Raw genomic sequence first — 71,700 nt, 5'->3', positions numbered from 1 at the left:
CACCTGACAGTCTCATCTGGGTCTCTCCAAGATCCATTTCAGCTCTGCTGCTCTCAAGTTCTGCACAGTGTCTGATAAAAGTTGCTGTGGGGAGCCTGTGTCGTCAGCTGGGCTTATTGCCCAGAGCTGGTGGGTGTCCTGTCCTTGCAGGTGTTATGTGTGGGTGGCTGGCCCTGGAAGTTGGCCTTCTTAGCAGAAACTACTTGTTCAAAACCCCAGGTTTGAGATTTATCTAGAATATATAACTCAGTGTTTCCTTATCAGCTTCAGGGAATTGCAGTCACACAGGAATTGAATGAGGGGCAATAATTCTTTAATTATAAATATTTTAATTATTTTTGCAATCCAGATAAGTTACCTCGATGTGTTGCCTCCTTTCAGCTCAATGTTCATAGAACTAACAAATAGGAAAAAAGTAAAGTGTACACATAGTTTTTCACTGACAGCAATTGAGAAATATTTCAGAATTCTCAGATACATTATTTCTAAGCATAAGCTCTATCAGAGTTAAATAAAGATCCTTTGTAACTTAAAGCTCTAAGCAGATACAAGATTTTTCTTTTGTTCCAGTGATATTATGATTTGTGAATGCAATTGGTTTTTATTCTAGGCTATCATGGAAATAGGGAAGTTATTGAAATTCATTCAGACTTCAATAAATTTTCTTTCTTGCCTAGAAATTATGACTTTTTGATACATGATAAATTGCACTAAACTGTTGGATTTTATGCAAACCCAGCTTTATAGTTGGCCGCAGGAAGCATTTTTAAACAGTATGTGTAAAGTGCCAGTACTGAAAATTTTCTTTTAATTAACACAGCCTGATAGTACAAAAGATTTTATTGTTTACCCAGCTTTATAGTTAGCCACAGGAAGCATTTTAAATAGTATCTGTAAGGTGCTAATATTCAAGATTTTTTTTTAATTAACACAGCTGATAGTCAAGGTCTTATTGTTTAAATACACACACTGTTTGAGTTCAGGAACTGCTTGATCATTTTCACATCTCAGCGTTCTCCTTTTCAGCTGCAGGGCACTGCCCATGTGCTGAAATGGCACTGTGAAGGCTAAAACCTTGATGGTGTGTGTTAAAGAGATAAGGAAGAACACGTACCTTTTGAAAGGGAGTGCCAGTTTCTTTAAACTAAGTGTTTGACTGATAGCACTGTTTGCTTTTGGTAGCCTACTTAGTCCAGATAGACTTTTCAGTGCTAAATAATCTTTTGAGCTCAGCCAAACCCAAGTTCTGAGTAATTTGTTTAATAAAAAATGTGTGAAAAAAGATATGTCAAGACCTCAGAGCTCTGTATTTTGAGTCTTCTTGAATGTGGGCAGAAGTAATTTTGCTCTCTTGTTTTTGGGACTATTCATATGTACAAAGAACTGTACATCTGTTTACTGAACTTGTGAAGGAGAAATCATTTTGGCAACAGGACAGGGAAAAGAAGTGTCATTCTCAAGCAGTCATGACATGGGAAAGATAATAGTTAATTACTTTGTAATGTGCCTGAAGCAAACAAAGCAACAGGTTTGTGCAGTGGGATTGTTTTCCCCAGTGCCAAGTGCAGCTGGGGAAGTAGGAATGTACTGAACCAAGTTTGGTCAGGAATATTGCCTTGAGTATACTTTGTCTCCCCCTCCTCACTAAGAACCGGTTAATTGTTGAGCCTTGGGAGGTACTGTCAGGGTTGGAAAGATGGATGGGCAGAGGAAGAGGTACTAGAGCTGGGGCTGGGCAAGGAGCTGTTCTGGGAAGGCTCTGGAGGAGAACAACAGTGAGATGCAGGAGCAGGGCAGGTGCAGTCACTGACTGCATTGAGGACAGGCTCTGCTGCTCTGGGTCTTCTGACAGTTCTCTCTCACCCCTTCTTCCTTCCCAAGAGTGAGCTTCATGCTGCTCCATCCCTGTCCGTAATACAGCCACCTCCTCTCAGCCACACCATCTGCGCCATTTCACTCTGCCTGATACAATCCACCCCCCACTAAGAAACCACCAAATCAAGGTATTGTGAAAAACAGATTGGTGTTTCCCTCTGCCCTTTATTGGCTACAATCAGAGTTAGTTAACTCTGAGGCTTGCTCCCTTCACCAGTAGCTGCACTATTTCTTCCAGAAGAGCTGAAGTACTCTACTCAAAAACATTTGAGTATCTTGCTGCTGTTCCTGAGTGTCCTCGAAGTGCCACACAGTGACTGCTAAATGTTGTGTACTTGAGGGAACAAAATTATTGCCATATTTCTATGCAAGCATTAGATTGTAGACTGTTTAAGATGCAGAATTTTGGAGAGGAGGGAGGAATGGTGTAGGGAAGAGATAGGAAGAAAGCATGGTAAGTATCTGACTCAATTCTCTCCCCAAGTGAGAGCATGGTATCATCCCAATTGAGACTTTTCAAGCTTTTTCATATGAGTTATTTGAGGATGGCAGTTCAGTCTTCTCCTTAACTTGGGAATTATTTTTCTATTGTCTGACCCAAGTTTCCATTTTTGCAGTTCCTTCTTGTTCTATCCCCAGCGGAAGTGAAGAATAGTTTTTTTTCTTTTCTTTGGTTATTTTTTCTTATTTCTTTTCTTTTTTAAGTACTTTTTTCTAACAGATCCATGCTGCTCTTCCAGGGTATGCACTAGAAAGTCCTCTGGTCTGTAGTGCTGGCTCAGAGAGTGGGTTACTGGAGTGACTTCTGGCATGAACAGATAATCTGCTTCAGATGGGCATTGCTGAATTAGCATGCGTGCTAGTTAGTGATAGTCATAGTGATTCCTGTGCTAGCATGTGCCAATCTGTGATTCCCTATCCCAAAATAAGCTGCTGTTGCTGTGCTATGTGCACACCTTGTGCACAATGAAGTGCCAGACCTTTTGTGTTTGGAGGATTTTCTGTGGATATTCCCTTTACAAAAGGCTGATGGTAGAACCATAAAAGTGTGTTGCTTGAGAGAAAACATGGACTTTCACTGGACCAGCTGCAGGTCATTCAATTGCAAAGAGAACCAGAAGGACCAAATAGTAAAGGATGCTTTGGTCAGTTTCAAGAGATAAATCCTTTAGCTGTTCAGTGTGACTTGAGATTACCCATATACAGGACAAACTTGTGTTCCATGGATAATGCTTTGCCCTGAAATTTTCTCACAGGTCTCAATTCAGGTTCTTTGACCATTTTATTATGGTCCTGCCACCTTTTAATCAGTACCTGTAATCTCCTAACCCAGTGCTGCAATCCTGCTGGTCTGAGATCCCAGCCTGCAGCTCCTCTAGTGCAGCCCTGCAGGCCCTGCCAGTCTGTGATTAATTATCTCAGTTCACACAGTGAGCCATAGAAAACTGCAGGGACAATCTGAAAACCAAGTACAGAAAGGAAAAGTCAAAATGGAAATTAAGTAGAATATGATTCACAAGCCTGTGTGAAACTGAGGGAGGGCAGAGTGGGTGGCAGGGCTGGACTGTGTCTCCTGCAGCCTGGTGCTGGGCACTGGGGTAGGTCTGCAGGGGCAGAGTGGTGTGGAAGGATGCTTGCTGAGGAAGGAGGGTGCAGGGCATGGAGACACATACTTGAATTAGATTTTGTTGACTCTGCTGGCTCGATTGAGCTCTCACACCTCATGTTGGTCAGTATGTATTGGCTCCACAGTGCTGCACCCACCCAAGGATCTTGTAGATCTCTTTTCCAGGGTCCCTTCTCCCACTGCCAGCACAATATCTGTGCTGTGCTCCTGTTTCCAGTGTGGCTTTGCATCAGTGTCTGGAGGATCTGGGCAAGCATATTATGGACCTGCACACAAGACCTGAGATCTGAGGCAGGAAGAGACCTGCAAATAGCAGAAGGTGCAAACAGAGTTGAAAGGATCTGTGATTGAAGGGAGCTGGTGACACGGATGATAAAGGGACATATGGAGACCAGACAATAAAACCTCCAAGGTCCTGTGCAGGGCCAAGGATTGTACTCATTGGTTCTTGTGGGTCCCTTCCAATTCAGGATATTCTAAGATTCTGCATAGAAAAGGCTATGAAATTCTGACCCAGACAGAGATGACAGAACATGCATAAAAAGCCCCTGCTCATGTAAGTTAAACAAACACAATTGTTTGGACAATGTGTTCCGCCAGGAGGAGTTTATTTCAGTAAATGCTTCTGCCTTTAACCCAGTTTTAGGGCACTGCAGCTCAATTTATTGTGTTGCCAAACTGTGGGTCTTGTTTGTGAAAGGAGCCAGACCATTTGACATGGGCTTTGTGGCTAAAGCTGACCCTGTTTCTCTCTCCACTTCTGACACCACAGCAAGGACCTCTTGGTTCAAAGGGATGGGAATGGCTATCAGCCACTGCCCTCGATTACCTGTGTGAGGTGGTGAGCTGCTGCTGTTACAAACTGTGGTAACTGTTCTCTTGGGGTATGTTTTGTGGTGTCTCTGGCTTCTGAAGCACTTTGGGTTACAGTTGGAACCCATTGTGGCCAAACCTGGTGTTTTCACAGACTGGGAGCATGGCCCTGCCTGGCCATCCTTTAGAGGGCCCTGACTGACTGTTTGTGGCTCCATCATCTGCTGAACGTGCCCAGGACTTGTTGCCACTAAGGGAAGGACCATTCTCCTTTCCTGCTCCCTTTTTCCCTTGTCTTCAGGGCTTTCTCCTGTTCTCCATCTCATGCGTCCTGACCACTTCCCTTTAAAGGGCTGGTTGGTTGTAAGGTTGGTTTTTATTTTTTGCACTGAGTTAATTTGGAATGTTTAGTGATTTTGATCTGCTCCCAGAGTCAGAGCTGACACCAGATAGCAGCAGAGTGTGTGGCTCAGAGACAAAGGGAAACTGTTCCAGTGCTGATAAAATGCTAAATGGCCTTATGGCCTCCTGTGGAATTATGTCATTTGCAGCACAGCTCTGGAGAAATAATTAACACTAATTTTGGTCACCCTGTTTTGCCTAAAAAAGGAGGAGAGCAGAAGGGAATGAGACAGATTTAAAAGATGAATACTGGTGAAAGGACTGAAGAGAGAGATGATTTGTCACAAGGGGCTTCAGGTCCTGGGGCTGGGAAGAGAATTTCAGTAACTGTCCAGAGCAAGAGGGATTTCACTAAGAGCTGTAAGAGATGCTTAGGGCAGGATTAAATGTCTAACATGTTTGGCTCATGTCCTCTTTGTCCTTACAGAAGACCAGGGCCTAACTGGTGTGGAAAATAAATAATGGGTCTCTGGCTAAGCACCTAGGTCTTTCTGAATTCCTTTCCTACTGCTGCCACATTATTGGTGTTAGATAAAACACACTTAGATTTTTTTTGTCATATAAGGTCATCAATTTAGACTCCTAGAACTGCCTCTGTCCCTCTTGCCAGGTTTGCACCTTTGCCCCTGGGCTTTGTATGAGTCTGCAGAGAAAGTCAATGAGCAGAGGAAGAGCACTGGGCTGGATGTGGAGCAGGAGCTCTCCTGCCAACCCAGATAACTACAAAGCCAGAGCACCCATCTTGGCTCCTCGGCAGCTGGGGCTGTTCTCCTCCCAGCTGAGAGTGACACTTCCTCTGGTGCGAGGGAGGCAAACCTGTCCAGTTACCTGCAGACCCAAGGGACAGGTAACAAAACGCCAGATAAGGCAAAAATTAGCAAAAGATGTAACAATATACAAATTCCCTGCCCTTCCTAAGAAAGATGACAATTCACTGCCTTTGACTGGGGAGCTGAAGTGTGTGTTGAACTGGGGCTGCTTGGGTCTCAGCCATCCCTGCAGAGGAGCAGAGGAAAAGTGCTGGCTGCTGGAGCCTGCAGCACATGCTGCCTGCTTGTGGGTGGCTTAGAGGCATCTGAACATTTTAGTGCTTTTCTGCTTCTGAGAAATGTTCATCCTGCTCTAAGCATGCATACCTCAATGTCCATCCATACATTGCATGCACCTGCCCAGCTTATGGGTGTTCTAGTGAGAAATCCAAAATCCTTAGTTACGATGGTGTGTTGTTCCCATGCAAGCTCACAGGACAGCCTCATGATGAATGCCTGGTGAGGGCATTTGGTGGATGTAATAAGAGAGCCAGACACTGGTGACTGGGCCCAGGGAAGTGAGTGACAGTGGTTCATTGCAACATCAGCCTTGCTCCACCTTGGCCAGGACTGGGTGCCAAGGGTGTTGTACAGTGCAGCTCTAGTTCTGCTCCACAGTGAGCTGATGACTGGGAGGAGAAGGGGAGGGCAAAGCATGGCACTAGGGCTGTGTATAACCCATCCAAAAAGGGGTGGAAGAAAGGGAGCATGGAGGGAATTGCATCTAGGCCAGCACTACAGACTTCACTCAAAACAAGAGCTTCAGAAACATCTCTGATACTCTCTTTGCTTGACCTGAATAGTCTGTGGAGCATCCTGAGTTGCTCTGAGACAAACCCTTCCATCCTGGTTCCTAGTACACTCACATGCAGCCTTCCCCCCAGATCTGCATTTGCTCTGTCTGTAAAAGTGACAGGACCCTCTGAATAAGCACAGATTGTTAGCTGTCATCCACTGAGGATGTGGCAAATGCCTATGGACAAGCAATACTTAAAACATTGCTTAATGTTTTATCTTAATACTGCTTAAGATGCAAGATGAACCATTAAAAGACCAGGGATTCTTAATTAACAGTAGAATGAGCACAGCGAAACTCAAAATGAAAGGAAAATGAAATAGAAACAGTTACTAAAAATGTCATTGCAAAAGCAATCCAAAGAAATATATAAATGTAGGAAAAAGAATGGTCTTTTCATACACTGCAAGCTGCCAGTTTTTGAAAGCATCAGGAGACAAGCTGTTGAGCAGTGGAATGGATAAAACCAGGCTCCCAAAACTCTGCTCTGCTGAGCTGCCTGGCCCATGAAATCTCACTGCCAGTGATGCTGCTGCTGGGCCAGAGGCAGGAGGGGCACGGCCACCCCAGCTGTGCCCACGTGCTGAGGGGCATGTGCTGAGAAGCTGACCAGGTGAGTTCAGCCTCCCTTCCATGGCCAGGGCTGCTGCTAACTCTTTCCTCTATGCCCAGCTACCAATTTTCAGTAAATTTATCAGAACTCCATTGTGTTTGAGGCATCTTGGCCAAATTTGATTGAGGTTACCTAGGGATACTGGGGAAGAAAACAGGCATTTAGGCATTGGGATTATGCAAGTCTCTTGCCTTTATGAAATGCAGACTGAAAATAAATCCAGAGCTCAGAAGAGTAGCAAATGCCTCTGGCTGTTGCAGGGTGCCAGAGACTGAGACGAGCGATGTGCTTTGTGACACAGAGGCACCCTGTACTTCTGCCAAACGTGACAGTGAGCTGGGCATGCAGCACCAGAGGAGATGTCCAGCCAAGCACATCTTCACCTGATGGCAATCTGCTGCTGCCCCCTTCTGCTGCTCTCAGTCTGGATTGTGCCTATTTTGTGTGAGGGCTTTCAACAAGTCAGGTGCCCCAGTGCTGAGAGCAGGGATGTTCAGGTACTTCAGTGATCTTGAGTGTGAAAGTCTTCATGAACTTGGATTTGGAGAGGCAGAAATCAAAGTCAAACAGCAGGTCTTTGATCATCACAAGGATCTGACTTACTCATGGATATAGACTAGTTTCTTCTAGTTGGCTAGGGGTTTTTTCCAGGTATTTTTTGTGTAAGAACAAGTTTGTTTCTTCCAGCTGTACCTTTCATCTCTGCTGCTCATGCTTTTGTGCTCTCTGCCTGTGGTACATGCTGCATGGGCATGAATAAGCAGGTATCAGTACAGCACATTGGCAGACTCTCAAGAGATCTGCAGCAAACAGTGAGCATGGTGATCCAAAATTATTTTCCATCTCATGTTGGCAAAGAACAAAGCCCAAGGGCACTGATTCCAGCTAGCATAGCTGGGCAGGGAGGGATGGGGGAGTTCTAACTCCTCCATATCTTTTCTGACATCACTGCCCCGTGGGGTTTGTGTTGGGTGTTTTTCAGCAGTCCCTGTGCTCCCCAGTGTTGCAGCCAGCTTCTCATGGCAGCAGCATAGCTTCCTGGAGTGAAAAGGAGTTTAACAAGAGCCTCTGCTTCCTGCAATAGTGCCACTGCAGCCAGGTTACTGGTCTTCAAAAACAAATTGTCACTTGCTCAGCTGTTTTGCATAAAAGCAATTCCTCCTCCATCTTCTTAAGAGCTGGCTGGGCAGCTCAGATTTAACAGCTTCAATTTCTTCCCCAGGGCACAGCCGAAATGTTGCCAGATTATTATCCAAAAATTTCCCAAATTCAGGAGAAAGTCTTTGCATTGGAAATCCTGGTAGACAGCAAGCTGTCTGTGAGCTAGCAGTGCCCTTGTGGGCAAGAAGACCCAAGTTATCCTGGAGTGCATTAGGATGCCAGGAAGTCTAGGGAGGTGATCCTGTCCCTCTTCTCAGCCCCTCTCATCACCTGGAGTTCTGTGTCCAGTTCTGAGATTTCCTGTTTGAGAAAGACAAGAAATACTGGAGAGGGTCCAGCAGAGGGTAATGGAGGTGATTCACAGGATCTCAGAGTTGGTAAGGGTTGAAGTGGCCTCTGGAGATCATCTAGTCCGATTGATTAGGGGGTTGGAGCACCTCGGTTATGAGGAAAGGCTGAGGGAGCTGGGCCTGCACAGCCTGGAGAGAGGAAGACTGAGAAGGGACCTTATCAATGTCTATCAGTATCTGAAGAGAGGATGCAGCCAGGCTCTTCCTGGGGGTGCCAAGCGGTAGCACAAGAGGCAATGGGCAGAAACTGGTACATAGAAAGCTCTGTCTGAGCATGAGGAAGAACATCTTTACTGTGAGGGTGACAAAGAACAGGCTGCCCAGAGGAGCTGTAGAATCTCCTTCTGGAATGATTCAAAAGCTACCTGGACACAGTCCTGAGTAATGTGCTCAGCTCGTGCAGGGAGGTGGCACTAGATGTTCTTCAGGGGTCCCTTCCAACCTTACCCATTCTGTGCTTCTGTGAAGAATCCACAGCTACCCTTGGGCTACAGGAATGTGGAACAGAAAAACAGGACTGGCTCCCCATGGTTCTTCTTTCTCACTTTCTGAGTAGCTCTGTCATTTTGAGAGTGGAAACAACCCTGCATTCTTCTCCAGAAGGATCAGCCCCAGGAAGGCATGAGTGTCCCAAAACACACCACTCCACAGGAAATTCTGCTGCTGATTATCTCTGGCTTTCCTGATTTTCTGTATAATTTTACGTTTGTCCCACCTTCATAGACGAAGCCTTCTGCCACTGTAGCCAAATGGTGGCTGTTTGGGACTGGAGCATGAAAATAAAAGGCTTTGTTTTGGCATTTTGTTCCCTTGGAAAGGGATTTGCCTCCATGCTTTACCCAATGTCAGTTACCTGTACCTGGCACTCATCTCTGCTCTTCAATTTTCTTGCCTATCCCCTTTCCATCTTTGTTCTTATTGCTGGGTCCACATGAAAGCCAGTATTTTTTGTAGCCAGAATGTACCACTAATTCCCACTGCCAGGGAGTGAACAGGAGCCCTGACATGTATAGCTTGGCTTATCAGAAAGCAGGGCTGTATGGTGAGAAACTGCAGCAGGCAACTCCCTTCCCTGAAGGAAGGACTTTGCTGTTACTTAAACAGAGCAAGTCCAAGCAGCCAACAGCACCCTGTGCTCCTTCCACACTGCTGTCCCCTGGCTGTGCTGTCGGGAAGGAGATGGAAATGTTGAGTCCTGGCAAAGACAAGAGGCTGCCAGCACATTGTGCAGGAGGGCACAGATTTGGGCTATCTCCAAGCACCTCCAAGCAATCTGCAGGAAGTGCTTGATGCCAGCTGAAGAGCTGTGGGGAGAAGTGAACCCAGCTGAACCCTCGCTGCTCTCACTGCCAGGCTGCTGCAGGTGGGGAGGAGCTCTGCAGCTCCCCTTTCCCCTGCTGCACTGCTCAGACCACACACATCTGCAAATTGCATCTCTTCATCCCCCTTTTCCCCCCTTGCAAGATGGTCAGAACAAGAGTCCTATCCAAGAGTTTTCTGTTCTCTGAGTTACTTTTTTTATTTTTAAATTATTGTATTGTTTCTCTCTCAGCCTCCTGACAGATCCCTAGCTGTTTGCCTGGACCATCTGAAACCCACTGGTTGCTGCCCCACTCTCTGCTGGCACAGAAGTTTGTGGCCAGGTTGTGGTTGCAGAACATGAATCACCAGCTCTCAAGAGTCAAGAGTTTCCCGTGTTCCAGTCCTTCTTCTCCAAGCAGCTACCAGACAGGTTGTTTTAAGCCATAACTTGTTTTTTAAGCATTTCCTATTGTTATTGTGGAGATTCTGCAAGATTTTTTTTCAGTCACTGAGGAAATCAGCCTGAAAGACAAACTGGGAGCAGAGGGGTTCCAGCTTGGTCTTATTTGGTGCAGAATGTCCCATGCCTCATCAAGGTGCTGGAGCACATGCTGCCTCCATGTGCTGCTCATGAACTGGATTGTGCTTTGAACCTCCACCTGGGGATGATTCCCAGACTTACAACCAGTAGGTATCACACCTACCTCTTTATGACCTTCACATAGGTGGTGGAGATGAAGTTTGGCTTGGCTGTGGAGCCAGGAGTGAATATCTTGGCTAAATACAGATCTTATGCTAGGGACACAAGATTTGAAGCAGTCAAGTTAGCAAGTTAAAATCACAGAACAGAATCATAGAATAGGTTGTGTTAGAAAGAACTTCTTATAATCACCTTGTCCAACTCTGCTGCCACAGACAGGGACATCTTCAAGTATATGAGGTTTCTCAGAACTCCCAGCTGACCTTGAATGTTTCCAAGGATGGGGCATCTGTTACTTCTCTCTACAACTGTTCTAGTTTCACTACCCGCATCATAAAAAAAATCTTCATTATATCTTAAGTTCCATCCCATATTCTGTGCTTGGCTTGACCCTACACAAGGTAGCACATTTCAGAATACCAAAGCTCCCAAATTGCTGTCCATCAGCTGAACCATCAACTGTGACTATTGTGCTTTTCATGCTGCCAGTGAAGTGTGCTAGTCTGAAACCAAAATGAAGTGGGAATCACTCAAGAATACTGGGCTGGGTCTGGATCTGTGTCTGTTCCTTATCATGAGGGTCTTGCAATTAAGTGCTTATGTACATCCACGTCTCACAATATCTTTGAGAAAGTGTGCAAGCAATAGAATGGTGCTCAGGCTGTTTTCCTTCGCTGTTCTCCAGGAACATACTTGCACCCTTAACAAAGCTGTCCCAAAATAAATGAATAATTGGTAGCCTCTGTTCCCAGCTTTGGTGTGAGAGCCAGCCCACAGAGGCTCTCCTGACTCTGCTGGCTCCCCTCCTACCATTCTTTAGCCCACTCATAGTAGTGGCACAAAGGCTTTCTCCCTGCTGTGACCAGGGATGATCACAGCTAAGGCTACATTTATATACCATTATCTCAAGTGTCAGGTCAACCAATTAAAAACAGTTACCTTCTCCATCTCTTCCTCTGTGCTTTTCAGCTATTGCACCAGGAAAATCTGTGTTTCTCAGAAGAGCCTGGCTCTCCACTGCAGTTTTGACTGGGATCAGGTTGGTGGTAGCCTGCCTGCTGCATCCCCCATGGGTGCTCAGCCTGGGCCCTGCCCTGCCTGAGCAGGGGGCTGACAGGATTTTATAGCCTGTGCATGTGGATGAGATAATAGGACAGCTGTTCTGCTAGGCAAGCTGTATTTGTTTTTACCTCTGATATATCTTGCTTCGTCATGGTTTCCTTACTTTAATAAGAAGCTTTTTTTTTTTTTTTTTAATTAAATGCCTCACTAATTTCTGTAAACAAGGAGGATGAGGCACATGATGTAGAAACTTAAAATGTTTTCAGTGAAGTCCACTGTCACAGAGCAGAGGTGTAGAGACTGGGAACTGACCATGACTCACTACTTCATCACTCTGAAGAACCATATCCAGAGGTGGCAGTATTTGCCACTTGATGGCTCCTCCTTTGTGCATTGTTGGTGGCCCAGTCCAGAGGTCACTGTCTTCTTACAGTGACTTCTGTGAGAATCTTTATGTGCTTTTTTGTCCCTTTGCTGGACCAAGATTGGAGTGCTGTATGACAGCCTGCCAGGTAGACCTGTCCAGTCATTGGTTTCTCTGACAGCAACAAGGTTTGAAACATTTCTCTGAAATCCAGACAATCCAGAAGAGAATGAGATCCTATCTGCAACAGCTTGCCTGGAGAGCTGAATGGAAAATTATAGCCCCATAAAAGACTGCTGCAAGAATCTTTTGGCTAATTAACACTCTCTACCTACCTTATCTTCTGAAAAGAAGAACAATAATTTACAGGGGGGCTTGGTCCAGAAACTGCAATCTCAAAAACTGCTTATGTTTCTGTAAACATCTGATTCATGTCCAAAATTTGCTGCTAGTTTCTGCTGCACTGTATCTCCGGACTGGATGTGGGAGGATGGGCTCTGCTTCCCCTGAAGTTCAGACTGTGTGGGTCTGGACACCCCCTTAATCCCCCTGTACCACTATTAGTCCAGCTTGAATCCAACCTATGTTTATTAGACAGGCTGAATTCAAGCTGATGGTTACAAGCCTGTATCCTGAGAGGACCTCCCTCCCAGCAGTGGCAGAATCCTCCCTGCAGACTTGGGCAGCTTGTCACCCCAAAACAACATGGGGTGAAAAGCCACATTTAGGGAGTGAAAAAAAGGGAATTTAGGAAAGCTGTCTCTCCTAACTTGTTGCCCTATGATGTCTCACATACAGGTGACCAAAGCAATCCAGAGGAGATTATGTTTTTGTGAGAAAAGCTGATTGCTCTTTTCTTGAGTTCTCCTTCAGCCTCCAGTTTTTTAGCTGTTGATTGTGATCCCCATTCTGTGAGTAACGAATCAGTGGCACACAGATCTCACTGCCTTTGCTGCTCCTCTGGCTTCCTTCCTGTTGCTTCACACCCTTTAGAGGTTTTAGAAAGAAGTTAACAGCAGAACAGGAAAGCTTGTCCTCAAATGCTGATCTCCTTTTGCTGATCTCCAAATGGCCATGCAACTCTCATGGAGAAAGGAAGGATGTCACCAGGCTTTTAAACTCACTTTATTTTCCAGGCAGCACTGCCCCTCTGCCTAGAGGGAGCTCACATCTCCTTGTTCTCCTGCCATCCACTTTCTTGTGACACAGGGTGGGGGGCTCTTCTTTCTGTGTTAAAATGTGCAAAATTATTACTCTTGAGGACAGCTTCTCCTCTAAACCATGTGGTGCCCTGAAGGAATGCCCAAGGTTGCTCCCAGCTGGATAGGAATAACTGAATGAAAAAGCTTCAGCCTGCTGCCACCAGCCCAAAGTCTCAGACATGTTCCCCAAGGCATGTCCCCAGAGCACAGCCCTCTCTCTGCAGTGCCAGTGCTTGCAGGGCACCAAGGCACCCCTGGGCTGGAGCTGGGCTGGGTGCAGGCAGAGGAGAGGCTGACACTGCCCCTGCCCTGGCCAGAGGAGCTCAGCACAGGGCTCCTGGCTGGCTGGAGCTGCCTTTCAGAGGCCACCAGATGCCTGTCCCTGCAGCACCACACTGCTGGGGATGAGAGGGAATGAGGTGTGTGGGAGCAAAGACATCCTGTCCAGCAGGCACTGTGCTGAGTGCTGGGCAATCACCATGTTCATTCTTGCAACTCCTCCACCAGCTTGTGGCCAGTGACTAGACAACCCCAGAGCCAGTTTTGTACTATTCCAGCACATGAGCTCCTTTTTCAGCAAGATGATGCCCCTGGGAGGCTCCAGCACAGATGAAGCAGCTGTCTTGCTGGATTTCCCCTCCTGCTGCTGATGAAAACCACTGCTTCCTTCCACACCCCCTCTGGCCTCGCCCTGCTCCCTGGGGTAGCAGGATGCCTGCTCATCTCCCCAGTGCAACCCCCAGCCTGGCAGAAATACCAAGTCCCCACACCATTTTTGTGCTCCTGATGTCTTGCATCCCCAGGTGAAGGACAATGCAAACAGCTGGTCCAGATGGTACATGCTAAATGTGCTGAGAGAAGTCCTGGTGTGGCATGAGAAGGGTTTCAGGGCTCCTGACAGCACTTGGGCACGTTGCTGTAGGTCCTGCTCCAAGCAGAGGTGCTGGAGTGATGGGCAGGCACATGGCAGCTCTCCATCTGTCTTACATAGTGATTTCTTTTTATGCTGGGTAACATACCTGGCTATGTTCTAAAGGATGCTGGTGGCTTTCTGAAAGCAAATACATGTGCTCCATCAAGAGTGATGCTGGCTCTCTTCTTCCAAATGGGGAGGGTGGGGTGTGGGGTGGGGTGTGTGTGAGGTTAAATCAATCAATTAGCACTGAGTAACGAGGAAGAAAAGGAAAGCTGGCTCAGGTAACATATCTGTGCACTCTGAGTAGCAGAGCACAGAGTGTTCAGGTCAGGGTGCTCCTCAGTCACAGCCTCACACACATGGAGTAAGCTGTTCCTGGCTGCTGCCAAGCAGACAGTAAGCACAAAAGCACCAGGGTTGGGCAGGGCTGGCCTTGGGCAGGAAGGAAAAGGGACCAGGTGCAGAGGGCCAGGGCTAGTGAAGCACAGTCACCCCACGGGGGCTGGCTTGCAGGGCTGCCTCAGGAACATACCTTATCTCAGTTCTCCCTGGTTCTCAGACATTTGCACTTCATCACTTTGATTCCTCTTTTTCAGCATTCCAACCTGCACAGTGGCAAAGGAATTGCCTCAGGTTTGCTTGGTTGTTTTCAGTGCAGTGGCAAGCAGATCCCAGAGCTGCCTGGTTGCAGTGCAAAACCAAAACCGTGGGGCTTCTCTAAGCTCAGGTGCTCAGCCCAGCTCCCAGGAAGCAGAGGTGCCTCTGCAGGTCTGTTGGGATGGTGTTGGATGCACTTTGGTATAGGCTGAGGGCTGGGGCACACACACTTCTCTTCAGCAGGGAGCTCTGGTGAGTTCTGTCTCATTGAAATGGAAGGCAATGCTGGTGGGAAGTGCTGCCTGCTTGGGTCAATGGGACCTGTGTGCACACCTGAAAAGGCTCATTCAGGAATTAGGAAAATCCACTGTGTGCCCAGACTGAGAGGCCTCTGAGAGCTGATTTTTTGTCCTTCACACCCTGAGCTCTGGCTACAGCAGCACTGCCTCAGCTCACAGCTGACATCTGAAGCCTTCAAGTCCTTGGCTAGAGTCATATCTTGCAAGAGAAAGGCAGAGACAGACCTTGTGAAAGTGTCTTTCCTGTAGTGGGAGCATCTTAATGTGAGTTCAGCATTTGCAGAATAGTAGCAACCTGGTATCTCTTCTGTGCTGCCTTGAAACAGTGCTGAAGTGCTTTTTCTTAACACAGTATTTTGTCACTGCATTATTAGTGGGAACAAGACTGACAGCTGCTAGGCTTGTAAGCCCTCCTGCCTCCAGAGAAGTTGCCTGTAGCTGTCACTTAGGCAGAGGCAGCCTGGGACAGCCCTGCACAGCTGCTCCTTGCCCAGCACCCAGGGTAAGGCTGTTGGGAAGCTGGGAACAGCACCGTGTACTTGCTGCAGTGTTTAAACACAAAGACACACCATGCTATGATTATTATCCATGTGGATGTGAAGACATGAAACATGGTGCAATTTATGGTTATGTTAAAACTGCAGTGCATGAGCTGCTAGGGTGGCTGTGGATTGAGCATCAGCAGAGGGCTGCAGGTTGGATTGCAGCAGGCACTGAAGTTTGAGGAATGCTCAAGGGCAGCTTCCTCTTGATCCTCCAATCTGTGGTATTTGGTGAGGTCTACATGGAGATGAATTACTCACCCTCTGCTTTCAGAGGGAGAAATTGCTCTGGGCTTCCCCAGGAGTGTCACGGGCAGGAGTGGGTGGGGACTGAGAGCAGGTCACAAGAACAGTCCTTGCAGTGCCATATATGCCTCTGTCAGCCTAATGAAAGCCTAATAATTAGGATTGCCATTCTCTTTATTTTTAATTAGGAGGTAGCACTTCATTGTAGTGGGCAAAAGTAACCCTGTAATTAGCTTGTGACAACTCAGTTATTAGCCAGTCTCTGATGCTGCAGACACCCAGGAGAACCCTTGGCAGGTTGTCATGGGAATACGTGTGTTGGATGGGACCCCTGGCAAAACTTCCCCATCCTACTGCTGAGAGCATGCACAAACCTGGCAGGGACAAGGACAGCACGAGGCTCCAGGCACAAGGGGACAACCTCCAGCAGTGAGGTGCTGCCATCCTAGACTAGCTCAGCTCCTCTGGGCTGCTGAGGCCTCACCACCCCATCCCCGTGCCCCCAGCCTGGCTCCTCTCACCTGCACAGTACAGGCTGGATTTCCAGCTCCAAGGCTGGCACCCTGTGGGTGGGAGCAGCCTCCTGCCAGAGGGCATGGCTTAGCACTGCAGTGCCAAAATGCTGAGGGCATGGGCTGACAAACTAACGTGTTTGTAAAGAAAGAACGAAGGGTGCAGAAGGCTGCTGTGAGCTTCTCTCAGTCCTCTGACCCCAGCTCCTGCTCCTGCTGGGGTTGTTCCTCCCCAGGTGGCATCACCTCTGCCCAGGCAGGTTGCAGCCTGCTTTCCTTGCTTGGATCTGAAGGACTGAGAAGTTTGTGTGCTCACTGCAGTGAGAGCCAAAGAATCTTTACAGGCACCAGGGAGGAGAGCAGTGCACTGGCATCCACCCGGCTGCCCGCTGCACGAGGCTCACAGCTGTGCTGAAAATGTGCTGCAGGGGTAAATTCTTCCTTCTGCTGGGCAGGTGCAAGCCCTGTTCTCACTCAGCTGCCAGCAGAGCCTGCACCCCACGCTGTGCTGGGCTGTGGGGGATTTCTCATCCCCACCCCCGCCAGGTTTGCTTCTTCAGCTGAGCCATTCCCGGGCCGCTGGTATTTCAGTCACTGGAGAAATTAGTAACTGCTTTATGTAACATCTCGTGTGACAGCTGCCAACAAGTCTGCTATTGGCAGAACAAGGAAAAGGGGCCCAGAACATACCCCAGGGTGAGCTGTGGAACTGCAGTGCTGGCCAGGTGCCCCTCTGCAGAGGGGTGCCATGTGTGCCATGGCCACTCCTGTTTCCCTGCAGCCCAGCTCTGCAGGCTCAGCCCAGCAGCCACCTTACCATGTGCTTCCCAGGGCCCACCAGAGCCTGTTCTCACTCTGAAAAGGAGTTTCTGGTCTCCTCTGTTTCCCCAGATGCCCTGTCCCACAGCACAGCACCCAGCACCGAGGTGCTGTGTGTGCCAGGGCTGCTCAGGCTGGAGCACCCACCAGCAGCACCTCTCCTGCTGCCCCTGCCCACCCCCACCAGGGCCCAGCAGATGCAGAAGCTGTGGTTCAGCAAGGGCTGGGTGCTGTAGGCTCTCACTTCTCCTCCTGCTCCCTGCTGAGACTTTGGTGTCTGTTTCTCACCTCTGGTGATCAAGGCTCATGGTGGGGCAGGAGGGATGGTCACCCCACAGGCATGGGAAAACCTGGGCAGAACAATTCTGGGGCATCAGATCCTGCAGCTCTCCCTGACTCCTGGGACTGAAGCTTTCAGCTTGGATGGTCCAGGGGTTATTCTGAGATGTGCATGTGCCTGGGCCACTGTGGTGGACTGACAGCCCTGCGCAGGAATGGAAACCCCACTGGTTCAGCAGCGGTGGGCGGGAAGGCTGAGCAGCACACCAGCATCCCTCTCAGCAGCTGTGCTGCAGTAGCAAAGGAAATTACAAAGAAATGCTTGCAAAATAAAAATGCTTTTGATGTCAATAGAAATGTTTATAATAATCTGGATTTTTTTCATGTAAATAAGGTTCAGAAAATGTGTTTTGTCAAAGTGACACACAGCAAGTTCTGGTAGGTGTACTCATCTCAGGATAAAAGGAACAGAAGCCACTCACTTGATGAACCTGAAAGCTTTCTTAGAATTACAAAAGGAATAAATGATCTTAATCATATTAACTCCTGGGTGGTCGCCTGAGTCTCTGTCAGCAGTATTCATCACATCCCAGACTGTGTAGTTTTAAACTCTCACAAAAGACAACTTCAGATGATCTCATGGTCTCCTTTTCAGCAGTGTAAGTTACTGCTAATACCCAAAATGCTGGGATTTAGCTCCAACATGAGCGTGTCCATTCCAGCAGCCCTCAGTGCGGGAAGGCAAGTGCTGCTCTCTCTGGTGAAGGAGGCTCAGGTGCAGTCCCAGGGCCCCTGCCACAGCCTGGGTGTGTCCCTGGTGTCCCTCAGAGGCTCTGGTGGCTGCCAGGGGCAGCAGAGGGGCTGCAGGACTGGACACTCACAGCTGCCATGCAGGACAGGAGAGGTGGCCCCTGCCCGTGCCTCCCCCTCAGGACCGTGGTTCTTGCAGCTCAGCACAGCATCAGCTCCAATCCCAGCATCAGCTGCTGTACCATTGTGTTTATAAAGCATGGAGAACAATGCCTGGATTGTACCTTTCCCTCCAGCAGTGTGTTTTAAAGGCAGTTTCTCAGACTGTCTTGATCTCAGGTGAGAGGTGCCACTAAGTTTTTGCCACGCTGACATTGATTCAGCAGCTGTTGCCAGTCCTCTTGATAGTGAAATTAAAGTTCTTCACCAAAGGACTTATTCAAATGCAAAATGAATTAGGCTTTTTTTATCCTACTGCACATGTACTTCAGGAATTTAGGAATATTAAGAACCCCCAGAGACTACCTTCTTTCCAGTTACCATGGTTTATCTCGACAAGCAGCAACCCCCTCACTTGCAGGCAATGCCAGAGTCTTGGGTTTTGATGAGGGCAGGTCCTGTGAACAATCCTGTGTTGTTTCTGGGAGGTGCTGGAGTCTGGGCACCTCAGTGTGGTGGGTGAAATGTTGTGAAGGGCAATGGAAACCAAATTAATCTCCCACTCTCCCTTTCCCATCCCCTTTCCAGCAACTGAGCTGGTAGGAGATGGCAAACACTGTAAAATTCCATTTATTCACCCAGGATCCTGGCTATGTACGGAGAGATTATCAAGTGAAAATACACCAAAAGCTGCTGTGCCCAACACTGACAATCTAAACTTGGTCTGATACAATGTACAGGTTGTTTCCCTACAAACCTTTCCATGGCTTCTGTGTCCAGCTCACCCTGGTTACTGCAGCATGCCCCCAGAATCATAATCCTGCAGCAATTGTTAAGAAATCTCACCAGCATGTTGTTTTCATTAAGTAACAACACAGCATGAGGATGAGATAAACTCTCGTATGAAAACTCTTCACATGTATTGTTATAAACAGAGAGTTCACCTTCCTCTTTTCTTTTGGGAAAATAAATGATGAAGCCAAGTGCTTTTTCATTGCCTAACCTAGTTTCTTTTTCAGGAATAGGAAAAACTGTAAACATTTTTAGCCCTGATTTATATCTTCCACAGGAGTAGTGTGTGTGCAGGACAGGATCCAGCAGTGAGTGACCTCTGCTTCACACAGGAGTGGCTCATGGATGAATCAGCTGGGTTAGATCACAAATGCTCTCACAAAACACAGCTTTGCTGCACGGGATGGAGCAGTCTAGTTGTGCATGTGGCTGTTGCAAGTTTGCAGGATCAAGCTCTGCATGCAGGCTGTGATCCCCAATATCAGGATGTGATCACAGAGGGTGGTCCCCCAGTCCTGGTGCTGATGCTGTGCCTCGTCCTGGCAGTCAGGGACCTCACCATAGAAAATACAGCTTGGTTTCCAGCTGCACCAGTTTTCTGACTGTGAAACCACACTAAGAGATGTGCAGGACAGCCCAGTCCTCCTGGGACAGAAACTGGAGACTGTAAATCTTACCCTGCACTGTAAACTACAACTTTGCCATGCTTTTGCTCTCCATTTGCAGCAAGTGCTTTCTGCCTTGTTGAGCTTCCAACACAGTTTCTCTGGAAGAACAGCAAGGCCTGTGCTGATTTCAGAACAGCTGATTCCCTGCCTGGGTTCAGTGCAAGGACCAGCCCCACACAGCCCTGGCCTGTCCCTGCTCCCCTGCTGCCTGGGGCTCTGTGGGGCACTGGGGCTCCTTCCCTTCGTTTTGCAGGGGAGAGGAGCTCAGTGTCCTGGCCAGCACCACTCCATGCAGGCAGCACCAACATGCTGCACACAGCTGGGAATGAATAAGAAAAATGTGTCCAGGTCCCATTTGCAGGTTTCCTGAATATGCTTGGATACTTACTCTCAGCAACATTTGGATTTGCATGTATGGCAGGCTGAATCAAAGGTGTATTGTCTGCACAGCTTCTCTGTTCCTCTAGAGATTATGGTTTTGGCAAGAAACAGCTTCTTGAGGCCCTGGGGTGTCTGTAGGCACAAGGGTCACTGCAGGCACCAGCCCTGCCAAGGGGTGGCTCTGCTGCCCTCCTGCTGCAGCCACACAAGCACAGAATTGAAGGAAACCTGGAGGATTTTGCAGGAGTTGCTTTCCCACTGCTGAAAGTGAGGGAATTTGTTACAAAAGCAGCAGGGTTAAGAATCTCCCTGTTCTCCCTGGATGTTGTCCCCATCCATGCAGAGGGTGCCCTTCTGGAGCAGCTCCAGAGCAGTGCCACAGCTGCAGCTGGGCAGGGACTGTGAGCACAGAGCTGGCACTGGTGAGGGGCAAGGGCAGTGGGCAAGGCTGCACACACAGGAGGCAGAGGGGCAGCTCCTCTGACTTCAGCCAGCAGAAACATGGATCCACTGCCATCCCAGGAGGGAAGGGCACCTCCAGGAGATCCCTGTGCCTGTTACACACAGCATCACCCACACATGTGGAGGGACCATTCTTTTCTGTTGGCTTTAGAGGGGCCACAGCCATTCCCACCACCCTGCAGGTTGAAGCCTGCTCCTGCAGACAGCTGGAGGGGACACTCCCACTCTGCCCTTTCCATCTACAGTACCAAATCCACAGGTTAGATGATTTACAGCTCAGCACCATGGCCTCTTCCATGTTTGATGCTGAGGAACACTGTCCAGGGGTCTTTGGGCTCAAAACTGCTCCATTAGGCTGAAATTGGAGCCTGACATCTTCCTAGTCCATGACCCACCACACCAGACACTTGCTGTCATGAGACAGATAGGGATGCTGTCCTATAAGCAAGGCAAAAAGATTTTGGGTGTTCTGGACAGAAAATATGTTGCTGCCCTACCAGAAGAGCTAGAATTCATTACTGAATACAGGAAATGAAGTTCCAGTTTGAACTGCCAACAGTGCTCATTTTCAGGCACCAAGGCTTTAGTACTGGACATTTCTCTACTGAGGTTACACAAAGCAGATGGAGCTGCCAGGCAGTTATGGACAGAGAAATGAACTTCAGCATCGTGTTCAGCCTCTGGAGGAATTCTGCAAAGGCACTGAACAGCAGCTGAGAGCATGAGCCCCCAGGGCATGTGTTTGCTATGCCCTGTAGAGCCCAGCACATCATTTACCACCATTATCAACAGCAGAAGCGTTTCTTGAGAGCTCTTCCTCTTCTCTCAGATAATTCTGCATCTTCTGAGAATTCTGAGAAACAACACACCCTTCTCTCAGTGCTCCTTCCTCAGCTGCAGAACAGTCAGACCCCTGCACAGCATCCTCAGACTCTCCTCAGAGAGGCAGCTGAAGGTGGGTGTCAAATACTTTCAACAGTGGCTCTTAAATAACTACAAAAATACTTGGTTTTTCATCAGCAACATAAGCAACATTTTCATTTTTTGGAAGATAGATTTTATTTCTTGCTGTAATATGCCACTGAAATTGCATTAGGGAGTCTGAGATCTAAGCCTTAGCACATGCCACATGATAGAAAAAACATAATTAAAGAGGATCTTGTCACAAAAAACCCAAAAACAACAGTATCAGAGTCAATTCTGCAGGACTTGCAAGTAAAAGAAAAATGTATCATCAGAGTGTATGCGACATTTCTTGAATCAAGAGAAGGTCATCTGGCTCATCTCTTGTGGACCTTGTATTTCATCATGAAGGATTCTTAACTGATTCTTTAATTTGTTCCAGGAACCTTGTTAGGCAGACTGTGATGTAGCTTCTGCTCCATATGTGACATGGAGTCTGTTTCAAATTCAGCTTACACACCCTCAAAAATATCTGAGATTTTGTATAAGGTTTTAATTACATCTTGAAGTTCCTTGTTTGAATAATAACTGCTTTAATTGAACATTTCAATTAAAAGATCTCTTACATGAGCTTAAGTCAAACCTGGCAGCCCTGCAGACTGAATTCCATTCTTTAGCCAGGGAATAGGAGCAGAAGCAAGGCAATCAACCACCTTGAATTTCTCTGCCAATGTCTCAGGTGTGACCTTTAAGGGCAGCTTTTGAGGGCAGAGTTTAGGCTTCCTCATAGTCTTGGATTGCAGTACAGGATGTGGCCAGCAATGTGTATTCCATCACCATCTATTGAAGCCAGGTGGGGCAGTGGTTCCTTATCTCTGTGGCACACATTATCTGCTAATGAGCCATCTTTAAACCAGCTGGGACAATCATCTTTAGCTTTTCCACACCCCATCCTCCCTCCAGGAAGATATCATCTGCTGCTGGGCCACTGAGTCCCACTGTATGACTGATAAAATTACATCATCCCACTGGGAGATGCTCCAGCCAAGCCTTTCCTACCTAGATGAAAACTGAGATTTTGGACACCAAGATACCTTCTTTCCACTGGATTCCAGAGGAAAGCTGGACCTTTCCACATCATCCCTGGACCTTCAGAGGAAAACTGCACCTTCTACAGGAGCACTGCTTCAGCTGAACCACATCTGCCACTGCAGGAGGATGCAGCCACCATTTAATGGGACTGCTACCAACACCCTGACTGACTGACAGGGTGTCAGGTTGTATTCTGACTCTGTCAGTGTTTTTGGGATTGTTCTTTGCAATACTGTATTTCTATTTTAATTTTCCTAGTAAAGAACTGTTATTCCTAATGCACATATCTTTGCCTGAGAGCCCCTTAATTTCAAAATTATAATAATAATTTGGAGGGAGGGGGTTTACATTCTCCATTTCAAAGAGAAGCTTCTGCCTTTATTGGCAGACACCTGTCCTTCAAACCAGGACACTCATTATCATTCCAAGAAAGTGTAATTTCCTGTTAGCATCCCACAAGACACAGAGAGCAGCAGTGAGGGTGGGTGTGACTGCAGCACCCCCTCTCTGGCTGCCCTTCCATGGCTGAGCTGTGTCACCTGCAGCCAGCACTGCAGCAAATCCATCCAGCTCCTGGAGGATTTATCCCCAGTGGAGGAGGAGCTGGCAGGCAGGGGAAGGAGATTGGTCACATTATCAGGTTCAAAGGGACTGAGTTCCTGGGGGACCAGTCTGGAATACTGCATCAGGGATGACAGTGATGGCCAGACACTGCTGCTCCTCACTAACTGACTACCTTCTTTCATCCATTTGATAAAGAATAGAGGAAAAAAAGAGAAAAAAAGAGAAAAAAAGAGAAAAAAAGAGAAAAAAAGAGAAAAAAATTGAAATTCAGGGATAGAAATTCCAGGTCTTTTTTAGTCTAAAGTTTTTACAGTAAAGTTTCTTTTAAATACAACTACTAGGTTAAAACCAGCCCAGGAACTTATTTTTCTCTTCCCTTTGTTATCAATCTCGAGGTATTAATAGGATAAAGGAGAAGGTGACTCATGAATCAGTGTGGCTCTTCACAGGTACAAAGCAGTCTCAGGGGGCTGTGAACACATCACAGACTTCATCTGGGTGATCACTGGAATCCACCCTTCCCCTCCACACAGACATTTTCTACCACCACCAAATGGCCATCCAGGCATCAATTTTAGCTTTTCATCTGACTTCCAGGAGCTTCCCTAATTAAGTGCAGTTTGACTAGAAAGTATCCTGGATCCATCCTTTACATTTCCATGGGTTTAGAACATGAGGTACTACAAAAACACTTAACAAGGGGCTTTGGAGATTTTCCCCCCCTCTGCTATTATTATGTTTATCCCACTGTAGGAAGACTGTTCACTGCAGCCCAACCATTAGAACCACTTCCTTTCCCCTCTTGACAATCCACCACTTGTTTTCCTAACCACCTCTCTCCCAAAATGCTGAGCACTGCTGGGTGGGCAGCACACAGGCAGCCCCCTCTTGGTGGCTGGAGATTGTCCTTGGCTTGAGCAGGCTGCAACTGGGAATGTCAAGTCCAATTCTCATTTTACTTTGCAAGCTTATTCAAAACCCTGGGGCTTGTGTGTACAGCAGGTTCCAGAGCAGGGAAGAATGGTTCCTGGTATGTATTGCACCACTGAAATAGACACTGAAGGAGAACTCCCCCAGCTCACCAACCCCTCAGGATAATAATTTTGAGCTCCTGCAGTAATGGAAAAGAAGAAAATGTTGAGTCTGAGATGACATGTCCCAGCATTCACCAGGCACTGACAGTTTTTTTAGCTAAGAAAACTCCAAATCAATTAGGCACTCCCCTTAAAACTCATATTTCTGCAGCATTTGGTATCTTCACTCCAATGATGATGTAATTTTATTGGTTCCCCTAGGACCTTAATTGTGACCTAAATTTCTACTGTGGATAGCAGTACAACCAAAACCAGATTTTCATCAACATCTCACCAGTTTTGTCAGTAACAAAGGCCTGACTTGCACTTAACAGATAAATTCTTAATTTAGAAAAAGGCGGGGAAAAAATAAAAAAAGGTACAAATCTAATGGTGCTCTTGGAGGTCGCATTTAACAAACCTTATCCCATTCTGCATTAAGTCCAGCCCATTTTTCTAGGCTGCTTTCTGTCTAAAAATTCTCATGTGTCAAATCCATGTGTGAGCAGCTTGTGAAACACCTCCCAGTCCTGCAGCATGGCAGGTCCCACTGCATGTGCCACTCCAATGGCCCCAGCTCTGAGGGCTGGCTCAGAAGTTGGGTTGTGTAATCTCTTGTGTGCTTTGAGGTTGAATTTTTGCTGCCTCACTTCCCTATCTCTCTCAGCACGTCTTCTTACTTCCTTTTGTTTTAGTCTTGCCATCAGCATTTTCTTTTCTCACCTCACCAAAGTGCCTGTTTGCATTCTTTGGAAAATAACTATTTATCTTTCAGAATACTTAACATCATAGATTTATCTTCCCTAAAACTTAAACATAAACTGTTTCTATAGCCCAGCTGTGCAACCTGCTGTTTTGCTGGGGCTATAGCACACAATGAATTTCAAGCACGACAAAAATAGACTGGGAAAAGATGGATAGGCTACAAAATTTGCTATGCAAATGTTGGACTTCTTTCATACTACTGATGGGCAGCAAGAAGGAAAATCCATCCTCTTGCCTTGGCAGTCTGTGCTGGACTTGCAGAATGACCATGAACCTGCTTCATCTTGGAGGAGATTGCTCATTGATGATGTTCCCTGCCTTTGACAATAGACCTGCACTTCTGCTGCCCTGTTACAGGGTAGGCACCTGGCTTCAGTGAATTCTGCTCTAGTGCAAGAGCCTGCCAGCCCTCCCTGCTCTCTGCCCCCCCACATGGCATGATGAGCACAGGGGAATGGGCTGGGGTCACCCTGCAATGCCTGACATCACTCAGCTGCAGGCACTGAGGAGCTGACCTTCCCCTACCTTGAATGGAACTGTGAAACCACAAAAAGAAAAACTGCCAGGTGTCACACCACTCCAAGATGCTTTGCTGAAGTTCAGTGTTTTCTTTACAGAGCTTACTGGAATCCCCTTTGGTCACCCCAGGAACATCCCTTGGTCATAAGAATTCTCATTCATGAAATGCCACTTGATGGCAATCCAGAGACAACCTCACTGACCTAGAAGGGTTCTCCAGTTTGTTTTGGCAGTAGGAGTGGAATTAGACATGCTGATGCTAAATGGCTTAGCATTAGCAGCAAAACAGCTTAAATACCCTGTCCCAGAAGGTTAAACTGCAATGAGCCTCTTAAAAAACACTCAGTGCAATGGGCAAGCACTTGGCTTTGTGGCACAAGACTGGGAATTAGTCTTCCTCTCACCCTCTTGTGTGGCTGCACAGCAGCAGAAAGCACCAGCATTAGAGGAAAACTTTTCCAAGTGTTACTTTTGAAACATAAAGAAATAAAATTATCAAATTTAGATGTTAAAAAAACCCAAGAAACCCTAATGGAATTAAAATTTACAATAATCTAAGAAAAAGGATATTCTACCTTACTTATGCAATTCTTTCCTCTTTAAGGAACCTAAAAAAATTCAGCAGCAAGGACTTGGCTTTGCAAATTTACACATTGACAAAGCTGCTGTGTCTGTCCTACAGGTGACCTGAACTCCAGCCTGCCTGGGATGGTCTCTGGGATGGCAGCTCAGGTGTATGACCCTCAGATTTTGTGTGGCTGGCACACTCATCTGCAGCTAATGCCACTGCCACTGGTGCTTCCAATACACAGATACCACTCTACTCACCAAAATATGTTGATTCCTGGGGAAATGCTACAACTTTAAAGCACTACTGTACAGTTTATACAAGGGATCAGGATTAAAAGCAAGGAGAAGAAAACAAACCAATAAATCATAAAATAAACAAACATAAAGGAGTAATTTCTCCCACTCAAACCAATGTTTCCAAGCAAGAAATGTTTCGTCAACAAAAATAATTTGCTAAGCTGCTTCAGAGAAGCACATCTGTACTAAGAAAGAAACCACCATAAAAACGCACCCTAAGAAAGAACAAAACAAAAAGAAGGTAGTTGTGGTTGAAAATACTATTTTCCAATCCCTTTTCAAGACAAGCCTCAGACATGTAATCCAGGGCATGACATATTTGAAGTTCTGTCCTTGAAACCTTTTCTTTTGTCCTCGTCTTCCCAATCAGGAGTCCCATAAAGTAATGGGTCTGCAATGAATTACAGCATTCCAGATCTGCATCAAGTAGCTGAGTTGGGGGGACCCTGTTTCAGCTTCCCTCAAGGCTTCTCTCAGCCACTACAGTAACATCTGGAGGGCAACACAACAGTAACATCAGGAGGGCAACACAACCATCTGAGCAGCGACCTTAAAATGTTTCTAAAAAAAAAAAAAAAAACCTCTTAAAAAAAAAAAAAAAAAAAATCTTCAGAACAGCTCTAGCAGAAAGCTCTCCAAAGATATCTAAAACTGCTTTGTTTGCTACCGGAACTTTGGATGTTCCAGGAATGTGGGTTTCCTGACAGGCCAAGCAAAACTGCATGGCTTGCAGAGTGAACCTCCAAAGCCCTTAGGAACTCCTACTTTCAAGCCATAATTGTTGCTGTATTTTGCCTGTGACCAGAATCTGAAGTTGTCATTTTCTCCCTGCTTCTAAAAAAGCAATTTGACATGATTGACCTGGCCCTACCCTGTATTCCACTGCTAATAACTCCAGCCCACTGGAAAAGCAGCAGGTGCATCCCTCACCTCAGTGGTGGAGACGAGGGATGCCCAGTTAGAGCCTCACCCCAGGATCCAGGAGCCCTCCCACTCCAGCCACTGCTGATGGGATGGTTTGTGCCCCTCCTGTCCCTGCTCATCTGTGAAGCAAATCCACACCTCCAGAATGGTTTGCACTGTTTCAAGCACATGGGCAAAGATGGAAGTGCTTTGCATCTACTGAAGCTACAGCTCAGCCTCTCTGAGCAGAGGTAACTTGACTCCCAACTCCAAGAACTGATAATAATGTGAAGTGCTGACTCCAGGAAAATCACACTAACCCTGAGTGTAAACCAGGAGAGCTGCCTCAGCTTTTCTGCTTTCAGCTGGAAATGGAATTACACAGGACAGTCCTGAAAACCTTCAGAGCACTTTTCTGTCCTCATCTCTCAAAAGCAGAGTTTGGAGACAGCAGAGGACAATATAAACAACATCGAATTGAGCTTAATGATCTGGGTTCATATTGAAGTTGTGTCTTATCATGCATATTTCTGATTTTTTCCAAGATCAAGGAGTTGTTATACCACTTAGCACTTAGTAGGTTTAAAAATGTTTTTTGTTGTTATTTCAAACCCAGTTACAAGAGGCTAGAAAAAAAAAAAAGGAGAAAAATCCTTAGGACAAATGATTTTGTAACAGAAGAATAAACAAATAAAGCAACATTTACTTTAGAATTTGTAACCCCAAGAGTTGAAAAGCACTCATCATAACTAGCAGCTCCTACTACTATAGCTAACAGGCAATGCCAGTTTTTCAAAAGGTTGGGTCGGCAAAAAATTATTTTCAGTGAAATCCATAGGATTAATGCAAGGTCTCTGAACAGAGCTCAAAGGTAATAGCGATTGTTCAGAACAGTTCTCACATGGGTTTTAAAGCCATACAGCAGCAAACAAATTCCCCTGTTTAAAGGGTATTTTGAGTATTCATTTCCAGAAAGGTTCCATGCAGACAGTCTGTATTGCCTGTTGAAGCTGTGCCACCCATCCCTGGTCTGCAGCCCTGTGCAGATGCCAGAGGAGTGTGTGGTGTCAGTCCTGCACTCAGCACTCAGAGCATGAGGCTCACAGGAGCATTTTCTGCTCAGCAGAGCAGGAGGCAGCACTGCCACACTTCAGGGGCTTTGTATTTTGTGCTTAAAGGCACAAGAGTAAAATATTTCTTCTGCTGTGTTCCACTCTCATAATTGTATGTGCTTCCTAATTCTCATGAACACCTTGATTTCTCCAGGCACGTGGAATTACTTCACTGAACTCTATTACTAAAAACTTTTTTACAGTAATGGAAGCAGGCAATATCTTCATTAAAGTGTCTTTAAGACAGAACTCACATATGCTACAAAGCTCTGGTCCTTTCCAAAGTTGATCACATACCCCCACTGGAATTTTTATAGTCATGGTCTGTCAACTTGCCTTACTTCCAGACTGGAATGTAGCCCTTTGTTTTGTAAATGTATTTGATTACTCCTTTTTCCTTTTGACAAGTGCTTTTCATGTATTAAAGAAGTCATTGTTACTTTTTCACTGGTGACAGAGATGCACCAAGCTCTCCTCAGAAAGCCTTGTTAACCTCTGCCCTCCATACGCTTCCCTTTCCCCTGTTCTTAATCAGATTCCAATTGCTATTACGTACTGTAACAGATTATCCCCTTCCAATTCTAGCAATGGTGACAATGTCCCTGACTACTTTTATAAAGGTGGAAAATTATACCAACATCTTTTATACCAATCTGAATCCTTAAATACCAGAATAAATGGCTCAGGTGCTCCTGAAATGGAACACCATGATCCAAATGCAATGATGTAAACTTTTTTTAAAAAAACCACAAGAATACCTAATCTGTAAAAGCAATATCTGTAACTTGCTAAAGTCAATTCTATGTGCAAACAGGTAAGGCCACCGAGTTCATGTTCAGTCAGGTGGTTCAACCGTACCAAGATTAACCTGGTAACTTTTCATTCCAGTGAACAGTATGTAAAACTAGAAAATACTTACACTGCGCTTACAGGTGCAGCTCCATCAAGAAAAAGCCACTCAAGCTTCCCTCATGTTGACTACCTGAGTATAACATTAATATTTTAATACAATTCAATTACTTTCCAAGATCATTGGCACTCGACAGGGATGTGACACTGTTTGAAAATCAGTTTCAATTTCCCTTTAACTATTCCAGTTTCACACCAAGTATCCACAAATGCTGTGGATACCATGATACTACTCTGAATACCATGGTGGGCACCTCCCTGGGGACTGGGAATGCAAGAGCATCACTGCTGCATCACTCTGGGCTTTTCCACAAACTGAGCTGTACCGTCCAAATCCTCTGGACAAGAGGCCCCTACTCAGCTCTCCTTTAAAGACTCAACAGTAGCAAGTGAAGGTTTTCCATATAAACAACTATTCCAAAATGTGAGCTCTTTAGGAAGTTTCTATGCCTTTTTCTGTAAGTCTAGGGACCATCTATGTTAAGGTATCTCCAGAGTTCCAGTCAGAAAGTTCAGGCACCTAAAAGCTATCAATTAATTAATAAGATACAGCAATCTTAACATCAGGTATGGGGTATTCAATCTCAACTTCCCTAAAATGAAATTATTAAATGTGTATTAAAATTTTCCATAATAGAAATACACTTTCATACTGAACTTCTGTATCGTATTGCCATTCCTCTAAAAGGTATGGGAAGACAGATGACATGAAATCTACACCAAAGGTAGTTGAAAAGTCCATTCATAAAACTTTTATTCCACTTACATCAACTTAATACACATGTTCTGAACAGTTATGCTTGGATTGTTCATGAAAATTTCATAAGACATTAAACAAAGCTAGCCATCATCTCAAGTTATTTCCCTGTTAACTATTTTTACAGCACATGCATGTTAGGCAAGTATCAAAAAAAAAATCACAAAAGCAAAAAACCTAAAAAAGTTAAATACATGGGTTTTTGTTTTACTGCTGTGCTCGATATACAGTGTCATTATGAATATCAAGCAATTCATTTTTTACTGCATCTTTACTTGTACATTTGTTCTTAGGTTGCTTAAACCATTTAAATACAAATAAAATGTGTAGCAAAAATAATGAAAGCAACAGCAGATAACTTTACAAATAATGGAATGTGAACCGTTTCTCTGTCCTTCTCTAGAGAAAGCTGACTGGGTTGTCTTAAGGAACACTTCAGCTGCAATCAAAGATGTACACTTGATTGGAATATTCCACAGATGTCACATGTTCACCTGACATGCAATATCTATGGGACATCAGTTTATTGGCAGCCATGTGTGCTCCTGCTTGGATATTCAGACTAACTACACCTGTGGCTGCAACATTGATTATCCCTTTTTTCCATCGTGACAGACCAATATGCAAGCAGTCATCTTTGCCTGACATAGAAAGCTGTTTTAACACTGGCCTTGTGGGAAGCCACAATGTACCAAAAGTACTATGCCAAACATGTAAAACTTGTATAAAAATTTCACAACCCTATATTGGCCACCTCAGATGAAAACAGATAAATTCCCCAAATGTTAACTGGCTCTATTCCCCTAATATTAAACAAAACCACATGGGAAATATAGAAATCCAAATAGAAGTAACATAAACCTGTCAAATCGTAAACAAAAACTATTTGTGGGACAGCATGGATGACAAATGGTCTACTGTTTAAATTTCAGAATGAGGCAGATGGAAGTTGGAAGGCTGGTTAATTCTCCCCTCCTTCTCCTGCTTCGGCTTCATCTCCTTGGGTATCCGATGTCCACAACTGTTGAAGAAAGGAAACAGAGTAACAGGTACATTATTACATATTTATTACTAAAAATTACGAAGTAATTTTTAGAGGGAAGGCCTATGTCTTAATAATAACAACTTCTAAAGGGTCCTACTAAGCACTGTGGAGAAAGAAAAGACACACAGTAACACAAATCTATTTCTTGGCTATGACAAGACAATTCAGTTCTAGGTGACCCAACCCTATATTGCCCTTTAATGAGCAAGTATATGCACAGCCAAAACCCAAGTCTCTTACTCACATGGCTCACTAAAATATGACTAACAAGCAGGGAAGAATCAGACCTACTGAGCAGGTAAGTGAGAATCAGGAACTAACAGCAATTTCTTTCTCCTCACACAAGTTTTACATGCCTTCCTGAAGTAAAAGCTTCAGTAAAAGTATCTCTCCACATCCAGTGCCACAGCACATTAGCTTTTCTTCAGAACAGGCATCTGAAGGTTTTTTCTGTTTTTTTAAACTCCAAGATCTCTATCCCTTTGCTCTGTTCAGTTAGCTGTGCTCCCCTTTAGCAACTTTTAGAACTGAGCTAGCTGCCAACTTGGCAGGCAGGGCAAGGAGGGAAGAAAATCAGGCTAAGCATGGACTGTGCACAAAATGTTATTTTCAGCTCCATAAAATCATACTAAGGACCATATATCAAGATTAAGTACTAGCTAAGGAAACTGAGCATCAGTTCCAGAGCAACAGTCAGGGCCAAGAAATTATTTTGTGAACCAAATATCTCCATGCTGGTTGCTTCCAAACTATTCCCAGCCCAGTATGATTTGTCATCTCTCACTTTATGGAGTTAGAGTAGCATTAACTGAATCATTCATGCTCTATAGTATAAGGTGGTAAAACACAAACCAACTAATTCTCTCCATTGATACTGCTATACCACTGAAGTCTTACAGAATGCCTTTATTCTTAAAATCCACCATCAGCAAAATTTCAAACTTTCAGGAGGAGAAGGCAACAGTGAAACCTGCACAAGACCAGTAGCCTTATCCCTGCTCTGAATATAATGCATGGTAGCTGCACTTAATCTTCCTTGCTGAAGGCATTTAGCAACAAGCTATTTTACTGGGTTAGTCTCAGTTTCAGTGCTATTCTTGTAAGGAATCAGAAGTTTTATCAGAGGTTTCTATCCTAAATCATCACCTCTAGAATATAGTCACAAGAGTAATTTAGGATGGAAAAGACCTTCAAGATCATCAAATCCAACCATTAACACTGCCAAGTCCACCATGTCCCCAAATACCACATCTACACAAATTAAATACTTTCAGGGATGCTGACTCAACCACTTCCTGGGCCACCTTGCTTGACAACCCTTTTAGTAATGAAAATTTTCCCCATGTCCAATCTAAAATATACATTCATTAAGACAAAGGGGCCTGAGTGATATGAAAGGGGCATTACCAATTGAAACACTGAGATCAGTTCAACAAATCTGCTGGGGGTAGGAGGGAAATGCTTAGGGAAGGGCAGATTTTTATTTAATAAAAGAAAACTAAATTTCATAACAGAGCAAAGAAATTATCTAGCAATTCCAGTAAAACAGATTTTGATATGTTAAATAACCCTCTGAAGCCATTCTGCCTTCAGTCCCCACAGAGAATGAACACATTTCTTCAGCCATACAAGACTCGAGGTAAAACAACCAACAACTGAGGGAAGTGCTACTGCACAGAACTGATCAACATGCTGCATCACTGTCTAAAGCCCACCTACCTCAGACTTCCTGCATAACTATAAAAACAGACCTTTTTTATATTTATGAAATTCACTGTAGTCTCAGTCACACACACCCCAAAAGTTATTTTCTACCTCAAGAAGTTGTGGATAAACATGAAATCAATGCACTCCTACAGAGCAGACTAAGCATTTAAGGCAAGACATAATTCATTCAAGAATATAGAATCTTACATCTGTTTGTATCTATCTTTCTCCCTTGCAGTGGAAAGCTCCTATGAATTCTCAGGCCTACTACCCTAATTCACACTCTATGGCAGCTCAGTCTGACTTTTGTTTTTGTATGAAACAATTTGCTTTCCAACTGCTATAACAAGCTTTACATTATTTTTACTGGGAAGCCAGTAACTGAAGTCAGCTTCTATTCCCTGTTCCAAAACCACTCATTCAGAGGGCAGCTCTTGAGCAATCCCACTCAAGGGGACAGTACACAGACAATGAGAGCAATGCCAACCCTGTATCTGTCTCCAATACAGAGGTTGAGAAATCACTCCCATTTGTTTTGTAAGCAACAAATTGAACAATTACAAGTAGTTTTTTCAGCAGTGTTAAGTTGCCATTCCAGTAGAAAAGGCTCCAAAAGACAAGAGGAATTAAATGTTAGACACAAAAGCACAAAGTATGGCAACTCCAATTTTATACAAATGTACAATATTACTTGTAGTTATTTTTATAGTAGTGCAGCTACTTTGCAAAAGTCTCTATATCAGAAGCACAAAGTGTTAACAAGGGACTACATGTGGCAAAAAGAACTGTTCCTTATGTTTTAATTTCTTGCTTGCAGCTCTTCTCCCCACAGACCAAGGAGTGAACTAAGCCATTTAATTACACTATTGCATGTTTGCTTACATTTAAGTTTCATTTGCTTTAGATGTTTATCTTTGCCAGTTTAAAAGTTCAAAGCAGGATAAAAAATGCTGCACTCAAGTTGAAGATTTTTATTATTATGACAACGTACACCACAGACAGCCGTGAGTCCAAAGAGGAAAAAAAACCCAAGAATTAAGACAGTTATGTTACAACTGCCATGGAAATAGCCTGGCTAGCACTGATTTCCATTTCAGCTTTACCAAAATTAAAGCCAAACAAAAAACCTCTAAATAACAGGTTCTTAAGTGGACTTGCTAGCTGCTAGCTAGTTTTCGTGTAGAATCTCTTCCTTATAGATACATTCATGCAGAATAAGCTATATGAAATTTGACACAAGCTGTAAAGAGGCAAATGCAACTGTATTCTCAAATGCTTTTTAACACTGGGTAGTAGGTTTGCTAATCACAGTCCAGACTAATCATTTAAACATGCTAGATTCCTTGAATAAAATAACCTGAAAAATGTGGTTAATTTGTCATTTGTCAGAAAATCATGTTAATTAGAATGCAAACAAAAAAACCAAAAAAACCCAAAAAAACAAAAAACAAAAACAAACAAACAAACAAACAAAAAACAAACAAAAAAAACCCCCCCAAAAAAAGAAAGGAAACCCAAGAAAACAAGAAACAAACAAACAAAAACTAGGCAGGAATAAGATTTAGCTCAGAAGGATGATGTACTGCAGATTTGTTTCTGAGTGCCGGACACAGATCCATGGCCAGGAACAAAAAGGATAACTTGGAATGCCATGAAGACCAATCCTGTAATCTCTACACAAACTTTGAGGATACTCACTGTCAAGTTGTCTCTCAGTAACTGCATTATTAGCGTGCTGTCTTTGTATGACTCTTCACTTAATGTATCAAGTTCAGCAATTGCTTCATCAAAAGCCTAGTGTTATAAAAACAAACAACTCCATTAGCCATGTGACAAAAGGTTATGCAAATAATTTCAATGGAATTTCCCCTCTTTGACTTACCGTTTTTGCAAGGGAACAGGCTTTCTCCGGGGAATTGAGAATCTCATAATAGAACACGGAGAAGTTCAGAGCCAGACCTAATCTGATGGGATGTGTTGGTTGCATCTCCTTTTTACTGATTTCAAAAGCTTCTTGATATGCCTGTTGTGATTGCTCCACTATCCCTTGGGGGAAAAACAAACACAAACAAAACCCACAACAAGTAAGTAATTCACACACTGTATCCAGACATACAATCAGGCCTGTGTTCACACTTGCATGAAGAAACCATGTCAGGAGTGACTGCCTGTGAATGAACACTTTACCTAACAAGTTGTTATTTAATGAAGATTTAAGTTACATTTTCAAATTATTAAAAAGGAGGGAAGTTGTTCCTGACCAAATCACAGGTTTGAGTGTCTCTTCTCAACGTCCTGTGATCACTTGTATTTACAAATGTTTGCAGCAGTTTTGTGGCACTGAAGATAAAACCCACCATCTACTTGATACAGTACCATAGTTTCAATGTCTTTAAACTCTGCAATGCATTAGAGAGCCACATTTTAGTCACAGGAAACACTGATGACGTTTTCCTGTCATTCTGAACCCTTTCAGTAACAGTCATCTATGAGTCTCCTTTCAAACTGCTCAGCAAAGATAGTGTGGCCAACTTCAAATTAAATATATATATTTTAAAAGCTTCCAACATAGTTCTATTTCCAATGCAGATATGGAAAGCATTCTTACCTAACTTAGAAGTTCTAGTACCTATCAACTTAAAAGTGAGAAAAATAAATAATTTGGCTCCCTTATTTTGAGATTGATCTCTTGTCACTCTTAATTGGTTCAGTTCTACAAGGTATTAACACTAGGCAAAACCTGGCAGCAACAATGTGCATATGAAGATTGAAGAGCTCAACAGTTTCCTTTCCCACTGCAGGCACCTGAACTTAGAGCAGGTTCTGCCTGCACAGGTCAGGAATCACAGCCCAACAGTGCAGGGGCCAGGCAGGTGTTGCATGCTGAGCACAAAGGGGCACTTGTTCCTCAGCTCTCCACCAGCATCTGAGAAAAAGGTGGGCACTAAGTCTTTCAATTCAGATGCAAAAAGGACTCCACCCCTAACGTTTCTGGATCAAACCAGAAATGCATCCAGCATGATGTCTGCAAGAGTGCAGCCACACATACTCAAAAACAAAGAGAGGAATTTTAAGGTAAGGACTCAAAAACCAGCAGGATTTAACTAAGGAATTTTCAGACTCTAAGTCTGAAAACAACTGAGTACCAATAGTCAGGATGTCTATGCCATCACTTTGTGTTCACCTTTAGATATTCACAAAAATTAAAGCATCATCTAGTTCTCTTCCACGTGGAAGAGTGAGGACATGCACTGCACAGCACACCAACACTGTTCTCTCTGCACTCATCACTAATAATGGAATGCTTCAGATCAGACAGCTACCTTAACACCTTGAAAATGACCAGGAGTTAGTACATTACAGCTGAGGAGAACTAGGTATACTGCAAGTCGAATTTAAAAATTGTGAGAAATGTTTAACTCCTCTCATAATGGAAAAGCTTTAGAAAATGGTGGTGTTTATGAAAGGCAAACAAGCAGAATGAAAAACAAGTAACTTCAGGGAATGAAGTTGAGAGTTTTATTTTAAGTAATTTTTCTTTAACAATTTCAAAACATAAGGTGTATTTTTTCTCCTTATTTGAGAAAATAGTTACCTTTTGAGCAACAATTTGGAGCATTAAGTGCATAATTTGATGTATTCTGTTAATTTTTAAATCAGTCACACAGTACAAAAAAGTTTTTAACCTTGAATTCTTTAGAAAGTGCAGTTCCAAAGTTCAAGGATAAAACAGAGTGAGGTACCTGCTTGACATTCCTGTTTGCTAGACTGCCATAAGGAAGCCCCATTCAATAAAATAAACAATGTTGTTTATGAAGATAAAAACCCAATTCCTAGAGCTGAGAACTTTATATTGTTGCTGTATTTACTGCAAATGGCTGGAAGAATAGTGTGTAACTTAACAGCCATTCTTTCCTAAACAATAATTATCAACTGCTCTTCTTCAAGGTCACAGACAACACTCAGGAAAAACATGTGACATGAAACACTGCAGGTGGGGGATGAATTGAAAAAATGGAAACCCACCAAAAACTGCTCAGCCACGAGACTGGGTTAAATAAAAATAAACTCTAAAAGCACTTTAAACAAAGATTTTTCACAGTCTAATTCTAGAGCCTGTAACTTAATCTTCAACAGAAAAAGAACCTTCGGGTCCCAAAATATTGTACCTCCTATGCATGTGAAGAGAGATCACTAAAATTACCAAAGGAAAACGGCAGCTCCCTGTAACAGATCTAAAGTACTGGTAACACATGCAATTCTGCAGTCACCAAGACTGGCTCAGTTTGCATGCAGTAAACATCAGAAATCAAATTAAGCCTTGCACACTAAGTCTTAGGATCTTTGTGTAACTCTATTATCCAGCTGGGAAAACTGGGCTTCACTGTGGAATGTAGATATAACACATGCCAGTAAAGCAGACACATCTCTCCCCTTGAAATGATCCCATGTCTGTTTCACATCTATGCCAAGCTCAGTCCAGTCTCTGAAGTGCCACAGATGTGGTTCTGTGGCACACTGGGGGGGTTCATTAGCCTGGGGCAGCACAAGGCAGGGGCTGCAGGTGCTGCCTGCACAGCTCAGTGCTCCACAGCCCCAGGTTCACAATTCCCAGCTCCTGCAGGCTCAGGCAGCCCGGGGGAGGCTGACATTCCAGGCTGGCTCTGTGCTCAAGTGTGCTGCTCCTCAGGGCACACTGCCAGCAGCCCTCAAGTGGCTCCAGGAAACAACCTGGCACTGCTTGCAGCGAGCTGGATCTCAACTGATGCACTGCTCTGAACTGGAGAGGACTCTGCCCAGAGGCAGCAATGCTGTTTGGCTGTCTCCAACCACAGCAGGGAAGGAACTCAAACTGCTGAGAACCTAATACTAACTTTTTAAACTAAATTTAGGTGAAGGCAACTTACCTGCAACTGTGACAAGCTTCTTACATGAAAATATAAGAAACTTGAGGAAATAGAAGATATTTGGACATTAAACTACCATGGTTTCAGAATAAATTTTCTTAACAGTAAGAATAATTTTATTAAACCTATTCTCCTCCAAGTTGTTTCAAGTCTCTTTGCTCACTGAGCCTATGCAAACTTCTTACTTCATTTCAAACTTCATTTCCTGCAGAAATGCAGGAGAAATGGTAAGAATAAGTCTAAGAGGTAAAACCTCTAACATTCAGCCAGACAGAAATGCATAAACCTGTACTTCAGTGATAAACCAGATACATGCATGTGGAAGTTGGAGACAATTCCAAGATTTTGTGACTCAGTATCCGTTTTGTGCTTTGGCATCTATGTGTAAATTTCTGTAATTCATTTGAAAGCCAACAATCTATGATTTTCCTTCAGGAAACAGGAAGTCTACTACTAAAGAAATTTACAAATCAGAATTACTCTAAAATTAGGAGTTGTGTCACTGCCCCACCAAAAGCAATCTAACTGGACAATGTTTACCCACGAGTGACAGACAATACCTTTCTTGTCATCTCCAGCAGCAACCTCAGCCAAGTAACGGTAGTAGTCTCCTTTCATTTTCAAATAGAAAACTTTGCTTTCTGCTTGCGAAGCATTAGGGATCAAGAACTTTTCCAACAGAGACTAAAAAGGAAACAAAGAACACAGTGTTTTGAACATATGCTGAACCAACAATTTAATTATATTTCAATTTATTTCAAAGTCAAGACAGCTTCACTTCTTACTTATTTTTTTTCACATCCTACATAACATCGTCAGCTAGAGAACGTGTTCTGGATTCCAACTCTAGATATAAAAGGAATGCTGCATTGTGTGCCTGGATGGGGAGAAGGAGGCTGTGTCAATTTAGCAGATGAGTTTTATATGACCAAAGAATGGCTTTCTATAAGCCATTATACATAACCCTGGCAAAAATAAGGTAGTCCAAAGACTCTAGGCAGAGGATATACCATGGAAGAAAGTCTGCATCCACAAAACACAATAAAATGATTTGATATATCAGTTGCCAAATCAGAGACCAAATTATTTTACATACACAGGCAATAAATAAGCCTCCTTAGCCCAGCTCCCATTAACTTGAAAGCTCTACTGGCATCACCAGCAAGAAACCACAAGGTGAACCTGTATTCTTGCATTTCCAGACAGCTCACAATCTGACATTCAGCTCTGTAGTACCTCTATTTGACTTTATGTGCTGCCCTAACAGGTATTTCCTTTATCTTCCAAAGCAAAGGTAGCTCTCTGGAGTCTCTCCACCAAATCCTCCCCATCAGCTGACAGTTAAGATCAGGTTTTTCTAGATTATTGTAACTGCTTAACAGCAAGTTAACATAGCTGAGGCAGTCATGTAATTTAGCAAGAATGCTATTATGATGAAAAGGAAAAAAAAAAAAAATCGCTAGCTCCAACACATTCAGTCAAATTAAGGTACCAGCTTGTCAAATTTTGTGATATTGAGTGCTTGAAGTCAGACTTTAAAAGAAAAGCCAGTTATTTAAAAGTCAAAAAAGGTACACCATGCCTGAATAGTCAGAATTCAGTCAGAAGCTGTTACATATACTTGGAGAAGGCTATGCAGAAAATAATTTTTTAGAAGAGGTTTCAGTACAAATTTTTTGGCCATCTTTTTTTCCCTTGTAAATGAGATGACTGACATTGCAGTTTTACATCACTTTTTTAGCTTTTATTTCCAAGGATACCACAGAAACAGATAAACAAATTTAGCTCCAACTTACAGAATGATGGCTGCTTTACAGCACTTTCCTCTCAAGGCCATCCAGCAGGTTAAATGAATGTCTTACAGGACATACTCCTGGGACAGGCACACCCTGGGTATGGAAGGCTGCAACTACTGCACTGTGACATGGGCAACTGTGGCACCTGCTCTGCTTGACAGGCCAACTACTAAGCTACAGAAAACTGTAATTCACAGAAAGAGCAAGAAGAGCAAATCTGGTCTTGGTTTTTGGTTTGGTTGCTTTTTTCTTTAATAACAGTAATGCCAATTCGTTTATATGAATAATGAATTTTATTGGTAGACTCAAACTTGCATGAAACTCCTCAAAATGAAGTGACCCACCACAGCATCTCTCTCATCTCTCATTTCTATTGCAACAGACAGATAATAAAGAAATCAGGCTGACAGACATGGAAGTCAAACAAGGTTCAGCTATGCCTATGCTACAACAAGATAAAAACCTGTAAGTGGACTTTCTTTAGTGGCTTCAACATGGTGATTTGTTAATCTTTAATATTAGGCCTTTCCAGTAGTGTGGGGCTTGGTATATAACTTCATTTTATAACCACAGAGGGAGACAGCGATAAATACTGCATGTCCTCACTTCCCATCCAAATGACAGCAGAGACAATTCTTTGGCAACAGAAGGGAACTCAACAAGCCCAGCAGCAGTAAAAATATTTTTCTGGAGACAGTCAAACGGGCTGCTGAGCTGCCTCATGCCAGAGGCACCCTTCTGAGGGCATCCCACCATGCCAGAGGGGTTCAGAGCCAGCTCTGTCCCAGTGAGGCTGGGATGAGGCAGGAGGCCAGCAGGTTTATGGATCATACACCTCAGCTCTCTGTAACTCCTTACACACACTGTCCTCACCACCAGAGAGGTGTTTGAAGCTTTGCAGTTCTGACATTTTCCTGAGTGCCAACAAACTCCAATGACAACTGAAGGTTACCAGCTACTAAGAACAAGGCTCCTTATGAGTTTTCTTTCCTCTGTGAGACTTCAATTAAGCCAGGTGTGTCAGTCTGCATCTAAGCTTCTGGCACCGTGGGGAGCTGCCCTGCTTCTGCATCCTTTATTAATTGGCCAGACCAAAATATTTTCAGTGATTCCAGAAACAGAAATTATTCCTCATTTGTATAGAAGGTCATTTGATTAAAACGTACAGCTCTACTCACACAGCAGCAACCAAGCTCCAAGATTTAAACTTCACTTGGATCACAAATGAGGTGAAGTTGTTTGCAAACTGAATGGGCGGATTGCACCAGTAGACAGACAGGAGGAAAGACTACTGACTATTATCTTCTTAAACAAACCAACACTAGCAGGGCAAAAGGAGCTTGAACACTGAAAATCTTGTACTGCAAGAAGTTCTAAAGGCATGTCGAATTTCAAAGACTGATGAACTGAGAAAATACCTTTGAACAGCTATTCACAGAATACAGCCAATGCAGAGACTCCAACTCAAACTGCACTGGGAGCTTACTCATATTTGGATGAAAGAGTCTATTCTATACAAACAACACGTAGGACTGGTGTGCCACATATCTTTGCAGGAATTTTATTTATGCCAAATACTTCATAAACAGCAACAATAAAACCTGCAAGCAGATGAATAATCAAAAGCTAGCATGTAAAATGATTGATAGGAGATCTCTACCCTATTATTTATTTAGACTTATAAATTCAGTTTCTTCTGCTTGTATTAGTCCATTTATTTCAGGATCTATTTTCTTTGACTGGCAAAAATAGACACAGGCCACTCCTTTAGTTAGCCTGTAGATTCAGAGTACACAGATTTATCCTTGAGAGTGGCTGTGAAAGCATAACCTGCATGGATGTGGTGCGGCTACAGAAAGCCAGACAGGTAGGACCAACAGAACTACTAATCTTCTAAAGCTCAATTACAGTGGATAGCAGAATCAAAAGCACAACAAATCTAACAATTTGTTATCTGCCAACACACCAGCTTGTGGAGAATACTGTTTATTTTGTGGATTTTTCTAATAGCTTTAACTGCAAAGCATCTCTGGAAGATACCTTTTTTTTTCCACAAGGAAGAGTATGTTGATATTTAAGTCCTACTGATAGGTTGTTTGTCCAAAGCTTCAGCAGCTCCAGCAATACATGCCTACCTTCTCTCCTTTACCAGTTGATAGGGCAGTGTTTATCAGTATAGAGCTGATCACCATAGAGGCCATTGAAGTGGTGGCAGCTAGTCCAAGACTGGATCAGTTAAGTGATCTGTATTTACTAGTGCTGATGTGATTTGCATCACTGCAATGCATACAGTGCCTTGACAAATGCAGTCCACACAGCATATGTCTATTATTACTTCATATGTAATTAAGGTCTCATGCTTGTTTGTGATGTTCCTGCTATCACGCAAAACTGCATCTAGGTTTGATAGATACTAACACATGGGCAGTCAATTACAGCATCTCGATCAGCATCTGGTAGAACAGTTTTCTGAACAAAACTAAATTACCACTCCCTGTCCTTGAAAGCCCTCAAGGACACAGCAGCAGTTGTCAGAGCTTCTAATGTGACAGCAACAATCTAACTGCTGTGAAACAAACCATAGCATTGTAGACCTGTAACACCTCACACAAGCGCTTCTAGCACTTTTTGTAAGTCTTTTCAGAAAGATTTAATGGGAATTACTTTTTTTTGTTAATGTACTAAATCTGAATATCAACTCCTACTAATATGCTGGCCATTCAAAGACCAGGCTTCAATACTTCACACCTGCAATTTTGGTTATGACTAAGCTAACAGCTTTCTGCTTCTCTGGACTGGCCAACAAACACATTCAAACTCGGGAGATCTCAGCTGTGCTCACACACACCATTGGTAAGATCTGGTACGTTCCCTCACCCTCAACAAGTACTACAGAAAAGTCTGTCTTTTTCACCATTATTTCACCAAAGACATACCAGAAGCTGTCTGCACACAACTTGAATTACCCTAATGGTGAACTTCAATCCTGACTTATTTTAAAGACTAACTGGAAAGAGATTGACTTCCTTCATTCTTACACATGTTCTACCACCTGAACAGGATACAGTCAACAGGTGGCAACAAAAAGCACATCACATTTTGAGCCACTTTGATGAAAGGCCACTTTGATGTACTTTTTCCTGTGGTTTTGCAATATAAAGTCTGAAAGGTTAGGAGCTATCAGACTCACTTAAGAAAGTGAAAGAAGCCTAACAAGTTGCAACAAAAAAACCCCAACAGCCAACCCTCTTCTAGAAGTCTGCTTGCTTCTTACTGCAAGTGGACATGCCTCAGTTGTCAAACTGTGGTGAGGCCTGCAGTTGAAGACAGGAAGCCAACACAAAGACTGAAGAGTCCTTTCCTGACACTTGAAGTCTAAAACTACTCTTGTTTTAAAAGCATTTGCATCCTTGGCAAATTACTTGTGTGGGCCACAAATCTATTCTCAAATTCACCATAACAACATTAAATTAATTTTATTTTAATGCTCAGCTTTGCCTTCTGTTCTAGTTCAGTGCTTATTTCCCTTTATTAAGGGCTTGATCTCAGTACTTGTTATTGCCTAGAAACTTCAGATAATTATTAATGCACTAGAGATGATTTTATCAACAACTCGATTTTCTATTTATATATTTCCCTCCTGAGGGAAAATAAGAACAGACATCAAATTCTAGGAAAATGTAGCAGCCATTAGTAGATAATACATAGCAAAAGTACTGAGACAAGTAGCCTTATTTTTAAATATGAAAAAATTAATTAAATATCTAATTGAATAAAAACACTAGAACTATAGGAGAAATAAAAAGATATTGTTCTTGCACAAAATAACCAAGGTGCAGAATGGCAAAACTCAAAAAGAATACACTGATAAGCTTTAGGTACTTTAAATAGTATCAGTTCTTCTCTGAAATAACACGGCTTTTTATTTAATAAATCAACAGGCTTTTTGTTTTCATGCAGTATGAAGAGACAGCTAACAAGAGTTCTGATGTTTTTTTCTAATTTTGAGAATAAATTACATAAGAGTAGTAGCTGAACTTCAACTCACTTGTCACCCACCCACGGTGTATGACATAAGGATGAAAATGACATGGAAGAATTCTTGTTTTTTAAATTCATATAAGACATGAAAGAAACTACCTTTCTTTAAGCTCAGCCTGAAACTAATGTAATATTTAATGACAACAGCCTGGTGTTTTCAATGATGTAAGTAGCATTCCACTATCTTTCTCCAAGACATTACAAGAATACAAGAGGGATGACACCAGCTGACAAGACTCCTGTGTCTGCTAACCTCACTGCAACACAAAAGAGGATGCCACCAGAAAAACACGTGAATAAAGCAAGAAAATGTCATGTTTCTCTTAGCCTCCATCAATGCCCAGGGACTTACTGAGCCAGGTGTGGTTTCTCTAGAGGTAATAACCTTTAACAGGCTTCTTGTCCACATTCCACACATTGCTCAAACTCCCATTACATCAAAATAACCTTAATACCCACAGTGCACCAGAAAGGCTGCAGATACTTGTCTACCTGTATGAGTGTACTTTTGTCTTTAAACTACTTCCCAGTTTAATTAAAAAAAAGAAAAGACACCTATCAATTCCCATTAGAAGCTAGCAAGTGATTTTCCATTTCTGTTTTCCACATGAGGATTAGGAAAGTTACAAGCTATAAAATAACACAAGCAATTAGCTGCACTGCACAGCTTGGCATACACACTACAAAGGGTTTAATTAAACCATTTGTGGCCAGTCACTTTATTTACACACATCCATCTGAATTGTTGGAGAAGAGACAAATATTTGCATTTTTAAGAGGTATATTTTTAGACAATCCATTCCCAAACTCTGTTTTGACCCAGGCTTACTATGCTGCTCCTGGTTACAGTTCTGGCCAGAGTTTGGGATTAAGGGCTCTGCAACTGCTGCCTCATGGGTGACCTCCAACCCTCTTGTGAAAAACAGAAGGATTGTTCTCAGCCTTCTACTCCAGCCAAAAGTGAAGCTACAGTTTCAAGTTACCTACAGAATTCTCTCTGCTAGTTTGCTCACTAAAACAGGAATACAAGAAAAGCTGTGGCTTTTAGTGGCTGCTGAGGCACTGGAGATCTCTGCTGAAACATCTGCAGAAGCAGGAAACCAGCCTGCTGCCTGCTCTCAGTTCCAGCTACTCTTTCTTCCCACAAAACTGGCTGCCCACAGAAACAGCAGCAGAAGTTTGAGAGAAGGCTGGAAGAGATGAAGTGGGAAGCATGGCCCCCAGCAGAGGAAGAATTCAGAATTTGGGAGACAAAGAACCTTCAAGGGGGAGGGAAAAATTTGACTGTGGAGTAACTTGCAGCGTTTGTGATACAGTGGGAGATGAGATGTACACAGGGACATGTGGAATTGCTAAGAGCAGGAGAAAGGTACACTGCATTAGAGTTTTGCTGTAGTCAATCTGCTGAAGATCTAGAAAGGAAAAGAGCAGAGGAAATGAAGTCTGCATAGCAAGATGGCAACTGGAAAAAAGACCTAAAAGGACCAGTGGACAGAAGAAAATCCCCTGTCAGAAACAATGCAAGAAATCTTAGTTTATACATAAAAATGCTACTAACCCAGTCTAAATGTATTTTCTTAGAAAAGAGAACAAAAGCAACATTACATATGGGCAGGCAAAGGAAACATTGAAGGACACCCTGAAAAAACCATCTTCATGCTGAGACATACTGGGGGATAGATACAAGTCAGTGAGAAGTAGGTGTATGCACAAAAATGCATTCAGGGTGCTTGGCATGGACACACCACTGGTCAGCAAAACAAGAAATGGACAGCACCTGAGGCAATGAGGAGCATCTCAGTTGACACTTTTACAGCCACACATGCAGCTCCCTTTGCAGATCTGCTCTCCCCAGCTCAGACTACCATGTCTTTTACCAGCTAGTTGCTTCTACTGTTCTGCTTTCCAGTTAGTATTTATGGCAAAGGAGGCAAGGGCGCCTCATTTCAGGATACACTCTTGAGCAAACTCAGAAGATTCCTCAGGTGTTCCATGCCAATCATTATTGGTTTTTACCAAAGCATGCATAACAAACATGATTGTGAAGGAAACAAATTCTGAAGCACAGACAAAAATACCTCCTCAATTTAGTAACCCGCTCTGAGGAGATGTAAAGACAATAGAAAACATTAGGATTAAAGTCCTAAATTTTTTGAGAAATTGCTACAGATCTTAATAAACCGTTTCCACTGATGATCAAAGTCCATATGCAATTTTTACCTGAGCCTTTTTTTCTCACCATCACCTCATTGAACTGCTTCTTGAATACTGGGGACTTGTATTAAAATAAAATGCTACCAGATGTATCAATCATTATTCTTTTCACAACATTCTCTGAGAAACTTGAGATAATAAAAAACTGAAAACAACTAAGTTGGGTGAGAATTTCTGCCCAGGATGTAGGTCTCAGCTACAGCTACTGCAGCTGTACTCCAAACCAGAACACATCTTAAGCTGTCATAAGACTCTACAGAGTTTTGGCCTCTAGACAAATACTAGTAAAACTCCCCATAAATATGATGCAACACTTTTTATTCTTGCTCAGAAATAGAAGCAGGAGTCATTTATCTTTTAGTAGCTTGCACTATGAGCAGATTTCAAACTTCATGAAGCTACAGGGGTTCACTATAGCACACAGTGTTAATAAAAACATTAGGAAAAATGCCATTTCAGCAATGTAAACCTAATCTGCACAAGGAGAAAATGACCAGCTAAAGACCAGATTACCTTTGTTAAATCTTTTGTAACATAATCGCAAAGAGTATAACATTCAGAAAAAACCCCATCACCAACAAACCAACCGACACCTTTTCTCTGCCTCATTTGAGCTGCCTTAGAGAATCACAGAATCAAGTAGGTTGGAAAAGACCTATGAGAACATTGAGTCCAACATATTATATCTGATTAAAAATTTTAAGAATTTACGTTGGTCTCAGCAGAATGAGACTTATTATTACTTCTCCTTTGAAGGGGCATTGCCAATTTTTTGTCAGATTTCAAGAAAAATAATCCACTGCACAAGAGTTAACAGTCAGTAAAAAAAATAAATAAAAAATTAAGAAATAATCACAATATTAATTCTCTTCAATCAACTTTAATGGTAGTCAACTACTGAATGGACAACCAGCTTCAGAGCCAGAAGCTGATGTCTGCCACAGCAAAGTACAAGTAAAGTGTTTGAGAACCTGTTTCAGAAATGCACTTCTGTCACGTGCATGGTAACAAGACAGAAGTTTCCAGATAAAATCAGAGATAGTGCAGTATTTTTTCGTACAGATGTGCAGAGATAATGCACTAACTCTGCTCATATTCTAAATTTCATGTTTTTACCACTTACAGCTTTCCACAGGCACAAGAAAAAGCTGATACATTAGCAATGCAGTGTTTCTGCTTTTAGACTTCTAAGCAACCAACCAGTGAAACAAACGCACTTGGCAGCTTCACAAGATTGCAGGTACATGCAATGAAGTTCTTCCTTCAGCAGCACAAAGATGAAGAGTTCTGTCAGAGGTGACTAAACTATCAACTTACTTTATTTTGATGTTTAGAACTGAGTATCAGCAGTAGGTACATAAAGTACTTGAACAATGAAGGCTGCTGTCAAATAAAGCAAATTGTCAGTTTGATGCTTTTGAACAGTATAAGCACTCTGTACCTTTTTATTGTAAATCAAAGCCAATTATTAAAAACTAATGCCAAATGAAATTAGTACAGCAGGCTAGTGGTTATAATAAAGGCTTTTTCTACTTTCAATAAATGCAAGAGGATGTAGATACATGTACATATGTGTATACACATGTGCAAGCAGAGCTAATATAAGAAATAGTTGCATTTATGCAGAGCACCTTAGCTGATTTTATTATAAATGGGACATTAAACAGATATGTCAACATTGTGGATGCCCTTCTTGCTAAGATTAGAATAAATTAGAAACAACACAAGTTCTCATATTTAAACTGATCCATGAATAATGTTTTAATTATCAAAGATTCAATGGTTTTTCAACAGTCTAATTGCTTAAAAAAAGTAAAGGAAATTACTCTCTTGGGCATTGCTTTCACTGCAGGCAAACAAAAAAAACCCAACAAAAACCAAACCAACAACCCAAACCAAAATAAAAAACCAATGACCAAAAAAAAAACCCCAAATCTGAAAGGATGTAGCTACAATTGGGGAAGTGAGTGAAATCATGAGGTTGATACAAACTGCCTCTGCTTCCCACCTTCAATAGACATGAGCAGTTATACCAACCAAACCCTTATGGAAAAAAAAAAAAAGACTTGGAGAGTTAATCAAAAGCTTAAATGATAACCACCCTTGTAAGTTAGCAAATCCTGGCTACATTTTGCTCTGCAATATATAAAATTTCATTCAGAGAACCATCTCTGAACCAGAGTACTCACATATTCTCACATATGCTACTAACACATTACCAATTACCATCTTCTAATGCAAATTTTAACAACTTGAGATGACATCTTGAGTTCTATGTCCAGGTTTGAGCTCCACAGCACAAGAAAAACACAGATATACTGGGCTAGAGCACATGAGGCACAAGGCAAGGCTGAGAGAGATGGGTTTCTTCAGCCCAGAGAAGGCAGCAGATATTGCTGCTGTGCACAGCTGCCTGGAGATGATGGAGCCAGACTTTTCCTTGAGGTCTGCAGTGACATCACAAGAGGCAACAACAAGCTGGAACAAGACAAGCTCCGATGACACACAAGTATTCTTTCTTTAACAATAAACAATTATTAAAACAGAGACACTGTGGAATCTCCATGCCTCAAGATAATAAAAATGACTGACAAGACCTTGAGAAAAGTGATCAAACCAGATTTGTTCTGAGGAGAGCTGAACACAATGACCTCCCTTTTAACCTCAATTCTTTGGGCACCTAACTCCTAGATTTCAACGCATTAATCACCCCCTTCTGCGACTGACATTTTTGCAAATAGATGGTTCTACAAATGCCTTCCCTTTTTTTTCTGAAAAAAATGACACAGATCTCAAAGAGGGATAAAAAAAAAATTAAGCAAGCCTGAAGGAGGCACAGAAGTGAAGGTGGCGATTTTCAGTCAGAACACTAAATTTTCTGTTAGTATCAGATATCATCATAGCAAGTGGGTTGTATGGTGTTGTCACTCTACAGCTATGCACTTTAACCATCAGGAGGACACACTGAGCTTACAGTGGCTGAGTTTAAAAAAGACAATTCACACGTGCATGTCAAAAACCATATGGCTTCCTGAAGGACAGAAGACCAAATTTCCTAACCCTGTTATTAACAATTATTAAACATTTCATAGAAGTTAACATAGTAACTTATTAGATGCTTGCAGGCAACTAGAAAATAGTTCCACAGCAATTGGAGAATAATGGCAATAGGCATTAATTCTGTGGTATGTTCTTTAAAAAGCCATTTAGATGCCTTTGGAATGGAATTACACTCCCTTCCCCCAGTGAACTGCAGCCCCATGACAGGTTACTAAACATTCTACTCCCCCTCTCAGCAATGCACATAAAAAAGAAATGTAAACCCTAAGTCACTAACTGAGATATAACTGAACCTTCTGCGCTCACAATTACCACTTCTAAAAAGTGAAGCATGCATAATAAGGGCAAAGAAATCTCAAGTATGAGCACACAAGGAATATCTTTTTAGGCTTCTGAGGGTGAAATTAGGAAGAAATAATGTAGTGAAGAAAGCAAACAATTCATCTTACTGCAAGGTCCTAAACACCACATTAACCTGCTGCTTTTCTGGCAGGAAAGGATGGTGGGAAAGTGCTGAGCAGCACCTATGTGTAACAGTAACTCCAGAAGGCTGAAGGGCAGCCAAGGCTTGCAGAAGTTCTCCAGACCTTAACAACTGAAAGGGCAAAGAAACGGTGAAAGGGTGCCTGGGCACTACCAGAGATTTACTTAGGGCATTTCTGCACAGGAACTGGGAGGGGGAAGCAACATCACCCAGAACACTGGGCCCTGGGCAAGAAAATGGGAAACTGTCACATACTGTGCACCTGGATAACAGGCAGGGACTGCTGCAGCATGTGGCAGCCTAGGGAAGAGTGTAACTGTCTGGAATTACATTCATACTAATGTGAAGATAGCCAGTCATGTTTTCAATTATTAATTTATACTTGGCTCATGTAAAGGACTTCCTGAAAGCTACCAGAGCTCCTGAGAACTTCTAACAGACAGAACTAACAGCTATTCAAAGACCTCTCCATTCTTCTCTGTACTTCAGAACCTTCGTTAGCTGAAAAATTCACCTACTGCAGATTTAATCTGAATCACTTCAGTTACAACTCACCTTTCAACCAATAGCAAAAAGCAGTTTAAAAAAAATCCACACCTGTTAATAACGATTTTTATTATGAAATGACAAATAAAAGACTATTACAGATCATTATACTGGTACCTTAGACAGACCCTCCTTTCTACTATAAAAACTGAAACAGAACATGAAGCATGCACTTAGCTAACATGAGGAAAAGTATTTAACTAAAAGCTTAATTTCCTGTATCAACTGGAAATTTTCTATAACACTCAAATGCAGTTTTCAGATGCTTAAGTATGGCAATGTACTTCCTTACACCTAGCATCACACATACTATATTATTATTGAAGAATTCGGAAATACAGCCTTCATTGCCACAGCCTTCAGTACAAGGAACTTGTACTACACCCACTGTGTCACAATTATTTGATGTTTACCAGCACTACCACACTAACTCCAAACTAGGGCTGGTAGTATTACACTTCAATATACTTAAATGCATATCTGACAGTTGTTGCTGGAACAAGGTATTTTAGGTGTCTCTTCTTTGTACAGCACCACTCTGAGGCTGCAGGAAACAAGAGGCTAAGTTCAACTCTTTGTAAGTTGTAGATGTACTCTATGGCAGGCTGAAGAAAAAAGGGTTCAGGAAGTGGCAAGGATGCAGATGCTGTCTTTTCCTGTTGCAAGGTCAGTGCGAAGGAGAAAAATAAGCATTCTGACCTAACCACATAACTATTAAAACTTTTATCATAGGGCCCAATTGAGACGAAGCAAGAAAGAAGCTCATCATTAATTGCTCCTATTCTCTCTGTGAACTAGTAGAAGAGATGGAAACAAAGCCCAGTTTAGCATACTTGGTATCTATAGGATTAGAGGAGCTATTTCTCCAGTACACTAGATTTCATTCCATTAAATGAGGGAAGACAGAAGGAAGCTGCAGAGGACCTAGCTTTGGCCACACTCAAGTCACAAACACATTCTCTAAATTGTTTCCCTCCCTTTAACACTGAAGTTAGGACAGCAGTCACACTCAGCTGTGATGTAACACCCCTGGGCATTTACTTAAGACACTAGCAGACAACTGAAGACACAACAACAGCTCAAACAGACCCACAGCCTCAGCAAAAGATACAGAAGTTGCAGAGCTGCTTTTGTACTCTAATTGATTAGGCTCATGATTAAAAGCTTTGAAAGTTTAACATTTCAGATCTTATCAATTAATGGCATACTTCACACCAAAACAGTTACAGATTAGATTATGCTGCATAAAAATTACAGACATCTTCTGAGAAAAAAATAACCCAGAAACCAAAGCAAACCCTAGTTCTACATCTGCATGTAGCATTGTGTGGACTTCTGTTCGTAATAAACAACTGAAAGTCATCACAGTTCTTTTTTTCCCTGTTAAAGCAAAGTGGATAAAGCAGTACAGTCAGCCATGCTTCTAGCTGAGCAAGAATGTACATGCATAGGATACTTCAAGAAAGAAAACAAGAATATGATCTAAATCTTCAATGTAATTGGCAACATCAAAGGTAGCACATGCCATTTGAAAGTATTTTAAAATCCTATCCTTTGAACATAGTTTTAACTTTTTTTCTTTTTGAATGCAAGTCTAAAAAAGTAGTTTTATTACTGCTAATCGCTGCCCAAGGCATTGTCTCTTCTGGACAGTAATTTTTCTTTAAGGTATTAAGAAAAATTGGACTGGCAATGTTCAAAATTAGTCAGTCATTAGCTTCTTAAAAATAGTAACATGTCAAAGAACAATAACTTCTTTGAATAATGTATGTCTCATTAACACAAAGAAATTCAAGTCCATTTTGAGATTCAGAAGATTTAACAAGACTCTGCACCCATATTCCTCCCCTCCCAGGCACTGCAGCAAACTCAAAAGCTGGGTTTTAAGTTTTTGTATTTAGCATGCACAATAAAAGCTAGTTTCACCTTAACCTGGTTTCCATTATCAGACAAAAAATTAACTGCAAACACTAAATTCTTTTATGGCTTCTAAGCCCAGATTTAATTAAAATAATTTCTTAAACCAAAATGGAGCTTACAAAAGAATCTCAGATCACCCTTAACTGAAAGCACCCACTCCAACTTTCATTAGTAAAATAATTAAAGAAAGAAATAACCAATTAGAATGCCAGATTTGGATCCTCATTTCCTTGGCTTGAATAGATGAGCTGCCACTTTACAACACAAGTACTAGTAAATCAGTTCTTTCCTATGAGTAAGTTCTGCATTTCATTTTCAGTGTAGAAGTTGAAGAGCTATCCTTACACAAGATAACAAAACATACAAAATTGGGTGTGTTACAATAACCACAGCAGCCAGCCTGAACTGGAAGCCTAGACTCAGTTATCCATGCTGACTCTTACAAACCCTTGGAGAACCAGTGTTCTAGAAGCTATCACCAGCCATATCATTTAGTTGTCTCACACATCAAGCAAAATTTATGCTACTCATTGATCTTAACTTTCATTTGGTATCAGATCTTCAGGCGCTTAGCTATTTAACACTTCCCTCACGTCTCGTGTCATTCTGTCACCTGCTGGTGATCCCTTGTCACATTTGGGATGACAGCCAGCAGTGTCCACAGCTCTATTGCTGACAGTCACCTCTACTTCACAAGTGGCTGCAGCACTGAACAGCTGCTCCTCGTGTGCTCACTGAAGCACCACGGGTGTGTGCAGCTGAAAAAACCTGACAATCTAGAAAAAGCATTTGGAAGAGGTTTGGATTTCATAAACCAGCCTCCCTGTGAAAATAGCATTGCCTGCTGTGCACATGCACATTTTAATGTAACTACAAGTCTCAGAAAATATTTAACTTGAACACCCTTCTGGTTTGCTACAAAAAATTTAAGTTTAAGCGGGTATCACAGCACTTTTACTGCCTCTTCCTGCAGGCAATTTTCTGCACGGCTGAGTCATAACTAACATTACATCATCTTACCCAGGGAGGGGCACAATTTCCGTAGAGTAAGAACTACCTCTTACAACCACAGCAGCATACTAAAATTGCCGAAACCAGAGGTCTGGGATACAAAAACTGCATTAACGGGGAAGGAGAAACCCCCAAACTAAACCTGTATGCAGTTCAGTCTCAGGGAAATATGTTGACGTTTTACAACGTTTCTATATGCCTCCGAGTTTATTAGCATTCATAACTATAAATAGTATATAAATCACCAGCACATTAGAGGGAATGAAAAATTCAGACATTTTTAAAACCTTATTGTCAGAAATAGCATAGGAGACCACAGCACTACTGACAGACTAGAAACAGTGCCAGAGGGCCAGCACCATTTACTCTGCAACTCTAAGTAAAAATGGATCAACAGTTTCATTATTTCTCACCAGCACATCATTGCAGATGTCTCTTAGCTCAGTCTCAATTTTCTCTCTGTATTCTCGAGCCATCTGCTGTTTTTTCTCAGCGCCTTCCGTCTTTTGTTCAATACTTGAGACGACTCTCCAAGATGACCTACGGGCTCCTACAACATTTTTATAGGCAACAGAGAGAAGATTCCTCTCTTCGTTGGACAACTCAGCTCCTTGCTCAGTCACAGATTTCATGCAACTTGCCATGTCATCATATCTTTCAGCCTGCTCAGCCAGTTTGGCCTTCTGCACCAGCTCATTTTTATCCATGCTGATATTTCTAAAGAGGAAAAATAGTGAGGCATTATTCAGACATTGGTCAAGGACAAAAGTGTTTTAACTTTATAGGCAGAGCAACCTGTATTCTTTAAGCAGTTTGGAACTGTAAGAGCTACAAGTGAAATCCAGAATACAAGGCATACTAGCAGCACTGGAAACTCAAACACATGCACACGTGGAGTAGAGAGTTAAATCCACTGGTTCCTCCTGAAAAAACTGTAAACTTTTAAAAGTATGTTATTTTAATAAACACAAACAAAAGCATTCAAAGCTGAACTGAAACCAAATAATTTCTATCTTATGCACAAAAATGATCCTAATTCTTTGCAACTACTCTTTCAAAATTCTACATCATGAGTGTAGCAAAATTGACAAAGAAAATACACAATAGTAAGCTTTCCACCAAATAAAGGCTTGACAAACAATACCAAGCAGCATTCTGAGTCTTAACAGAGTCATACAGTGACATGCAGAGGTACTTCACATAAACATCTGCAAATCAAATTCCACACTTAAAAAGTCAGAATGCAACAAATATCTAAATTGCATGTTGTACACCTTCCCACAACTCTAACTCCCTTTCCCAAAATGGGAATCCCATCATGGGATGGTCTGTCCGGGAGGCTGTGCTTTCAGGGACAAAAGAAAATTTTACTACTTAAGAAAATGACTTCAACATCAGCATTTCAGATAGCACAACTTGGCTGAAATGCTTCAAAATCTGTCTTACCAGCACTTTAAAAAAATTTTAAAACCAAACTCTGCTGAGCAGAGGTATTGAGAAATTTCTTTTGGTACAGGAAGAAAAAATACTTGTCCCCCACTACCCCTCCTTCCGTGTATCTTAACTTGATCATTTGGAGAACTGGTAATGTGCTTTGGGGATACATTATCCCTTAAAGTTGAACAAGATTTTTAAAGCATGAACCGGTTTTGGTCATGAGTGCTTTATATATTTCTGTATGATCCATACACCCCAACCAAGCATCTTCATTTTTAACCACTAAGACTTTTGCCATTTTATGTGACGTTAGGAGAAACAATGGCAGGGCTATGTTCCGTCTTTGGGAATAAACGAAGCATGTCTTAACATCCCAGGTGACTGCAAGTTTTGCTAGCTCCAGTTCCCGACGTGGGGCACAAACCCGGCGTTTGTTCGCAAACGCGCCTTGCGGAGCTCGCCCGCACCGCGCACGGCGGGGTTAAGGAGCCATTTTAAAGCCAGCGCTCGGCGATGTTATTTACCGCTCGGCGTGACCGGGGCGAACGCGGCCACAGCGCCGGCCCCGCCGCCGGTCCCCGGGGCCCCGCTGGCAGCGCCCGGGCGGCAGCACCCCGGGCGGGCCGCCCGCCGCCCCCGCGGGCTGGGCGCTGCCGCGGCTCCGGCACGGCGAGCGCGGTGACAGCAGAAAATGGAGCGGCCCGGGGGCGGGCGGAGCGGAGGGCGGGGCGGGCGGGCGGCCCCGGGGCGCTGCGGCCGCCCCTCCCTCACTCCCTCCCTCCCTCCCTCCGCCCTGCGCCGCGCCCGCCGCGGGGACACCGAGCGCCGCGCCCGCCGCCTTTGTCACGGCGGGTGGGCGCCGGAGCCCGGCCCGCCCCGAGCCCGCTCCCCTCCGCCCAGCGCCCCCGCGGGAGGATGCCGCGTCCCCGCCCCGGAATAGGGAAAGCCCGCGGGCCCAGCCCCGGGCCATTCCGCGCGGGGGAGGGGGAGCGGCGGAGGAGGAGCCCCCGCCGGTCCCGGGGGAGCCGCGGCTCTCGCCCGGACCCTCGGCCGGGGCGGGGAGGACGGGCGGAGGCGGGGGGGCCTGCGCAGCGGGGGGGGCCCGGGCGGAGGGAGGGAAGCGAGCGCGGCCGAGGGGCGGCCGCCACAGCGGCTCTTCCGCGCCCGGGCAGGGCTCCCGGCGGGAGACCACACCCGGCAGCGCCCGCCGCCCGCGCCCCGGCCCCCGCCCGCGGGGGCGGCGCTCCCCTCCCTGCGCCCGCGGGGTCGCCCTCACCTGCCGCCCCCTCCGCCGCCGCTTCCCCCTTTTTCCCTCCTGTCCCCGGCGGAGGAGGGCCCCCGCCGCCCCGCGCGGCGGCCCCCGCTCCCCGCTCCTTCCCCGCGGAGCCGCCTCGGGGGGAGCGGAGCGGGCTGGGCGCTGCCCCCCGGCCGCCCCGCTCAGCGCCCCCGGCCCGCGGCGTGCCGGGGGCCGGTCGCGGGCGGCGGCCCCGTTACCTGTGCGCGGCGGGCGGGCGGGCGGGCGCGGGTGCGTCGGTGCGGGCAGGCGGCCGGCGCGGACTGTGCGGCTCTGGCGCTCGCGGCGCTGCAGCCTCGCTCCCTCCCTCCCTCTCCCGGCGCCGCGCACGGGGCGTCTCCGCCAATCAACGCGCCGCTCCTCGCGGGCCGCGCGCCGGCCGTGACGTCAAGCGGCGCCATGGCAACGGCGCGCGAGGGCGCGCGCGAACACCCCCCCCGCCCTCCCGCGGTCACGCCCAGAGCCGGCGGCGGCCCCGCCCGTGGGCGCGCGCCTGCACCCCCGCCCCCACCCGAGCCGAGCGCGCTCCCGGGTGCCGCGGGTTCGGGGCCGCGTCCCGCCCCGGCACCGGCACCGGCCCGGCCCGGCCCGGCCCGGCGGGGACACCCCCGCACCCGCCCGTGGGCGGCGGAGCGCTGCCCGCGCCTGCGGCACGGAGCGGGGGCGGCGGCACCGCCTCCTCGTGCGGCCTGTGCGCGGATGTCTCCGCCGCCCCCCGCGCACCCGGGCGGGCTCTGCGGGCTTTGTGCCGCCCGGAGCGCCCCGTGTGGCCCCAGTAAGCCCCGCCGAGCCCTTGGCCGGGGGGCTGAGCCCCGGCGCTGTCCCGGCACACACCGGCTCCGCGGGGACCGCGCCCGGAGCCTCCTCCTGCAGAAACGGGGCAGAAACGAGAGGTGCACAAGGGCATGGAGCCGGGATGGCGGCAGGGCCCGGGACTCCCTCCCGGGCTGGCGGATGGCGCTCAGGGCCTGCACGCACAGCACCGTCCCTCTGGGAGCCTGTGCCTTGGAAAGGCGAGCGGGCATTTCGGACAGCACCACCCAAACGCTGATGAGAACGTGCTGACAGGAGTAGGAAGAGTATTAATAAACACTGCTGTTGTTGGGAATGCTTTCTCACTTTCTGGAAAAAAACCCACCCTGTTTTCTAAAGGTCTTGGAAGTCGACATTCACTTGTCCCCCTTCTGAACAGCATGCCCCAGCCTGAATCCCTGTCTCAAGTATGCAGTGTCCGGGCCTATCCTGTTTCTCCTGGCCTCTGGGATCAGCACTGTCTCACAGCATTGAAATAAAATGGAGAGTAATAAAGCACCTCGATATATTTTTGGGAAGGGCTCGGCAGGCTGAGGGCTCTGTTCTAGACTGCTGTTGTAGCTGGCAGTGCTGGTGGGAAGGGGATTCCCTCCGGTCCCGGGGCTGGCTGCAGGCTGCCGTGCCCGCTCCCCGCCCCGTCCCGCTCGGTGCAATCCCCGGGAGCCCCGGGCCGGGTCTGGAGCGTGTCCCGGCCCTGCGGCTCCGGAGCGGCTCCGCCGAGCGCTCCGAACAGCTCCCGCAGGACGGGCCTGGCTTTGTGTCACAAAAACCTGCTGGTGGGGCAGAGCGAGGCGCTTGCTGCTGGGGAAGAGGTGGAAGAGATGGATGTGCGTTCTGGATGGCCGGGAGCCGGCTGGGTCGGTACCGGAGCGAACAGCATCCACAGGTCCTCCCGCGGATGCGCTGCTCCTGCTCCTGCCTGCACGCCTCTCTCAGTCCTTTCCAGGCAGTTCCAGGACTGCATGACCTTTGTTTTCCTTGCACCCTGCAGTGACAAAGTGACTGTAGACCTGAGAGTGAGATAAAGTGATCAGAACGGGGTCACTTTCATCTTCAAAACAGTGATCCTGTATCTTGACTGAATATCAGAAAGGTGCTACCTTAAGACCTTCATGAAGAAGTTGAGTTTTTAAGAACTAGGCTTTTTTCATTGTATCATATAAAGAGCAGTTAGTTCTTCCATGGTAGCATTTTACCTGCAGAGTTTGTTTCTGGATTCCTTACTACCCTTCCTCATGGCCTAAGGTGTGTGTTGAGGTTTGTGATAATGTATATTGTACTATATTGTGAGTTCTGCCCATCAACCTCTGTTATCTTAGGCATTAATTTAACAGTGGGATATTTAAAAGATTATTTCTCATCAGCTCTAGTTCCTTCAATTAGCTCCAAGGTTTAATGAATTTCACTCGTGTTCCCATGGAATATTGTTGGAAAGCTTGTGAAAAGAGCTAAAAAAAGCAAAATAGACAATATTGTATAGAGTGAAACTCACCAGAATTTACTAGCTGTGTCAGGTGAGAACATCACTGTTGCTTAATTTAAATGTGAAGAATATAACCCTCCTCTTTGGTTTCCAAATGATGTTTCGTTGGAGTACACAGGTGCAGAGGGGGGTTTTTGTAACAAACATTCTAAGGCTCAGGTTCATCATGTATTCCAATACACAATGCTTCATCTTATCTGTTTTTATTTTTTACCATTATTTTCCGCTTTAGGAAGCAATAGGAGGAGAGCTTTAGAGCTGTACTTGAACACAGATGGTATGATGGCACAGCATTTGCTGCAACTTGTTTCAAGTTATGTTACAGAGTTCATTTTTAACATAAGCTAAAACCCCTTATTTTGTAGAAAAGTCTCATTGAAATGGCAACCACCCAAATATAGAGCATACATTTTCAGAGGTACTTGAATATTTTCTGGTAACATGATGAAAAATTAACTGATACAGGAAAAATTATAATCTTTAAAAGTGCATGAAGAACCCAGACTGGAGCCTGCATTAGATGAAGCACAAGTGTGTATTGCTTTTTGATATTTCCAGGAAATAGAGGGGAACCCCGTGTGAAGTAGGCTGCAATACTGTAGGCAGCATTAATAGTTTTGTGGAAGGAAAACATCAGCCTTTCCATTCTGTCCTTTCCATTATTTTTGGTTTTGGAGTGAATGGAACATCTCCTGCAACAACCCTAATTGCCACTAACCATCAGCCCCATGCGTCAACAGATGCTGCACTCTTTCCCCTTTAAGTGGGGTATTTTTGCCAAACACCATTTCCACTCCTCTGGATTTCATGAACGCTGCCATTTGAAACAGATCCAAGGAATTAGACATTACTCACCTTTGCATATGCTGTCTCCTAAACAGATACTCGCCTGCTGTCTTCTATTCTTTTATTTCCTGCACTTTTCCCCCATTGTGGAATGTTCTGTTTTGTCTTGCTTGTTGCAGTTTTGACCAGGGAACTCGGTCTCTTAAAAACCCAGGCTTTAAGCAGCTTTCCTGTTCTTCAGATGCATTTTCTCTGTTGCTCTCCTCACAGCTTTTTGTTCGATGACTTGCACTTTCACTATCTCAGACTGTCAGGCGGCAGCCAGCAGCAAAAACTCATTTGTAGAGTTAGAAACATTAGCATATGAAAGTACATATATGCATGTTAATTTACACTCATTCTTACTTTACTTTCTTACATGAGAAGAAATGGAGGGATGGGGAGGGGAGAAAATTACTCCAGATATCTTTTACTTCCCCTCTAAAACAGCTTTTAGCTCTTCCCTCCCATCCTTTCTCCACAAGTACTTAGTAACTCTTTCTTGTGCTTAGATGTAATTAATTAAAAGTAGACAAGTACAAGGTAGGGTTATCCCCATACTAGAAGAGGATGGCAGGATTTTTGGGGGTCACCCTCACGCAGAGCAGGAATGACAACCCAGGAAATCCATTGGAATAGCTCTTAGAAGTGGGTGAGTCCTGTCAGGGCTGGAAGGCTCAGTGGTGGTGACCCTTGGTGCTAACCAGGCTGCTGCTAGAAAATGGAGATGTTCTGACTTACTGTTGGTTGGTCTTTGTGTTGTTTCTTTTTATTTTTTTTTTCCTGGGAACAGGAAAATGAGGAAAGGCAGCCTAGCAAAGGGCATTTCCCCAGAGACCAGGAGATGATTCTGCAAATTTATGGCCTGCAGAGGGAAGAAAAGAAGAGCTGGCAGCTCTGTTATGTGCTCTCCTACTGTTAAGAGCTACATTTCCAAAAGCTGCTTGCTTAAGATCCTGACTGTTGTGATTTTGTTACATACCTTTCTGTGCTGATTCTCAGGCTACATGATCATATGCATATGGGGGTAATTTTATGCAGATTTTGTGTGCTTATGTAGGGTTTTGAATTTCCTTCCCCCCACTTAGCAAAAGTAGGCTCCTTCAATTATTATAACCTTTCTGGAATAAAACATTTATTGACATTTTTAGGAATATATCATACCTATCTTTATTTCCTTCCTTGGCCACTGCCTGTGATTTGCAAGCTAAACTTCAAGCTTTGTATAAGCTTTTGTTCACCTCCTTTGTATTCTGCTTTTGGATCAATGGATACCCTTCATCCTCAGGACACTCTTTTAGGTTGACCCACCTGAAAAACTTTAGTGAAGGATGCATTTAGAGTATTCTCTTCTTTTTTGTTTCCCCCTCCATCCCCAGTGTTCTAAAATGAGTCAGATTCTGACTCTCTGTCTGGTGCCAGTGATAAAACATGAATTGTGGATAAGGCTACTATTTTCCATCACTGAGTGGAAAGTAGTTGGAGCTGCTGGATCTCACAAGGCCTTTCTCTCTGCCTCATCAAACATTCTGTAATCTCCTCATCTGTCTGTTTGTAGTCTAGTTTATTTTATAAAAATTACATATCTAGCCAAAGAATCAATGTACCAGTGAGTCCTGCATAAGTAATACTTTATCTTGGATTAAATCCTTACATGATTTTATGGATGGATGGATTTAGGTATATATATTAGTGAGTTAGTGCGTGGTTGGAAGTGTCCCTAAGGGTCATTCCTCCAATTCACTGTCAGTACAATGCAAAGACACTTTCCACCAAAATAATTTTAAAATGTTTGCAAACATCTTGTCAACAGTGACAAGTATCCAAGGAGGACAGGATACCCACCAAATAAATGGCACAGAAATGATGAATTATAGGTTGCAACAATCTCTGATTCTGAAAAAAAAAAGTGATGTAAAATGGCAACTGCCTTCACAGAACCTGTCACCAAGTGATGAAGATAAATCAGCACTGCTCTTTGCTTCCTACTGACCTTTCTGACAAAGGAATCTAGATGCTGCTCTTCCTTGTTTAGAAAAAGCTCCTGAAACTTATGAAAGACTAAGTTTGCAGAGAGATTACTAAGAGCTGAATTTACTCTAAAGAACTTTATTTCTGACCCTCAGTATATGAGATGGGGGAAAACATCAAGGATTAGCTGCACTTACAGGGCTGCAATAACTTCCAATAATCCATTAGCTGAAAGGAGGGTTTGAGAGGTCTGGATGGTGAGGCTGTCACATACCTGTGTGCATGTTTGTATGTTTGTGTAGGTCCTGAATCCCATTTATTTCTTTCATTGCAGTGTTCAAGTACATTAGTGACATTGTAAAAGTGTGCAAATTCTTGAGTTGTTGAGAGCTCATTTTGAAAAAGGCATTGTGCCATTGCTTTGGGTGTATCTGTTTTGTCAGGGAAAATCCAGTTTGTTTCTGTATCAGCACTGATCTTACAATATTAGATATGAACTCAAAAGTTGCATGTAAGAACAAAGTTCATCACCCATGAATAAGGTTGATTAATCAGACTATTTTGGGATGCAGCTAGGGAGCAAATGGTTTAGGGATGCTGCTGCAGTCATCAGAACTTTGAAGAAACCAAAGAAATATCCCCACCATCAGCAACCAGAAGGAGATTTAACAAGAATGTTTGAAAACACTTGGCTAAACAGAGACCTGCAAGTAGAACATACATGGTTTGTGTGATGCCTTATTTGGCTTACCTAAAACCAGAGGCCAGACAAAATTAAGGGAATAAAAAGCAGTTATATTTATTGAAGGGCCTTCAGGTACATTTAGGACAGGTGAAGCCCCCAGGGACTATACCCAAAATGGAAAACAGGTCACAGGTTTTCATACTTTTATTAGTTTGGTCCATTTGCATATTGGGGGTTAATCTTCCAATTACAGCTTCAGGTAATGAAGCCATTTACCCCAGGTTTGCTCCCCCTTCCAAAATGGAAAGACAGTAAGCTAACAATCTATATGGAGTTATACACTAAAGAATTACAGGATTAGAAATATATGAAAAACATAAAAGCTAAAATGCTAAGGCATCAGTATATTATGATTTTATTATATTGTCATTCCTATCTGATTGCCTAATGGTATTTGTGTGTCTTCCAAAGATACAGAGCCCCTCACATCTATTCTCTTCACCATTTCTCCCTAGAGGAAGCAAGAGGGATGGTGCCAAATGGGCTCACTGTGCCCTGGCATGCACAATGGGGCACCTGCTCCTTTGGGAGCAGACACTGAGCCTGAGTCCTCTGGGGCTGTAAACACAAGTTTGAGTGAATTTAGCATGGTATTGATAAATTAACTGTGCCTCAGCCTTATCCCAATCCTTCACACAGGGCTCAATTACTGAATTACTGAATGCAGAGTAATCCTGTTCATTTATAGATTAATACAGTTCTTTCCTCTTTGCAAACAGTAGCCACTGGGATTTGGGAACTCAGAACTCTTCAGCTTGTATTCATTGCCACCATGTGTGACTGCTCTTGAGTGAGCAGGATAACACTTAAGAAGTGTTGCCAGAAGAGACAGGATGTCTTGAAGCAAACTTGAGAGTAACATCATCCTATTATACCTACTTTGATTTATTTTTGGGCTTATTTTTTATTTATTTGTTCATACTAGCTAATGTTGCTTTAATGTTGATTGTCAGGAGAAAGGCTCCATAATGTCTTGGTTCAAATCTGTCGTGCCACTTAATTTCAGAGTTTCTCACCTTGCATGCATTTATCCTGAGTTTGTCTCTTATTTTTTAAACATAAATTATTTATTTTCTTTGCATTCTTTAGAAGTAGAATGTAGTTGTTAGAGTTGAAGGGATCAGAAAAAAAATGCTAAGGTGCAGCTCTCATAGGGTGTGTTCTGAGGATTTCTGGAGGATCTAAAAAATGAAACAGCATAGCTCCTATAGGATACACACCAACTTCTAAACTCTCACTCTAAACATTTGCCATTAAAAGGATCAATGGGTAATGTATTGAACCTATACATCTATATGGTAATCCAAGGAATTATTAATACAGTGAATTGTTCATCACATAATAATCTGAAGTTAAAATAAGACAGCACTTCAAAGGTCATTTTATGAAGTGGTCCTTTTTAATTTCTAGAGCAAAAAAATCTCATTAATCACTTACTGGTATCTGAACAGTTTGATAGACCTGTGGATGCAGGTAAATTTACTAATATATTTTGTTTAGAGTTCCACAAGCCCTTGGCAAAATTAGCACAACAGGCTACTAAAATTCAAAATACAATTTTACAAGGAAAACTTAGGCCCCCTAAATGCATACTAAAGTAACTTTATTCAAGTTATAGGCATTAATAGCACTTCTAATCTTGAAGCTTTGCTTAATGCAGTAGGAATTTACATTTTCTACTGGTAAAATCACTCAGTTCCCTTGTTTTCGCTGTGCAAAATCATCTTGACAGCTCCAGGCTGCTAAGCCCCAAAGAAATACATAAAATAAGCATTTTCTTGCAAGTTTCCTCACAACTGCCTGTCAGCTTCACTTTTGCATCCCAGCAACCAATTTCAACTCACTTTATTTTATACTGACTACATTTATCCGAATTTATTTTATATTCTTGATAGGATATTGAAGGGAGATCTCAGGGCCACATATTGCTGCCCAAGTGTTAGACAACGTTTACCATGAGAAGGATCAGAAATTAAAACCTGGCAGTTTTTTAGCCTGGTTGCCTTTGAAGTTAGGTTTGTGAGATTGTGTTGTTCATCTCTCTGTACATTCAGCAATTCCCCCGAAAACTTTGGGGCTGGGTTTCAAGCAAATTTGAAAGATGAGCTGAAACCTCAGGATAAATAAGGTCTGTGAAGAAGTGCAGCTGTACAGAGGACAAGGCATTAAGGAAGTGCCTGTGCTGAGGAAGGGGCAGGTGGATGCAGCCCTTACAGAGCTGCCAGCCTGGTGGAGGGGGCTCAGGGATTTGGGATTGAGCACAGCATGTGCCCTATGGACAGTGAGCCTTGGAAGGGAACCTGATGTTCTGTGGCAGAGGAGATTATAGGAGACAAGGAACTTAAGTCTATGAAAACAGTCAATCAAACCCCACCTTGTTTGTTTAATTTCTTACAGAACAACTCCATTCTCCTGCCCTGCCTCTTCCTCCTTTTGGCCCTGAACACCTTTTTTCCTCCCAGGATCTCTGGAGTCTGTTACTATCTTTGTATTCTCTTTGCTCTCCTGGCTCAGCATCAATTCCTGTAACTTAACCAGTCTAAGAATCCTGTCTGATTTAGAAATGAGGTCTCAAATATACCCTGGTGTAAGCCAGTTAATGGCTGGCTGTTTCTTCAGCCAAGATGTGCTCCTGTCAATAGCTGTAACAAAACTATCTGGTACTTACCCCTTTCCATCCTGACTGGAGAATCTCTTGCTTTGTAATTTATACTCCAGAAACACTTGTGGATTCCTAGCATGCCCCCTTGTCAGCTACCTGACATTTTGAAGACCCAGCTGTTGTGTGGGGGAACTAATGAATCCAGTTTAAGAGAGGCTAACTAGAATGAAGCAAATTATTCTATATTAAATCTGTACGCACATTTCAAATAGTACATTGCAATGGTTTTATAATTTTCTTATATGGAGTTTTGCAACTGCCCCACAGGGTCTGTATTACTCAAAAAAACCAGGTGAGAGTTGTATATTTTACAAATCAGCTTAACTGGAGGAACAAAGAAAAATGCCCTGCCTCCTTTGTTATTTCTATCAGATTCTTCCACAAGATGGATAATTTATCTAGCCTGGAAATTTTTATAGCTCTTCTCTGGTCAATTATCTAAACAGGACACAATTGAGTTGATGTCAAAACAAAGACTACACGCATGTATAATACTGGGCTGTGATAAAAGCTGCCCTTCTACACGACTTCCAGCTTGTGAAACCTGACTGGTTTTGCATAATAGATAAGCCCCAGGAAGTATAAAATTAGTGGGAGTACTTGCAGTGTGGCCAAGTTACAGTTTTACTGTCATTTAAAGGTCAGCAGCAAATTGACATCTACACTCAGTCCTGCAGGGAAAGCTCTGTAGGGACAGAGCTCTCAGGCAAATGTCCATATTCCCATTGTCCATTTCCCTGTGGCCATATGGGAAAACCTGAGGCTGAAAAAGGGGCTGAGCTCATATTTGCAAGCTAGTGCCAGAGTTACCAAGCCAATCTTTCTTGTCATTTATCTAGGGCAGACTTTGAAAGCTAGGCCCCAAAGAAAGATTTTTGAAGAAAAAAATCCAGGCCTAAGGTCTCACAGGGCAGGCACTCTTTTTTTCCTCCCAACTTTTGGGTTCTCTTTTTTGTATTACGTAACTTGAAAAGGATGTTTCAATAAGAAAAAGGTTAAACTCCTGAACAAGACTACCAGGTTTATAGATGATATTATCTCTCAAATAGTTAATGTCTCACTTCTCAGTTAAACTATTTTGTTTTTTTGGAACTTGGCAGACTCCTGGTTTGGCTAATTAAGAGTGCAACTAGGCTGTAACCAGATGATCTCCATGATACGATAAGCAGCATGTGAGCAGCAATAATAGCAGTAGACTAACTTCAGAATGCTGCAAGTTTCTCTGAGCTTCATCAACAGATTTGTTGATTTTTACAATGTCATTTTTCTCCTTTTACAGAAAAACTGTCACCAGAGCTGGTTACAGCTCACGCCTGCAAATGCAAAAAGTTGTGTGGAGACAACAGCACGCAGGAAGACTTGCTAGGCTATGGATTAAGCCAATTATTCAGAGGAGATGGTGTGCACAAGGAAAGCTCAGAACTCAAAAACAGAGATTAGGTGCCTTTCTAAGGAGAATGGGTGGAGGGAGAACATTTGGGGAAACAAACCTGCTGAAGAAAATGTTCCACTTACTGTGAAAACAGAAAAGAAGGAGGGTAATAAAAGAATGAAGCCTATCTAGTTTCAAAATTCAGCTGAAGAAAAAGAAGTAGTAAAAATCACTACTACAAATGAGATCTATAGATAGTCTCATGGGATGTAGAAAGATCTGTACTATGTCTTGCAACTATCAGAAAGCACATGGGGTAGAGTTTTCTTAAGAAGCAGTTTACAAGACCAAGTGGAAATTTGGAGTTGTCCAGCTAGAGCCATGCTTGATGTTCAGGCAGGAAGTTCCCAAAATGTCCTGAATTCCAGCCTTATATCTGTCTGTCAATGAAGAAACCCTCTGACTCTGAACTTTTTGTTTTCTCCATCTCCTAGTGGTAGCTGGTGATGAGGAAAGCACAGTTAGGGGTTCTCTTTCTGATGAAGCTTTTGACTTCTCGGTGCATAGGCACTTGCCACTCCTCAGCAACTGGACACAAACTCAGGGAAGATTTTTCCTGCAGGTTTTTGGGTAACAAGCTAGGCTGATGTACCTTCACCTCAGCTGTAAATGAAGCCTCTCCTGGCACTGGGAGTGTGCCACTCCCAGGAGGATTTGGGAGTTTGCTTGGCATGTCCTGCCCTGGCTCACACATTCCCTGGCACCACTCTGACACTCATACAAACATTTCTATCCCCAGCAGATCCCTTCCCCAAGTAAATATGGCATAGCAGCTCAGAGGCTGGTCGAGGACTGCTCAACACATTCACTTGGATATATGGAGCATTAAAGTGCTCTTTTCCTGTGCCTTGGTGCTCTGCCACCAACCAAAAATTCCTGCTCTCCCTCCACAGACCAGCCTTGCTGGTGATTTTGCCTTGCTCCTCCCTTCCCCAGCAAGCTTCTTGCTCTGACAAATTCTCCCTTGGCTGCAATAGTTCCTGTTGGTTCCTCCCAGTCTGTGGTCATGGCCACTGGATGTGAGCATACCTGGCCCCAACGCCACAAACTCTCCCTTTGCACCCCTAAAAGCCTAAAAACTGCATCAAATTCATTAATCCATCCTGCATATAATTTGAAAGCACATTTTCTTTAGAGGAAAACAAATTGAAAAAAAAAAAAAAGGTGTCTCTGCCTAAAATCAAGCCTGTGATGTTTTGGGAGTGGAAAAGAATTCCTAAACAATACAACAAAACCACACAGTATATTATTTTGATTACAGATGTTCTGACTGAAAATTTCTACAGATCTGATAATTATTAATGGGATTCAAAAATACAGGGAGCACATTCTTTTTCTTAGTGTTTTGAAATCAATCTCCATGTTTGCTAGAGGTCCTTTTCTCTGCTCTTTTGTACCAAGGTCCTCAAGTAAGATAATGTTTTTCCTGGAGTTTTTGGGGAGGGTGTTAATTAATCTCGATTAGACATTTCTAGAGAAGGCTGGCTGCCCCAAACCCATGGGTACAGCAAAGGCAGCATTTCTGAGATGTGGTTCTGGTGGAGGCTTGTCTGGTGACCCCGTGGGGGGATCTTTGCAGGACCAAGCTGCTCTTTTTGGGTCACACCTGTTGTGTCTTCCTTGGAGCATCTGTTTGTTACTGTCAGGGACCCTGGGCTGTTGGCTGTCTACACCACCACAGGGAATGTCTTTCATCAGCCTGGGGGGCATTAACATGAGGTTTTTTTGTGGAGATGACAGCAGCAGGTCCCTGCATATGTTTGTTTCTTCCCATCTTCTTTTTCATGGTGAATTCAGTCAAGGTCTGATTTGTTACATATAAGGGGGGTTGGGTCTTTTGCCATAGTGCTTACTGCTGCAAGGAGGGTGCTAGGGAACCCTGATACTCCTCAGAAAGGCATCCTGAATTAATTTTACACAGTAATCACCAGATAAGATGCAAAAGTAGTCCTCAGAGCACAGAACAGAACCAAATCTTTTCACCCTTGTTAGTGAGCCCTGGACAGAACAGCAGGCTGCTGTTGCTCTTAGGATCAATGCTCTATTATTAATTTTTAACAAATATGACAAATATTTATCAGGAGCTAAAGATCCCCTTGTGGAGACTAAGAGCTAGAGTGTGCCCTGAAGAAATGGATTTGACTTCTCTCAGGTGGAGGAGTGAATTGAATTTGGCTCCTCCATGTCCTGGGTGAGTGCTCTTCCCACTGAAGTGTTTGTTTAGGTGATGGGGAAGAGAAGGTAGGCAACTTCATTCACTGCTGGAAAGGAAAGCTTGCTCTTCTCACAGCTCTGCCTTCAGAAGAAACTACTAGCTCTTAACCCCTGGCAAAAATAGATTCTTCCCTTCAACCTGGATGTGGACAGAATAAAGATGCACCACTGGAGAGATGGTACAAAGGCTCTGGATGTCAGCCTGTGCATGCAGCAGCAACAGCAGAGGCATTTCAGGGAAAAACTGACATGACTCTGATGGGGCTCTGTCATGCACAGCAAATAAAAGGTGTAGGCAGAAAGCCTGTCCTCTGGGAAGTACCAAAATCTTGCCAGAACTTGACATGAGGTGGGTGGGGAGGAAAGGGAGGTTTCCATGCCTTGTGCTGAAACAACATAGACATTCACAAGCATCCATGTTCACAGTCTTTCAGTGCTCAGTTTAGACAGGAGCCAGTCCCACTGAGAAGGCAACTGTGTATAGGATGGGCTGTGGGCTGTTATTCCTACTTCTGTAACACTTGGGTGTAAAGATATTAACCTGTGCTGAGATCCAGTTAGGCTGTAAACACAGCAAGCTGGAATCCCTTGGAGAAACAGGAAGATAGATGATCTGCCTGCAGAGAAACAAGACAGTGGCAAAAATAGTACCTGTTCTCTGGACTGAAAAGCCAGCCTGGAATCAGCCTGGTTTGTCTTGTGCTTCCCACAGCTCACAGACAGATGTGAATATGTCAGGCTGAATTGGTATCTGTTAGATCTAATTAATTATAATATATTAAACAATTAGAATAATGAAGATCAGGCACAATCAAATTTTAAAACAAAGAGATTTAGCAAGATTAGGCTGTTAACACTGTTCAGGTGATACCATTAATCTTGGGGGAGATCTGACATAAATGATATGATATCTAGCCAGCTGAGAAAGGGTAAACTGGAGGTAACAACAGGTTCCCAGTGTAAGGGAGAAGATGCATTTTCTCATTCCATTTTGCAACCTTATATTTAGACAAGAACAAAATACTGAACATATCAAGACATGTATATGTGTGTATATATACCCTAGGTGTGATGGCTGTGAGTCATACAACTTGTGGACTTCAAGGACACAGGGAGCTCACAGCTTGAAAGGCTCAGTTAATTATACATACCACTGTACTTCCCATTTAAATTTGTAAGAGTTATTTTGTTATTGGTGGTGACTTTAGCACTGGGGAAGCTGACTTGGACAACTCTGGGAGCAGAAGTTTCTCTTTGTCCATAAAACAGGCTGAGCCCTTTGAGAGATGAGTGAGGGCTTGGGGCCCCCTGCCCATCCCTGGCCTCTCCAGGATCTCATCATCACTGCTGTCAGCAATAACACATTTATGACACTCTGATGTTTGTGAGAAGAGCCCACTCTGTGATTCATGAGGCCATGCTCCCCCTGGACACCCAGGTCTGGTGGAAGGTCCTGGAGCCTGGGCACAAAGCCTTGGTGAGCTGCAAAATACCCCAAGGCTGTTTGTTGGAGGCTGAGCATGGGGAAGAACAATCTGAACAATTGCTAATGGAAAAGCAGGTGAATGTGACCAAAAGCCTGGCCTGCAGTTCACAGGTAAAAGGATTTTACCAGAAAAGGAAATTCTTTTTAAAGAGCCAAAGAACAAAGACATTTGAGGCCTCCTCTGGGAAATAAGGATGAGCAATCAGAACTGCTGGTTTTCTTTGTATAATCGAATACTGTATTCCTGGAGGGATCTTTTTATTTGGTTCTTTGCTCTCTCTGGTTCCTCTCTACAATGTACACAAGCTGCAGTACAGAAAATAGAGATAGTTAAAGAGAGATAACACTGTACTGAGAGAATTTAATTAATAAGTCCTTGTGGGACTGAATGGGTAAGTATGGAAAGAATGGAGAAAGATGAGCAAAAAGCAATCCTATTAATGTCTGACTGTATTAAATATTTCATTGAAAGAAAGCAAAAGATGCACCAAAACAATTTTAGAGTTCTTGAAAAACCTAAAAAATATTATTAGGCAATATATATTTTCTTTTCTCTTTTGATTTTGCTTTAGACAAACAGTACTGTGCCTCTTTCAAGGAGGACACTTCAGCAATCGACATCTGAGGACCTCAGAAGAGACTGGGCAAACAGAACAGAGGGAAAGATCCTCTTTTCTTAACCTCCACCTTCCACAGCTGCTCAAGAGACACCTGTGAAGTCCTGCATAGGTGGATGCTGGGTGCACCAAGACACAAATACTGGACACACACCGTGCCACAGCAATGCTCTTAAATTCCAGCCTGACTCATGAATGAAAGATCTCTGGCATTCTGATCTTGACCTCTCTTCTGTCCTGTCAGCTGTTACTTCCCAGTGCCTTTGGGCTGGCTGAATTTGCTCTTGTTGATGGCTTTTACACAGTTCCCTGTCCTGGTGTTTGTGTTGAAACTGGGCTTTTAGGTTTTTCAGGAGATCTTGGAGCTGCAAATTAAAATCACATATCCCTACTTTTACTAGAAGCTTTTCTGAGGTCCAGAAGTTGCTGGAAACCTGATACTCTTCACCATTTACTGGCTGTGAATTATGTAGCTACCCATATTTTTAATTTCCTTTCATTTACTTGTGTGCAGGACCTCTGTCATGACCAGCAGGAAACTCTCCCCTGGGTACAGAGAGGCAATTCTGTGTCTGTGCCAAGCCTGGCTTGTAAAAGCCTGGCAGCTCTTGACAAACAAAGCCTAGAAATGTTGCTATTAAAAGCATTTATTGAATAAATCCATATGTGACAAAATGATAGCTGCAAAAAAGCAGCAGAATTGTTTTTTAATGGATAAATCATATTTGAAAGGTAAAGCTGAGCTGGGAAAGCTCAGAGAACAGTCACCTGAGGATAGAGCTTTGAGCAATGTGGGAAAAATTAGAACCAATATGAACAATATAGAGGATAATAGATTTGAGAACATCTGCTTTGAGTGGAAGCTTTTATGTAAAGAAAAGAGAGGATAAGCCTGGATTTAACTCTGGTATTTGAACGTTCTCACAAATAGAGAGAGCAGAACAAGCCCTCGCTCCCCTCAGCAGCAGCTGGGACAGCAGGAGCCCCTTTGCTGCACAGGGTGCAGGGGCAGGACAGAGTTTGCACACATGGCCCAGCCAGGCTGTGGCAGCCTGGGTGCTGGAACCTCCTGCAGGGCAGGGAAAGGAGCAGAGGAACTGTGGTTGTGTAAAGGCAACAGCAGAAGAGCAGCTCTGCTGGAAATCCAAAATGACTGTGGGACACCATCCTGGTTTTGTCTCTCTGCTTAAAGTGTCTTTGCTTTGGCCTTTCCTGGGTGATCAGAACTTGGCCTAGACAAGAAGCAGGAAAAAAAAACATTGAAGAAGAGACATGGGCACAGTATTTGGCCATAAATCCCCACACTCCCCCATTTGCTATCTGAATTGTTGCTTAGAAACTGAATAGAATTAGTCCTGATGGGCTTTGGGTGGGTGATCGAATATTTCCTGTTGAGGGATGGGAGACTCTTCATTAGAACTGGCAGTGGCAGATGTGGTAACCAAGAGGTGCAATTCCCTTCCTGGGAATAAGAAGTCTCCAGCAAGGACAGACAGCTCCTGTGACTGCTCCTGACATCCATGAATGCAGTATGGGAGTGCTCAAACTAATTCAGGAATTTCTTGGCACACATAGTATCCACATTAGAAAAATGTTTTGTATCATTTGAGAGATGGTCTAGCTTGTCCAGCTTCTTCAAAGAGATTGTTGGAGAAACTATGAAAACAGCATATCAGGATTATAAAGGTTTACTGAGAGTTAGATAGAAATGAAAGGGAGGACTGAAAAATGTTCTAGAAGAATGAAAACAAATAACATCTGAAAGTACAGCATCAGAACTGAATCTGCAGAGAATTCCTGGATGAATGTCACATGCAAACATGTATTTAGAAAAGGTACTTGAGAAGCAATGAGTTCAATCTAGCAAGGAACAGATTTTTCAAAATCAGACATAGGGAAACAGTAAGAAGCACCAACTGTGTTTGGAATATTACACATACAGGTGCAAGTGCCCAATTTAGAAATGAATCTGACATTCCTGCTCACAATCTAGAAGCAAGTGAATGTTTGTGTGCACTATTGCTGTAA

General features: G+C 43.7%; 2 protein-coding genes and 1 long non-coding RNA gene across 4 annotated transcripts in view; 2 read left to right on the top strand and 1 right to left on the bottom strand.

Moving 5' to 3' along the window:
* The window catches only part of LOC130248762 (uncharacterized), a 3,536-nt gene extending 2,259 nt beyond the window's left edge, over positions 1-1,277 (top strand). Inside the window, exons 3-4 of one of the 2 annotated variants that reach the window (XR_008839697.1) lie at positions 1-129; positions 1,027-1,277. The exon at positions 1-129 is cut by the window's left edge and continues 126 nt beyond it. This is a non-coding gene — a long non-coding RNA (uncharacterized LOC130248762). The other variant, XR_008839696.1, reaches the window with a different exon arrangement.
* Positions 1,278-29,942: 28,665 nt separating this feature from the next.
* Positions 29,943-55,760, bottom strand: YWHAZ (tyrosine 3-monooxygenase/tryptophan 5-monooxygenase activation protein zeta). Its single transcript, XM_056484868.1, has 6 exons — positions 55,625-55,760; positions 53,107-53,410; positions 38,182-38,305; positions 34,597-34,760; positions 34,413-34,508; positions 29,943-30,983 (listed from the first exon to the last, which is right to left on the bottom strand). The coding sequence occupies exons 2-6, from the start codon at positions 53,398-53,400 to the stop codon at positions 30,924-30,926; spliced, it is 738 nt and encodes a 245-aa protein (XP_056340843.1). The 5' UTR covers positions 53,401-53,410; positions 55,625-55,760; the 3' UTR covers positions 29,943-30,923.
* LOC130250314 (translation initiation factor IF-2-like) lies at positions 54,644-56,203 on the top strand. The gene has a single exon (XM_056485856.1). It carries the CDS (start codon positions 54,644-54,646, stop codon positions 56,201-56,203), a length of 1,560 nt encoding a protein of 519 aa, XP_056341831.1.
* Positions 56,204-71,700: the final 15,497 nt, after the last annotated feature.

The sequence above is a fragment of the Oenanthe melanoleuca genome, chromosome 2, assembly GCF_029582105.1.
Source record: "Oenanthe melanoleuca isolate GR-GAL-2019-014 chromosome 2, OMel1.0, whole genome shotgun sequence".
In the NCBI taxonomy this organism is placed as follows: Eukaryota; Metazoa; Chordata; class Aves; order Passeriformes; family Muscicapidae; genus Oenanthe; species Oenanthe melanoleuca.
This window is presented reverse-complemented; position numbering and strand designations above follow the sequence as displayed.

What these genes read in the sequence shown, in the direction of transcription:
- YWHAZ (XM_056484868.1), bottom strand. Translation starts at nt 53,400, where the DNA reads ATGGATAAAAATGAGCTGGTGCAGAAGGCCAAACTGGCTGAGCAGGCT. An exon ending in CCTGTTCCCTTGCAAAAACG is followed by an intron (nt 34,509 to 34,596) that starts GTAAGTCAAAGA and finishes TTATAACACTAG; the next exon opens with GCTTTTGATGAAGCAATTGC. An exon ending in TACTGAGAGACAACTTGACA is followed by an intron (nt 30,984 to 34,412) that starts GTGAGTATCCTC and finishes TTTCTTCAACAG; the next exon opens with TTGTGGACATCGGATACCCA.
- LOC130250314 (XM_056485856.1), top strand. Translation starts at nt 54,644, where the DNA reads ATGTTATTTACCGCTCGGCGTGACCGGGGCGAACGCGGCCACAGCGCC.